Source organism: Nicotiana tomentosiformis, chromosome 12 (assembly GCF_000390325.3).
Source record: "Nicotiana tomentosiformis chromosome 12, ASM39032v3, whole genome shotgun sequence".
Taxonomy (NCBI): Eukaryota; Viridiplantae; Streptophyta; class Magnoliopsida; order Solanales; family Solanaceae; genus Nicotiana; species Nicotiana tomentosiformis.
Window position 1 is genome coordinate 36,957,007 of NC_090823.1, and position 72,089 is coordinate 37,029,095.

A 72,089-nucleotide genomic window follows, 5' to 3' on the forward strand; every position below is an offset into this window, starting at 1 on the left:
AGTCATAAATTATTATACAGACCAAAAGAAAGAACAAAAGGTCTGATTGTTACCGTTAGTTTTAGAACTTTAATGTATTAGACTTTTATTAGATAAGTAATCGTGAAATTAACCCTAAAAGATTAAAAGGGGTAAAAGCGCATATAAGTGAAGATTCAGGCTCGGTCCTTTTGTAATAATCCGGCCGGTCGTTTTGTGTATTGTAGCCCCGTTTCTCTATTTATCTCTTCTTCTATGTTTATTTGTGGTTATGTAACTTGCCGGGGTGATTGGTTTGGTTTTGGGGAGGTTTCAGAGTGAAATGGGACACTTAGTCCTAAGGTTGGAAGTTTAAGTTGAAAGAGTTGATTGGAGGTTGACTTTTATGTAGACGACTCCAGAATAAAGTTTTGATTGTTTCGATAGCTTTGTATGGTAATTTTGGACTTAGAAGTATGTTCGAATATTGAGTTGGAGCTCCGTAGGTCGTTTTGGTTTGAATTAGCGAAAGTTAGAAAGTTAAAGGTTTGAAAGATTGAGAGACTTGACCGCGAGTTGACTTTGTTGATACCAGACTCAGATTTTGATTTCGGGAGTTGGAATAGGTCTGTTGTGTTATTTATGACTTGTGTGCAAAATTTGAGGTTAATTGGAGTTGGTTTGATATGATTCGACATTGGTTTACGAAGTTGGAAGTTCATTAGTTTCATTAGCCTTGAATTGGGTTGCGATTTGTGATTTGGATGTTGTTTGATGTGATTTAAGGCTTCGACTAAGTTTGTATCATGTTTTAGGACGGGTTGGTATGCTTGGATGGGGTCCCGGGGCCCTCAGGTGTAATTCGGATTGAAATCGGATTGGGAATTTGACTTGTGCAATTTCTGTTGGCAGCAATTCTGGTGTAACCGCACCTGCGAAGTTTTGGCAGCAGGTGTGGCATCGCAGAAGCGGTCAGGTACTCGCAAATGCGAGAAATGGGAAGGCAGTCTGGGAGAGCAGGTGCAGAGGAATTCTCGCAGAAGCGGATGTGCTTCTGCACATGAAGGTCTGCAGAAGCGAAAAGCCGTAGAAGCGGAAGGTCTCCGCAGGTGCGGAAGCGCAAGAGCGATGGTGTGGCCACAGAAGCGGAAGGTCTCCACAGGTGCGGAAGCACAAGAGCGATGGTGTGGCCGCAAAAGCGGTCCCGAGATGCGAAGAGGGGACCACATATGCGATAGATCGGGGGCTTAAGTGAATTCTGCAGATGCGGAAATTTGACTACAGAAGCAGTTCCGCATAAGCGACGAAGTTGATTGTAGATGCAAAAAGCCTGGGCAGAAGGATTTAAACAAAGCGTTTCGTGATTTCTCTCACTTTGGACTTTGGGAGCTCAGCTGAGGACAATTTTTGAGAGGGTTTTGTCTACCATTGAAGAGGTAAGTGAAGATTCATCATTTTCATTGATAATTATTGTTTATCCATTGATTTTTACACCTAGATTATGTGTGTTTGAGGTGAAATTTTGGAATATTTTGGACTATGTATTAGAGAGTAAGATTTGGGGATTTGAGGGTCGATTTGTGGTTGGAATTTGATGATTTTGGTATGGTTTGACTGGTAATCGAATGGGTGTTAGGATTTTATAAATTTTGCCGGGTTCCGAAGCGTGGGCCCGAGGTTGACTTTTTGATTTTGGTTAAAGATCTTAGCTTTATCATATGAAATCGATTCCTATAGCTTGTTTTGATTATATTAAGTTGTTTGTGAGTAGATTCGAGTCGTTCGGAGGCCAATTCGCGAGGCAAAGGTTTGTTGGAGCTTCGAGTTGCGGGCTTTGAGGTAAGTAACACATCTAAACTTGGATTTGAGGGAAATTAACCCCAAGTACTACATTATATGAAAGATTTGGAGTGACGGGCGTGTGTGCGTGCACTGGTTGTCCATGGTTTGGTCATTAAGTGTAACGACTCGACTGGTTGTTTTGCATTTTAGAACCCCATTTTCCTAAATAAGACTCCCCATATGTGCTTTTACTGTTTTATGACTTGCGGAGATGGTTAGTTTGGGATTTGAAAGGGTTCGGGTTGAAATCAGGACACTTGGTTCCTTAAGGTTGGCCAAAAAGACTAAGTTTGACTTCGGTCAATATTTTGAGTAAATGACCTCGGAATCGGGATTTGACGGTTCCAATAGGTTCGTATGATGATTTCGGACTTGGGCGTATGTTCGGATCAGGTTTTGGATGACCCATGAGCGTTTCAGAGCGTAATAGTGAAAGTTGACTCTTTGAAGGTTTTAAAGCTCTTTAAGTTTGGGTTGGAGTAGGTGTTGGTGTTATCGAGGTTCAATTGGAATTCGAGACCGGAAATAGTCCCGTATGGTGATTTAAGACTTACACGCAAAATTTGGTGTCGTTCCGAGTAGTCTAAGTATGTTTCGGCGCATTCAGAGTTAGTTGGAAGAACTTGAAGTTCATATTTTGATTCAATTCGGTTTGGGGTGTGATTCTTAGTTTTGATGTTGTTTTACCCGTTCTGAGGTTGCGAGCGAGTCCGTCTTATGATTTTAAATTTGTTGGTATGTTTGGGCGGGGCCTCGGGGGCCCAGAGGCCATTCGGACGGTGCGCGAATTGAGTTAAAGCTCAAGAGGGCTGCTGGTGCACCAGTTCTGGGGTGCCCGCAGATGCGGGATTTTGGCCGCAGAGGCGGCTTGGAGCGTCTGGCCATGGCCCGCAGAAGCGAAGGGATTTGGGCAGAAGCGACCCCGCTTCTGTGATGAGAAGCCGCAGAAGTGAGACCACAAAAGGGGAAACACGTCCGCAGATGCGGCCAGCATTGGTCCTGTGGAGTTCCACAGAAGCGGGCTTGGTGCAGCACAAGCGGGACCACAGATACGGCCCCCTGACTGCAGATGCGAAAATCGCAGAAGGCAGAACACTTCATTTAAGTCGGGACTTAGGCATTTTTGGGTTTATTTATTGTACTCGTGGGCGATTTTGAAGCTTCAAAAAGGGGGACTTCAACCTAGCTATTGAAGGTAAGTAATTTCTACCTAATGTGAGTTTAATACATAGATTATGGGTAAATTTTAACATGTAAATTTTTTAAAATCATGGGTTTAGATGAAAAACTTAGGTTTTTGATAAAAATAGGATTTAACCACGAAAATGGTTATGGAATTTAGTAAAATCATATATTTGAGTTCATGAGGTTACAGGTAACAACTTTTTTCAAATATTTTCGGAATCCGGGCACGTAGGCCCGAGGGTGAATTTTAGGAGTTCTTCAATTAAGGTTGAAAAATCACTTTAATAGTTAGGATATGGACTTTTGAATATGTATTGATTATTTTATATAATATTTGACTAGTTTTGAGTCGTTTGACACCGAGTTGAGGGTGTAAAGCACATTTGTGGATCGGAAAGTAAGCTTTGAGACGAGGTAAGTCTCTTTTCTACCCTTGTAAGAGGGAATTAACCCCATAGGTGAATTAATTTAATATGTACTTCTATTTGTGGGGGCTACGTACGCACGAGGTGACGAGAGTCCGTACGTAGCTACTAAGTATGCTTATGTCCGGGTAGTCTAAGACCCAAATCATGTTATACTTGCAGTGTTTGCACCCTACTTGCTAATTTAATTGTTTAAAACATATTGGAACTTGACAAAGGAATTGTACAACAACAACAACAACAACCCAGTATAATCCCACTAATTGGGTCTGGGGAGGGTAGTCATGTGTACGCAGACCTTACCCCTACCCTAGGGTAGAGAGGCTGTTTCCGATAGACCCTCGGCTCCCTCCCTCCAAGATCTCCCCACCTTTCTCTTGGGGTGACTTGAACTCATAACCTCTTGGTTGGAAGTGGAGGGTGCTCACCACTAGAGCAACCCACTCTTGTCATTTACTTGAGTTTTAGACAGGTTACTTGACCGTTAATGAGAATTGATGTTTCTTTGAATAATAGCCTCTTAATAATATTTGAACCGGTTGTTTATAAAGTATTTTCTCTTCTTGTGGAGCGGCCCTAATGCCTCAGTAATAGAATAGATACATCTATGGTTCGTGCCGTTCGACCCTCGACAGTGCACAGTTTATATATTTGTATGTTGGATCGGGTCGTACGACCTCAGCATAATTCGTGCGTAATAAATTCTTGGAACCCAATTATATTTGATATTGTTTCATTGGCTTGAGAGATTAATTTGTTAAATGATGGAAATTAATTTGGGAATTACTATTAGTGAAAGAATTATTTATTTATTTCTTGTTATTGAGTTTTCAGCTGTGTTTACATAGCTCATGCCTAAATTATAAAGTTGGTATTTTATTGTTAGCCCATAGTAAGTGTCGAAGTCAACCCCTCGTTACTACTTCTTCGAGGTTAGACTAGATACTTACTGGGTACATGTTGTTTATGTACTCACGCTACACTTCTGCACTAACCGTGCAGGATATGAGGCAGGTGCATCTGGCTATCAGTCCAGTGCGCATCCTTGATTTCCACGAGACTCTATGGTGAGCTGCCTTCCGATCCCGTTCTGCAGCACCGGAAGTCTTTCTTTTGCACTTACTTTCTTCTATTTCACTTCAGACAGTAATGTAGTATTTTCTTTTGTATATTCTACTAGTAGCTCATACACTTGTGACACCAGGTCTTGAAAATTATGCTAGTAGACACATGATAATTTTTGAATATTTACACATCTCTTTTTTTCTTAAAATTATTTATCTCTCATTTTATTTAAACTTTTACTTCCTATTTATGCACTAATTAAAAATCAGCTATTTCTAAAATGTTAAAAGAAACAATCATATGGTTAGTTAACTGTTGGCTTGCCTAGCGGTAACGTTGGGCGCCATCACGGCCTATAGGAGAAATTGGGTCGTGACATTAAGGCTATTACCGGACTTGTTTTGCCATCATATCATGTTATCCCTACATTTTCTCTAGTTGTTTGATTATTTGAACTGTGAATCATGTTAGACATCATGTTTAGGCTATGTGCTAACTATTTACAGCTTGATAGAGCTATTCTTGTTCTTTCAGAGTTTTATACCTTAGTTGCATACATGTTCTCAGTCATGATACTATATCCGTGTATAATATCTCCGTCTCAGTACTTCTTATTTGATTCCTCACATGCTGTGGATACCGCTTAAGGGTAATTATGTTAAGCTATGTAATTGAGATGTGTTTTTCTGAGACTTGAACAGTAAATGATTGAGTTTGGGCCTTAGAGCTGGTTTGGTACTGATTTGAGGTGATGTGTACGCTAGGTCAACATTGGGCTAAGTGTTGTTGTTTTGGGACGACGTGTGCACCAGGTCTCACTATTGGACTAAATAATTATGTTTAGCGCTTTGGCAGGATTCACCCCTCCGGAGTCTGACATACCAGCAATGGGCGCAGACACAGTATCTTATACACGTGCTTGATGATGGACAGTTTGGCCAAGCACCCGTACAATGCTAAGTATAAATATTCTTGATGGATCCACTGTGATACTGTTGATTTACATGTATACCTGACATGTAGGTATAGAGCTGCATTTTCCTCATGCTACTTGATATTTGACCTACTTTAATTGTGTTGGGCTTTAACTGTTATACTTGAAAGCATGCCTAAATTACTAAAATGTGGACAAGCTAAATTTGATAATATTGAGCTACTGTTTCTACGATTTATCTTTTATATTCTGAACTGTTATCAGTTATTGGTATTGGTACTGGATTGTTGTTCTGAGCTCGTCACTGCTTTCAACCCAAGATTAGTATTGTTACTTATTGAGTATATTGGGTCGGTTATACTCATACTACACTCTACACTTCGTGTGCAGATCCAGGTACATCCGGTCGAGGTGATTTTCAGGCTTGGGTCGTTGCTAGCTTTGGGGAGACTACGAGGTAGCTGCCATATCGTCCGCAGTTCTTGAAGCTCTCTTTCTGTTATCTTTATCTTTACTGTTCTTACATCCAGACAGTTGTATTACATGATTTTGTTTATACCTTGTTATTCAATAGTGCTCGTGTGCTCGTTGACATCAGATTTTGGGATTGGTTGTAGTAGTATTTCAGCTTTATTCTCAGATATTTTTATGATATTCTTCCGTTGTTGAGTCATTAGACCATGTTATTCCATTTTCATTGATATCATGTGATTGTTGACTTATCTAGCGGGTTAGGTTAAGTGTCATCACGACTGTTGGATTTTGGGTTGTTACACTTTTCCACGTGGTTGAGCCTTGTCCGTTTAGACTTCAAATGCCACTTTCACTAAATTTGTTGAACAGCACAAGGTACTAAAATTTGCCAAAAGACAACAAACCTACTAAAATTGATTGATAACTTTGTTACTAATGGCAACTTGCTAAAGCCATCACATATTTATTTTAAAAAAAAGGCCTCCTTTCTCCTCCCCATCCCTTGGCCTAAAACCAAAGGGAAAAAAGGTGATGAATTGACAATGAATTGACAAGAGCTCTAATTTAAGTAAGAGGAAATGCTTATAAGGCCACTGGTTTAGGCTTTTCCCTTCTGACATCTTTGTTATACGCTGCACCAATGTGTGATGTGGCCTTTCGATTGTACATCATCTATGTAAATCAAAATAAATTTTTTTTTGTACCAAATATACCTAATATTTATATCATGCTACATAAGTTCCTTTCTTTGGTAATATCCTTTGTGGTCCATAAATTAATGCTCTTGGATTGTTGTCCACTATCAATACTTTATGTTTGGGACAACTCTTCCTATTTCTAGGCAAAGGGAAATCAAAGTTAGCACACCGAATAAATTCATTAACAAAGATAAAGTGCTCACTCGGGTAGCAAACGAGCAGGTTGGATCGAATATGGCTGGATCGAAAACGGGTAAGGCAAAAACAGATAAATTATCCGACCCGACTCATATTTAATAGGTAAAAAATTGGTTGATCGGTGAATAATATGGATATCCATATTATCCATAGCTTCTTGAATATGATTACTTTTGGGAAAATTTCTAGTCTCTCGTACTTAAGGAATCCCTGTTTGTAATCTGTATTCGATAATATATTCAAAAATAAAAAATGCTATAAAAGCAGAAATACAGAAGAACAGAATTATTCCGAGCCCACTGAATTCACAGTGTTTTCTTAAGGAACTTAATTCCCTCCTAGTACCCGAGATTTAGAATCATTTCCTCCCAGGATAGAACGGATTACCCTCACTGGTGTAGTCGTACTTCATACCCCAGTGACAACGAACACAAAGAACAGTAGTAAACCACACTTACTGCTTTCTTTTTTGTTAAAGCAATGCAGAAAGAAGAAGGAGAAATCAGAATTTTTCATAAGAAAAATCTGAGGGAGGGTTCATATATTTATAGCCAAAAATGTTGGGTTATACTGAAGAGTTACAACTCTTCAGGTAAGGTTGTAACTCAAAATGGCTGTTTTGTAAAACGGCCATTTATGCAAACCGCCAAATTCAAATTATAACGGAAAAATTAAAACGAAGGAAAATTGAATTACCGTTATAGTAACGGTCTAATTTGGATTAATTAACATTAACAAATAAATTTGGTCCAAAAAATTAATCAATCAATCGATCATTTGATCAAATCCAAATCCAAATCCAACTCCGAAGTCGAGCGAGCGACGACGATGACGGCGCGAGGCTTGCCTTATTATTAACTCTTTAAGAGCTATAAGAAGAGAAATTGTATATATACACCCATCAAAAGTTTTTTACTCCTCCAATATGGGACAATGTCCCTTTGTCAAGGAGGGAAAATCAAATTTTTATTTTTTCCTCCATTTCCCATTCACCCTCTTTTAAGCTCTAAGAGGGGCTTAAACCCAACAATCCCCCACATGAATGGGAAATGACTATATCACGGAAATATGCATAAAAAATTATGTGATTTACAAGCAAGGATTAATCGCATCTGGATAAGTAGGTTTCCCTTTGAACTTTCCGTAGTGAACTTATGTCGGATATACTCGATCAATCGGTAGATTTGATATCTTTGAACCATCGAACTTTGGTGTATACCTAGACAACCATAAGTCACACAATCAACCCTTAACCATCTTTGGTTCTCATTGTTGTGTTCATTTCAGCTATGAACACCGCCTGGTTTCATAAGTACGTAGAGAACTGGCCTTACAAAGTTCTCCTTGAAGCGACTAACACTTCACACTTATATAGGTGATTCCTAAATGTGTCATCCCGTAGATACATTATTTAATATACCCCGTATCAAATTTAGAAACCATTAAAAAGGCTTAATGATTTATCCTTGGTACTGAACATTGTCTTATCACGAGAATGGACCAAAACATTTTAGTTGACAATGTTGAACCGTCATTAATGACTTTGTTTGATCTCCTTGAACTTAGATCTTGGGATATCCAGTCTTCTAGGTAGAGTTACCGCCACAATGACTTGTCCTCGGCCATAGTCCCATTTTCCTCGATGATTTTTCAACTACCTCTCTAGTTAGGCCTTTTGTAAGTGGATCTGACATATTGTCGCTTGACTTTACGTAGTCAATTGTGATGATCCTCCTAGAGAGTAGCTGCCTAACGATTTTATGTCTTCGTCGTATATGACGAGATTTACTGTTATACATAACGCTCCCAGCCCTTCCAATTGTCGCTTGACTATCGCAATGTATACATATTGGTGCCAACGGTTTGGGCCAAAATGGAATATTTTCTAAGAAATTTCGGAGCCATTCAGCTTCTTCACCGGCTTTATCTAAGGCTATAAATTCAGCCTCCATTGTAGAGCGGGCAATACACGTTTGTTTGGATGACTTCCAAGATACCGCTCCTCCACTAATAGTGAATACATATCTACTTGTGGACTTAGAATTAGTTGAACCGGTGATCCAATTTGCATCACAGTATCCCTCAATCACCGCAGGATAATTACTGTAGTGCAAAGCAAAGTATTGGGTATGTTTTACATATCCCAAAACTCGTTTCATCCCCATCCAATGAGATAGACCAGGATTACTCATGTACCGACTTAATTTACTTATAACACAAGCTATATCTGGTCGAGTACAATTCATGATATACATTAAACATCCTAGCATACGAGCATAATCCAATTGTGATATGCTTTGGCCTTTGTTCTTTGCAAGTGCAAGATTCACGTCAATTGGAGTCTTTGCAACTTTAAAATCTAAGTAACTGAATTTTTCAAGTACTGTTTTTATGTAATGAGATTGTGACAAAGCCAGACCTTGAAAAGTCTTATGGATCTTAATACCCAGAATTAAATCGGCAACTTCCAAGTCTTTCATATCAAACTTGCTAGTTAGCATACGTTTGGTCGCATTTATGTTGGCAATGTCATTACTCATTATCAGTATATCATCCACATATAAGCAAATAATGACTATGTGATTTGCAATATTTTTAATGTATACACATTTATCACATTCATTTATTTTAAAACCATTTGACAACATTGTTTGGTCAAATTTTGCATGCCACTGTTTGGGTGCTTGTTTTAGTCCGTAAAGTGACTTAACAAGTCTACATACCTTCTTTTCTTTACCTGGAACTACAAACCTTTTACGTTGTTCCATGTAAATTTTTTCCTCTAACTCTCCATTTAAGAAGGCTGTTTTAACGTCCATTTGATGAATTTCAAGACCATATACTGCAACTAATGCTACTAACGTTCGTATGGACGTAAATCTTGTAACTGGAGAGTATGTATCAAAATAGTCAAGACCTTCTCATTGTCTATACCCTTTGACCACAAATCTTTCCTTATATTTATCAATAGTACCATCATCTTTCATTTTCCTCTTAAAAATTCATTTAGAACCCAATGATTTATTGCCTGGAGGAAGATCAACCAATTCCCATGTATGGTTGTTTAGTATGGATTCTATTTCACTATTGACTGTCTCTTTCCAAAATAATAATTCCGAAGAAGATATAGCTTCTTTAAATGTTCAAAGCTCATTTTCCAATAAGAAAGTCACAAAATCTGGTCTAAATGAAGTAGACGTTATTTGACGTTTATTACGTCTTGGATCCTCCTAATTATACGTACTTTCTTTTGTTTCTTCCCGAGGTCATTTAGATCCTTCACCAATTGACTCACATTCCTTTTTATACAGATATATATTCTCGAAGAACTCAGCATTATCTGATTCTATAACTGTATTATTATGAATGTCGGAATTTTTTGATTTATGCACCAGAAATCGATATGCTTTACTATTGGTCGCATATCCTATGAAAACACAATCAACAGTTTTTGGTCCTGTCTTTACCCATTTGGGTTTAGGGCTTCTATCACGTCCCAACCTCGGGAAGCGCGACCGACGCTCAACCGAGTGAACCCGGTTGAGCAAGCCTGTTAAATACTTTCTATCCAACTCACCCATGATCAAGAAAAAAAAAGACATGATTTCATTAATTAGACAGTGGGAAGTTCATACATACAATACTAAACCGTTTCATTAGCTATTTCGCCTTTAAGTCTCAAAATACACATATTCTTATAGTCTGAGTGAAAAAAGTGATCAAACACAACATAACTTGTTTAACATTCCCAACACCCATATACAACTCACATAGTATCTACGGAACCTCTAAAAGATACAAAAGAGTCTATGATAGTGCCGGCGACAAGGCCCCGGCTATACCTTGAGACGTGATAATAATATGATCAAAAGGTACAATACGTGACCCCGGGATGAAGTGGGGCTCACCAAGTCTGCTGGGAAGAGGATATGCCACTAACGCTGATCAACACTGCCTGCTATGTAACCACCTGCATCCATTTAAAGATGCAGCGCCCCCGGTAAAAGGGACGTTAGTACTGTCGAATAGCACTAGTATGTATAGCTAAACATTTTCAATAAAATGAATAATAATATAAGGGAAACAATCAAGGATTCAATACGAGCTTCAAATAACATTAAAACATCAAGTTAAGGATCACATAAGTTTTCAAGTCAATTTCCATGTTATTAGGTTGTGTGATCTTTAGTGCCGATATTCCACAATTCACAATACCTCTGTATTCTTACATGGAGTCCGATCTCGACCCGATCGGCTATGTCGTCTCATTTGATACATCAGCCATAACCACAATTTCATTATAATTTCCAGCACAGTTACCACCATGTGTGCGGTATGGTGTCCGATCACGGCCCGATCGGCTAGGTCGTCTCAACCGAGCATTACCTTTTTCAGTCAATCATCTCACATCATACTTCTTTCATATACTTTCGATTCATTGGCACTAGTAATCACGATTATAAAGTCCTTCTTGGCACTTGGCCATATTTCATAGTTCCAGTCTCCTTTTTCACATTCAAATATCATTAATATTATCAACAACAATAAGGCTTCCCATTCAAGATATTAAATTCACATATGAGCAATTTGGGAATCTTAGGCATATAGAGTTTTTTCATACAATTTGGCATAACAACATTTATTTCGATCTTGACATGAAATCTTAACATTTCTAACACATATTTCACATTTTGAACATATCCTCAAATGGCGAGATGACATGATGAAGCACTTAGAATAAATATTGAACATATATCCTTCAACACAAACACATTAGGAATAGCCAATTCTATAATGATCAAGGACTTACTCCAATTACATGAACACCGTGGGATTCGATTCTAAGAAGAAGGGGTTTAGCCAACATACCTCAATTGAGCTTCTCAAACTCTAAAATGATCCGGAATTCTTAGCAACTTCAATCTATTTTAGAAATATAACAAGTTGAACCAAAATTAGGAAGATGATCATGGTTTTAGCTCATTTGAGCATATTATCAAATACTAGGTGTGCATCAATGTTTTAAGGCCCTTTTTGTGGAAGATTCCACCATTCCCCATCCCATTCTCTACCATTTTTAGCTCACAACCTTTCCACATACTTCAAGGATACATGCATGCAAAACAACAACCCCCACCCCCAATATTTGTCTCTCTATTTAACCCATTTTTATAAAAATTCGAAATTGAGAGGTAGGACATAGATTCTCACCTTTAGGGTGAAGACTTCCTTTGTTAATCCTCAATGGTTGAGCAAGAATTGATGGATAATAGATTGAAGGTTGCTCCCTCACTCTAAGAACTCTCTCCCTCACTCTAGAATATCAGAAATGTGCTCAAAATGAGCTATGATACATGTTTTAACGAAATAGGGTCGGATTTAAACCCCCCCAGAATGAAGCTCCGGAACAGGGTATGCGGTCGTATATGTGACCGCAGAATGGATATGTGGTCCGCATATCGGTCGCACAAATTGGGTGCAAAAACTGGAAAGGAACTGACCGGGTCTGCGGTCACTATGCGGCCTGTAGACCTGTTCTGAGGTCGCATATTGCGCCGCAGAACCTCCCTCCGCAAAACTTCAAGACTGATTGTGTGACAAGAGTGCGGCCCGCAAAATTGACATCAAAATGACCCAGAAAACTTACTCACTCTGCGACCATTCTGCGGTCCGCAGAGTGGTTCTACGGTCGCAGAATAGGCCGCAGAAATGCCTACTTCTACCCAACATTTTTTTCAACTCTCCAGGTACTGTTCAATCCAAAAAGTCCGAATCGCGCCTGTCCCGGCATCACAGAACCCCGGCTTTTAGGAAAAAATTTTCACGGGGCCTTACAACTTCCTTCCTTTCCATTTTTCATATGGAATGGATTGTGTTTTGTTATGGGGTACCCAATTTAGTATCCGGTTAGCCGTAAGAATGGCTTCCCCCCACAAGTTCTGTGGCAAACCAAAACTTATCAACAAATCGTTCATCATTTTCTTTAATGATTGATTCTTTCTTTCCGCAATCCCATTAGATTGGGGCATTTAAGGGGATGTTGTTTGATGAATAATTCCATATTCTAAACCTTTCTCTTCAAAAGGAGATTTGTATTCACCACCTCTATCACTTTTTATCATTTTGATTTTCTTGTTAAGTTGCGTATCAACTTCATTTTCGTATTGCTTAAATGCATCTATTGCTTCATCTTTACTATTAAGTAAGTAAACATAGCAATATTGAGTACTGTCGTCAATAAAAGTTATGAAATACTTCTTTCCACCGCAAGATGGTATTGACTTCATATCGCAAATATCTGTATGAATTAAGTCTAAAGGATTTGAATTCCTTTCAACTGACTTATAAAGATGTTTAACATACTTACATTCCACACATATTTGATATTTTAATTTGTCGCATTCAAACTTAGGCAATACTTCCAAATTAATTATTTTTCGCAAGGTTTTATAATTGACATATCCCAAACGTATATTCCATAAATTATTTAACTCAAGTAAGTAAGAAGAAGCTAGAATTTTATTATTGTCAACAGCTATTACATTTAGCTTAAAAAGGCCCTCAGTAAGGTAACATTTTCCTAAGTACATCTCGTTCTTACTTATTACAACTTTGTCTGAAACAAAAACACACTTAATCCTGTTCTTGACGAGAAGTGAAATAAAAACTAAGTTCTTCCGTATTTCAGGAACATGACAAACATTGTTCATAGTCACCACCTTGCCAGAGGTCATCTTCAGGAATATCTTTCCATAACTTTCAATTTTGGTCGTTGCAAAATTTCCATAAAAATGGTCTCGTCGGGTCCAGCGGGGGCATATGAAGCAAATGCTTCTCTAACAGCACAAACATAGTGGGTGGCACCAGAATCAATCCACCACTCCTTAGGATTTTCCACTAAGTTGCATTCAGACAACATAGCGCACAAGTCATCAATATCATCATTTGTTTGAACCATATTTGCTTGACCCTTTTTCTTGTCTTTCTTTGGAGCAAGGCATTTTGCAGCTTTGTGTCCAACCTTTTCACAGTTGTGGCAGTTTCCCTTGAATTTCTTCTTGCTGGGATAGTTGTTTAGTCCAGAAAACTTCTTCCGCTTCTTCGGATTAGTTGGAGCAGTTTCAACAATATTTGCTCCCATAATTGTTGAGTTCCCACGTGTCTTCTTTTCTGCAGCTTTATTGTCCTCTTTGATCCTTAATCGAACGATGAGATCTTCGAGTTTCATCTCCTTGCGCTTTTGTTTCAAGTAGTTCTTAAAGTCCCTCCAGAAAGGAGGCAACTTCTCAATCATCGCTGCAACTTGAAATGCCTCATTGATGACCAAATCTTCAATGAAAAATTCGTAATTAGTAACAAAATTAATACTTTCAACAAAAGCATTAATTCAGATTATACCTTCAGCAAGGAGATCATGAATTATAACTTGCAGCTCTTGAACTTGGGTAATGACAGGCTTGCTCTCTACCATCTTATAGTTCAAATATTTGGCTGCAACAAACTTCTTTAAACAGGCATCCTCAGTTTTATACTTCTTTTCCAACACATCCCATAGTTCTTTAGAAGTTTTTGCATTACTATAGACGTTGTAAAGATCATCCTCCAGTCCGCTTAGAATGTAATTCTTGCACAAGAAATCTGAGTCCTTCCAAGCCTCAGTCACAATAAAACGTTCATTATCCTAAGTTGATTCTGGCAGAACCGGAACATCCTCTTTGATGAACTTCTATAGACTCAAAGTAGTCAAATAGAAGAACATCTTCTGTTGCCAACGTTTGAAATCAATCCCGAAAAATTTTCGGGCTTTTTCGCCGGAGCCGGTGGTGGCACCGAACGACTGGAAGTAGCCACATTGCTCGTAGAGCCAACCACGAAGGTTACTGTTTATGTCATTTCTGTTAATAACAAAATAGAAAAAAATTAATTAACGGTAAAGTATTTAAAATCTTCAAATCGAATAACTTTAACAGAAACAGATTAAATACGACATTGAAGATTTTATTTCTTCAAACCGAATACAGAACAAGTAGAAAATCATAAAGATTTTAATTTCGTAATGTCAACCAAGGAGTAGAAAATCTGAAGCTTTTAGTCTCCAAACTGAGAGTAGAAATAACTAGGATTTAATCTCCCACAAACAGAATATAAGATGAATACAGAAAAAATATTAAGTTCCTTAAGCTTGTTAGTAATTTGTATTCGATAATATATTTAAAAATAAAAAATGCTATAAAAGCAGAAATGCAGAAGAACAGAATTATTCTGAGCCCACTGAATTCACAGTGTTTCCTTAAGGAACTTAATCACACTTACTGCTTTCTTTTCTGTTAAAACAATGCACAAAGAAGAAGGAGAAATCAAAATTTTTCGTAAGGAAAATCTGAGGGAGGGTTCACGTATTTATAACCAAAAACGTTGGGTTATACTGAAGAGTTACAACTCTTCAGGTAAGGTTGCAACTCAAAATGACTGTTTTGTAAAATGGTCATTTATGCAAACCGCCAAATATAAATTATAGCGGAAAAATTAAAACGGAGGAAAACTGAATTACCGTTACAGTAACGGTCTAATTTGGATTAATTAATATTACTTTAATGTTAACAAATAAATTTAATCCAAAAATTAATCAATTATTCATTTGACCAAATCCAAATCCGAAGCCGAGCGAGCGACGATGACGACGACGACGCGAGGCTTACCTTCTTCTTAACTCTTTAAGAGCTAGAAGAAGAGCAATTGTCTATATATTCATCAAAAGTCTTTTCCTCTTCCAATATGGGACAATGTCTCTTTGCCAAGGAGGGAAAATCAAAATTTTATTTTCCTCTCCATTTACCATTCACCCTCTTTTAAGCTCTAAGAGGGGCTTAAACCCAACAATCCCCATTTTAAGCTAGCACTTGGACATAGATTTGATTGAAACTTGAAAAAAGAGTTTTTGAAGTTGTGTTGAAAAATAATTTTTGAAAGTTGAAGTTGTATTTAGATATCATTTTATTTGATAAAAGTTGAAGATTTGTGAGCGAAGAAAATGTTCACGCATAAACTGCCCTAAATCAGTTTTTGGGAACTTGCAATTTTTTTCAAAATTTTCCAAAAACTGATCATATTCCATGAACAAACAATTTTTTTATTTTTTTTTTAAAAAAATAGCCAAAATCTATGATCAAACAAGAGCTAGTCTTTGCAAATATAAATGTTAAACTCATTAGTTATCCAATGGTTATCCAATTTTTAAATGGATAATATGGATCTTATCCATATTTGACTCATTTTTTAAAAACTCATTATTCAACCCATTTTTTATTGGATAATATGGATGACAACTGCTTCTTTATGCATTTTGCCTCCACTAATGCTCACTGTTGAAAAATTCTTTCATTTCGGAGCTCAATGGTGGAATTCCGGAACCTCATACTGTGATGTGCTTTGAGCTAGAATCATTGACCAGAGATAAAAAATACTACAATTCATGAAGTAAGAGTAGTATCTAAAAACAAAATTGAACAAATATGATAATCAATTATTGCAAAAAAGAATGAGCTAATTATTATTACTGGTGACTTGATGAAGAATGAATAAAAAATGTTTATGTTATAAACAAATTGATATTACTTAAACAGAAAGATGCATTAAAATTAATTAAGACAGCCCACACTAAGCAGGGAGGACAGGAAGCTGTCGAATTAGTGGATAATCCATGAGGAGTTCTACCTAATTATTAATAGCTAAAAGTACCAATTCTAAACCAAACATCTTTGATATTCCTAATTTTAATAATCCACGTTCTCAGATTTAAAAACTGTTGTTGTCAATTGGAAATAGATAAGATCAAATGCATAGTATACTACTTGTCTGCCCTGCAGATATTTGCAGCTGGCAGTTAATATTATTGTCATGTTTTTTTAAATAATATTAAGGAAAAATATCCGTTGTTTTCCTATAATAAAAATCCACAAAAATGTTTTTCCTCGACAAACTTAAACTTTAAGATGACGCAACGCAATTAGTACATAATTCAAGAAAATTTATGTAAGAAACTGATCTGAACATCGTTTATTTCGAGACAATATTAGGTAGACGTTTATAAGTGTTTTGAATAATTTGAAACGCACAAACTAGGTTAAGGAAGGAAATTCATATAGGCTATTTAGGTGGGCAGGTGACTTTAGTGAACTGTGCCATTAAAAATTATGCTTGGTTTTGTCTCTGGCGATTGTGGGGTTGAGGAGGAAGGATAAGATATTAGTAGTGAGAATCTCAGTGGCGGAGACATTGCAATTCAAGTGATATAATCAGATATCACTTTGTAATATATATATATATATATATATATATATATATATATATATATATAAAGTCTAAGATAAATGTAAAATAAAGTCTAAGATTATATTCTTTTTAAATGATATGATAATAATAATCTTATTAAATAAAGTTGTTTTCTATGTAAATCGAAAAAATTGCTTCTATTTTGTTCTAGGTAAATAAAATGTACTGCTAAGTCTATTATTGAATAAAATCCTGTATCAATAATTAATTTAAATTTTTCTAGATCTATACTCAAACTTTAAGCAAATATTTCTGTATTGTAGTTCGAGAGATTAATTGGCATATATTATCGGTAAATAGTGAGTTTTTTTAATATATTGTAAAATTCTACTCGGTACTCTCTCTCTCCTTATATATATACACAAATTAGTGTACAAACTAATACTCCCTCCACTTCAATTTATGTGAACTCATTTGACTGAGCACATCGTAAAAAGGGAAACTTACACAAATGTCCCAAATAAGTCTCAACTTACCAACCTCTAGCCATTAGTCATAGACTTACCAAAACTAGCCAAGCACATACAAAAATTGAAAAACCAAATAAATAAGGTTCTTTCTCTCAATTTCTCTCAAAGAATCACATGCAAAAATCTCCTTCCATATACATTAGATGCAAGAGGGAAATAAAATTTTATGGATGAGGTAGCAAATAAGGTGATGAAATACAAAAAAAATAATAAAATATTCCAAAAATTTAAGCAAAAAAGAAACTTTTTCAATGGGTATAGTTGAAATTCATTGAAAACATATAGATAAGTCAATATACAAAATTTGAGGAAAATTGGAGGTGATTTGGAATGGTTTGTATCAAAATTCGTAATTAAATTGAGTTCAAAAAATATTTCTGCGACACATGTATCAAACATGTATCACGCATGTATCTCACACACAGGTATACATGTGATACACAAATGCTACACAGTGTGATACACATCATTTTTTTCATGTTCAGTTTTTACTTCGAATTTTCAATTCAAACCACCTCAAAACTTCACCAAATCATCTCAAAACTGAGATTCATGCTCCTTAAGATGTACCCAATCTATTCTAATACACCCACTCAAAAGAAAACAAAACTTTGACAATTTTTTGTTACAAATAGCTAATTGGCTAATATTAGTAATATTTGGCTAATATTAGTAATATTTTATGAATTGGCCAATTTTGGTAATGAGCTACTTATAAATGGATATAACTGGTAGTTTCCCTTTAAGAAAAGCGAGAAGACTTTTGAACTTGTGGTGTAAAATGAGGCACATATATTTTGTGTGGCTATAAAATATTGCATAAAAGTAAATTATTTTCAAATAAGAAAAGATGTCATTTTTTTTGACATAAACTAAAACGAAAATATATTCACATAAATTGAATGGAGTAAATTGTGACCATAAGTCAATATTGCTCATGGAAAACCCTATATCTCAAGTAGTTGATGTGATGGATTTACTGGCCGAGTTAATTTAGATTCGAGTTGGGTAGAACCTACTTAAGGAAAAATCACTCCCTAGATAATGTTTTTTAATTCAAAACTCAAATTTAATACCTTTGACTAAAATGAAGGGATCTTAATAATCCTACGATATCCCTCAGTCATTGTAGGATTCTACAAAGGCAACTAAATAAAATAAGATATAGACATGATCACAATTTTATAAGTAGTAGAGTTGCAATAGTTTTTGTAAAGTAGGAAGGAGACTTTATGATGAACATAAAAAATTAGGTGGGGAAGGCATCATAAGGTTGGAAGGTGACAGAATAATTTTCTTAGCATGGGGAAGACAAGTTGGATAATGAAGTGGTAAATGTCTCCTCCATTATTAGATTAGTTTTTTCTCTCTCATCCTTTTCTTTATCTCGAAGCATTAATTTCATTATTATTCAAGAAATTCAACTTCAAAAAGCAAATAATATCATAGCGGAAAAAATTAATTATTTTACAAAAAAATGCATCTAGTTATCATGCCCTTGTTTTTGGATATAAAAAAAGAATAATGAAGAGTCACTATGCATTTGTGTATTAATAAGCTAAAGATATGACAATTCATGAACAAGAAAATTTTAACAAGTGTTGCACACTAATCACAGAAAAAGAAGAAGAGCCGTAGCCTTAGCTTAATATTGCAATTTGATCTCCTCTTCCCTCTTTCAGTGAATAAGAAAATTGAACTAACAATTTGAGTTACGCCTCATTTGACAATTTGGTCCGACTATATATTCATTCGTGTTATGAAAATAATTATTGTGGATGTCCATTTATTACCCCGTTATAGATAATCTTTCTGAAGAAGATTATCCATTTAGTACTCTGTTGAAGTTTATCTACAAGCAGCTGATGCAGGCACGTTGCAAGCAGCTCAATGAAATGATTTGCAGCAGCTTCTTATTAAACAGGCAGGTTGCAAGCAGCTCATGCAGACACCTTACAAGTAGCTAAAGAAAAGCCTCGCAGCTGCTTGCTGAAAAGCCTCGCAGCTGCTTCCTTTCTTCTATAAATAGAGAAATTTTCAGTTCATTATGTACAACAGTTTGAAGTTGAATAAAAATATCAATCTCCCTCGATACTTATCTTCGGTTTCTTTACTTTACAGTCTTTATTTTATAACACATTATCAGCACGAGACTCTGGCATTTTGAGCACTTACTACGAATTTAATTTCTATTTCAGTGTTCGTCTCCGATGTAAGGCGACACTCTTATGTCCGTGGTTAGATCTTGTTCATAACGAGCATCATAAGGCAGATTATATCCTTGAGGTGTGTTCGTCTCCGATGTAAGGCGACATTCTTATGTCCGTGGTTAGATCTTGTTCATAATGAGCATCATAAGGCAAATTATATCCTTGAGGTGGTGAGTTTTTCTTCTCGGCAGTAGTGATATAGATATCACTTATATATGGTGTGGCCAAATTTGTGTAATTTAATTTGAGCTTTTTGCTTATATTTTAATATCATTATCATCGTTTGCTTGGTTATATGTTACGTATATAGTACCTATTTTGGTATTTGTTTTCATCCTAATTATCTTAATAAAGGATTACAAAGTGGATAACATTGTTAGATCCACTTAAACTCTAGTAGAGTTTGCAAGAAATATACAACCACCAGAAGTAGTTATGTTTCGTATATCTCATTGTAACTAAATTTTGTTAACCACCAGAAGTGGTATGTGCCTATGACCACCAGAAGTGATAATTTAGGCTTTCTATGGTTACAATTAAAGATAAGCTAGAGAAATATTCTCTATATTACATGCACGCCTCGATTTGCTCATGAAGTAGTAAATATTTTAAAAGAGGTTGAAGCATCACAATTGATGTGATTAATGCGCGTTCAGATAATTATATTCGATTTCCTGAAGAATGAAATTTTTTGATAAATATTAATCTATTCCCTGAAGTGAATGTGATAATATTAATAAAGTCGTAAATATGAACGTGCTCTTGATGTAAATATATTATAATTCACCTCCAGAAGAGGTAATATGATTGAGAGAATATATACTCAATTTTTTGTATTTCAATTTGCTCCTGAAGAAGTAACACAATTGAAATTTTTTTCCGAAGCAGAAAAATATTATGAAACTGTGTCTTTCTGTGCGTAAATAAAATAATGAGTTATTCAAAGTTATTTTTGAAGCACATTTTCATTCCCTGTAGTGAATGAAGAAATACCACAACTCACCTCCGGAAGAGCCAGAATAACAGATGATATAAATATTATTTTTGTGGCATAAAGACCATTGTCGCACGTACCTGTTGTACGTAAAATATCTTGGATAATTTTATTAAGTATCATTCTAAGGAAAAATTATTCTTGTAGAATGCTTTCTACTACAACCACATTAATATATTATGGTTAGTTATTGAGTTCCCCGAAGAAAATAACAACTCGTGTATCTTTTCTTAAAAGATGCAATGACTATGTGGTTGTCATATTGATACAAAATATTCAGATGTTAATGATATTTCTCCTTGAAGGAGATATTTGTCACAAAGTTAGAGGTAGAAATATTAAAATTCTTAATTTTCGTCATTTATAAATTTAGAATTAGTTTTATATTGTTCATTTGATTATGATTTTCTCTCATGATACCAGAAGTATCTGAGCAATATTTGATAGTACAAAATGTATCAACAACTCCTGAAGAGCTAATTGTTTGTCTAGAAGACACATGACACCAGTGGTGTCGGATAAATATTAGATTGTGGATAATAAAGGAAGGCTCTCGAAGAGCTTATATACAAATATGTCATTCATATTATATGATTATGGTCAAAATATATGTTGTAGTAAACCTGAAGTTTACTAATACAAATGGCTATCATATTGAGACTACAAATGATTAAAAGATTGAAAATCTTCATGTTTCCACAATCATATGGGGTAAATATGTATGTGAGAAGTTACCCGCCTTATTCTTCAAATTTGTACTACATCATGTATCATAGTAAATCAGAAGTTTACTGATGCAAAAGTTTATGCCATAGTAAACCAGAAGTTTACTTAGAGATAGCACATGCCATGATAAACTTGAAGTTTTCATTTGCCATTTTTAAATGAGCTATTTGAGAATTCAGATAAGCATGTACTGAAGAACTAGAAGATTCTTCAAGAATTCTCTTGTGTTGCTTGTTCTCATAATAACTTGATTATACCAACTAAAGTTGGGACTAAAATTCCCGAATTCTGAAATATATAAAAGGTGAATATGGGCGCATTCACCTATTATGTGAACCACTTATAGATGCATATATAAGATGGTTATATGTATGTTTATTGTCAACATGCAGTTTGACATTTGAAATTGTCTTTCTCAATTAAAAGCATAATTTTCAGATTATGAAATCAAGATAGTTCATCTTGATGATGCTGGTTTATATCCAAGCTAGTTTAGCATTGAATACCTCATATTAATGGCTAAACTATTGCTTATGAGAACAAAGCCTCATGTGTTGGTCTAAGATTTTTTAAATTGCATACAACAACACGTGTATGCATCAGACAAATAAAATATGATAAGTCCTCCTCTCTCAATTGGTTTAGGATCAGAAACCAAATATTTTTATTATCTAATAACTTCTTATGTGTGGTATATGATTAATTTTTGTACCACAATGCACAAAGATATGTTTCCCAAAGAATATTGGAAATATAAGTTAGTTTTTCTAACATTTGAGGGATGAAATAAACAGTTGAAAAATATGCTATATGAATCGAATTATCATTAATATGATCCTCGCCTAGAAGATAATTCAAGTTAAATGCCAGAAGCATTTGCTGATCCAAAATTAAATATCATATTTCAGCTGCAAATGCTCCTATTAAAATTAAAATCCCTGAAGGGTAAAGTTTACTGCACGCATGAAGCGTAGTAAACCGATCGGTTCCAAAGGTAACAATCCTTGAAAAGGATAGGAGCAAATGATCACAATGAGGAGGAAATAATCTCTAGAAGAGCCCACGACATAACATTTTATGAAACTCCAGAAGAAGTTCAGGTACCTGAAAATAAAGAAAGTGATGAGATCTCAACAAGTTATGTTGTTTAGGAACCGATACAAAATGATCGTCGACGATATATTTGATACAATATAATACACAATATTATAAATGATTGTGAGGATCGGACCTGTAGTCCAGACACCTGAAGATGTCATGCCATCTAAATGCAAGTCATAACCTCTATGACTCATTTGATTAAGTCAAAATGAAGATTCCTGAAGGATTTAAAATGCTTGAAGCATATAATTCAAAGTCTCGAGAAATATACTCAATCAGATTACAAAAATCTTTGTATGAATTAAAACAATCAGGGCGCATATGGTATAATCACCTCACTGAATTGGTGAATGAAGGTTATATAAATAATGGAATTTGTCTATGCATTTTTACAAAGAAAACAACATCAAAGTTTGTTATACGTGATGTTTATGTTAATGACATAAATCTCACAGGAACTCCAGAAGAGCTCCAAAAGAAAAAACTTTGTCTTAGTCTGCAAATTGAATATTTAGCAAATGAGATCTTTATTCATCAATCTGTATATACAAAAAAATCTTAAAACGCTTTTACATGGACAAAGCGCACCCATTAAGTACACCAAATGGGTGTTCGATCACTTGAAGTGAATAAGGATCCGTTCTGACCTCCAGAAGAGAATGGCGAACTCCTTCGTCCTGAAATACTCTATCTCAGTACAATTGGTGCACTTATGTATCTTGCTAATACTAACAAAGGTGGCATAGATCATATTGGTTATGCAGATGCAGGTTATTTATCCGATCCCCATAAAGTTCGATCTCAAATCGGGCATGTATTTACATGTAGAGGTATTGTCATATCATGACGCTTCACAAAGCAATCTATTGTTTCTACTTCTTCAAATCATGCTGAGATAATAGTCATTCATGAAACAAGTAGGAAATGCATATGGTTGAGATCAGTGATTCATTTTATTCGAGAAAAATAAGGGTTGGAATGTGATAAAAGACCCAAAATTTTATACGAAGACAATGTTGCATGCATAGCCCAATTGAAGGGAGGATTTATAAAAGGAGATAGAATGAAGAACATTTCACCAAAATTATTCTATACACACGATCTTCAGAAAAATAGTGACATTGATGTGCAACAAATCCGTTCAAGTGACAATCCGGTAGATTTATTCACTAAATATTTGCCAACTTCAACTTCTGAGAAGATGGTATACAAGATTGGAATGCGGAGACTCAAATATTTGAAACAAAGTTTTCATTAGGGGGAGTAAAATACGCGATGTACTCTTTTTTCCTTACTAAGATTTTTTTCCACAGGGTTTTCCTTATAAGGTTTTTAATGAGGCAGCTAGAAATGCATATTACTAAATATGTGTACTCTTTTTCCTTCTCTAGGATTTTTTTCACTGAGGTTTTCCTAGTAAGGTTTTAATGAGGCACAATACCTTTTAATGAACATCCAAGGGGGAGTGTTATGAAAATAATTATTGTGGATGTCCATTTATTACCCCGCTATAGATAATCTTCCTGAAAAAGATTATCCATTTAGTACTCTGTTTAAATTTATCTACAAGCAGCTGATGCAGGCAGGTTGCAAGCAGCTCATGCAGACAGCTTACAAGTAGCTAAAGAAAAGCCTCGCAACTGCTTCCTGAAAAGTCTCGCAGCTGCTTCCTTCTTCTATAAATAGAGAAGTTTTCAGTTCATTATGTACAACAGTTTAAAGTTGAATAAAAATATCAATCTCCCTCTATACTTGTCTTCGGTTTTTTTTACTTTACAGTCTTTATTTTATAACAATTCGAAAGTTTTTCTATTATTACTAATAGGCTGTTTGGCCAAAATTTTTCTCGGCCAAAAGTATTTTTTTATAGCCAAAAATACCTTTTTCGAAATTAAGATGTTTGGTTAAATTTTTAAAAGGAAAAAATTGCTTTTGAGTAGAAATAGAAGCAATTTTTGAGAAGTAGAAAAAATAATTTCTTTCCAAAAATACTTTTGAGAAAAATACATTTAGAAAATACTTTTTAAAAGTTTACCCAAATATTAATTGCTGCTCAAAAGTGCTTGTCAAATTAATTAGCCAAATACAAACTGTTTCTCACCAAAAATATTTTTTTGAAAAATTTTTTGGAGAAAAATGCTTTTCAAAATTAGGTGATTATAAAAGTTTGGCCCAATATTCTATAAGATATGGTGAATTTTTTGCTTTTTTTTGTTTGTAAACCTCAATTCGAAAGGTAATGTGAGGATATGTAATCTAAATGTGGAGTTTGTTTACCACGAGGCAAATTCAACTACAATAACTAATTTTCTCTCTCTCTATATATACTAATTAGATGGAGATGGCCCGTGCCAATACGGGCCAATATTATTAAAGTTGGCATACAATTTATGATTATCTTGGCTTTGACACAAGTGCAGAAAGAGAAGATTGAAACATATGATGGATCTTCTGTGAGCTATATCTTCTCCTGCCACCCCAATTCCACCAAACCACAATTTCTCCGGTGCTAGTCCAACTAAAAATGCAGAGCATCAGTAATAGCCTAAAACAAATGATTAACTAGTTTAACACAACAAACAATAAAAAAGTGTAACCCTTAATGTCTCTCTGCATTATAAATTCTGGCAGCAAGATGTATATCAAACGATTTACACGTGGGGAGTTCTTCAAACAAATAGTTATACTGGTAAAAATTGGTTTTATCACGCCGCACAACAAAATTGTGACATGTGGTGGAAGTGGTTCTGGACCCATGAGCATGAAAATCAAGATCTAGGAGCAAAGGAGCCGTGACCGGGACCGACCGCCTCTTAACTCGAAACAAGAGCAACCAGAGGAGCATGTACCCGAAGCAGGTCAAATACTTTCCATGTCGAATTCAGCTGCACATGTATCCTCCTTGAGATCGTGGCCTCCGTCTATTATGCAACCATAATAATCGTTGAAGAGGATCTCGCCACCCCTTAACCGCACACCTAACATGCAGGCTAGGAACTCCGAATAGTCTTATCCCCTCTAGGATATAAATACTTTACTCTATTTATTGGTAAAGAATATCTCATTACAAGTAACATTTTACGGTCATTCATTGTAGATCTTGTTCATTAGCACGATTCTCTCTCTTTCTTACTGAGATTATACACCATTTCTACATAGCCACTTCAGAGACCAACGATCAATAAGATTTATTTTATCTTAATATTTATTTTATTTATTATTATTATTATTTAGATTTACTACACGCACTTTGAATTAATCTATTTGCTAGTGGTCTTAAGATAAAAATTCAATTGTTTGTTCTAGAATCAGTTTTTGGGTTAAATAATTTGATGTCTACCGTGGGCCCCTAGCAATTGAGCGTTTGATCCAAAATCATATAAATTTTTTGTTATACCCACTCGTTGATTATTTATTTATGGAAACACCATATTTGGGATCAATAACCAACCCGTGCACCTAACCGCTCAACTAGCAGAACAAAATGGAGGAACCCGAATCCCCAATGATCAATCAATTGGGACCTCATCATCTCGTTTGAAGGAAAACTCCCCTGCAAGATCTACTAACATGGGTAATGAACAACGCGAACTGGAGGAGACGGGGAAAGATTTCATGATGCAACAACAACAGTTGAATGCCCAGACCGGAGAGGCGTTAAGGGTGCTGACAAGCGGAGAAAATGTTGTAACACCAACCTCGACTCGGAGGGTTCATATCGACATGGAAATCCCTAACTCGAAACTAATGAATACAAAAACAGAGGGATTTTCAAATGATACAGAGGCCGGAGGTTCAGGAGTGTGACAATCCAACCGGTCGTTTTGAGTTTTAGCGTTCAGTTTTGTGGTTCGAGGTCTTGAGTGGCCTCATATTGTATATTATGACTTGCGTATATAGTCGGACTCGATTTTTGAATTTTTTGGGATTGATTTGGATGAGTGATTCTCATTTTAGAAGCTTAAGTTGGAAATATTGACCGATGTTGGACTTTTGTAAAAATGACTCCGGAATAGTATTTTGAGGCCTATGATAGGTTTGTATTGTGATTTTGGATTTGGGCGTATGTCCGGAATTGGATTCGGAGGTACCTAGGTTGATTTGGCATGTTTTGCCGAAAGTTGGTAATTTAAAGGTTTAGAATTTTCTTAAGTTTGACCATGATTTGACTTTGTGGTAATTGGGTTCGAAATTTAGTTTTGGAACTTGAAATAGGTCCGTTATGCTATTTAAAACTTGTATGCAAAATTTTCTATCATTTGGAGTTGGTTTGATAGGATTCAGAAGTTTGGTTGCAATTCTAGAGGTTCTTGAGTTTTCTTTTGAGAATCATGTGTTTTAATATCCGATTCGTGGTTCTAGATATTATTTTGGTATTTTGATCACGCGAACAAGTACATATGTTATTTTTATACTTGTGTGGATGTTTGATGCGGAGCCCCGAAGGCTTGGGTGAGTTTCAAATTGGTTTTCGGATATGTTTTGTTAAACTTTTGTGTGTTAGTTCTGGTGTCATCGCCTTTGCGATGAAAAGGTCGCAAATGAGACCATCGTATTTGCGGAGTTCTAGTCACAATTGCAACTCAGGAATGCTGGGGAGGGACCTCGCATTTGCGAGGAATTCTTCGCTTTTGCGAAAGTTGGCTGTGCGCTTTTGCGAGCAAACTACCGCTTTTGCGATGGCAGCTGGGTGGAGTGTTATTCGAATTTGCGAAGTAATATGTCACAAATGTGAATTTAGCAGAGATTCTCAGGGTTTGATTTTGCGTACATTCATTCGCTTTTGCGAGTGTCGCATTTGCGAATCCCAGGTCGTACATGCGACATCTGCAACTTGTTTTTAGCTAAGTATTTCGGGACTTAGCTTTATTTTATCATATTTTGTACCTTAAAATCGATAGGAAGCGTATTTGTAGAGATATTTTCATACCAAACCATTGGGTAAGTAATTTTAATTAATTTTTAATTATATTATATTATTATATATAAGATTTAACATCAAATTCATGAGAATCTAAGAAAAATTTTGGGGATTTTTGTTTATGTTTTTAGAAAAATAAAAATTTGGGATTTGAAAGTAGAATTGGACTTAGATTTTGAAACAAAACACATATATAGACTTGTGAGGTTATGGGTAGTCAGGATCTACCCTTGGACTCGGGTTTTGACCGGCGAGCTAGGGGTTGACTTTTGAGGAATTATACAAAGATCATGACATTACTTATTGGAATTGGTTTCTGTTGCGTTATTTGATATTATTAAGTTGATTTTGATTAGATTTGAGCCGTGCAGAGGTGAATTGTGAAGGAAAAGCTATTTTTGAGTGTTGATTTATCCTAGTTGAGATAAGTATCTTGCCTAACTTCGTGTGGGGGAACTACCCCGTAGGGATTGGTTTGATTGCATTGTTTGATTTACGCGAAAGATGTGTACACGAGGTAACGAGTATATACACGTCCCTATATGTGAAAATTGACCGGTTTAGACTCTTAGGCTTTTTTCATGCATTTAATTGAAGTTGTCATATCATGATATAATTTTCATTGTTAATTTTACTCTTACATGCAATATTTGAAGTTGTTAGTACATGACATATCTTTTATTGCCAAGCTTTATCTTATATGCTTTAATTGAAGTTGTTACCTCTTTTATTGTCATGCTACCTCTTATATGCAATTACCTTTTCTTTTTCAGTCATTCTCTAGCCGAGGGTCTATCGGAAATAACCTCTCTGCCCTTCCAGGGGTAGGGTTAAGGCTGCGTACATCTTACCCTCCCCAGACCCCACTTGTGGGAAACTACTGGGTTTGTTGTTGTTGTTGTACCTCTTTTATTGTTGAGTTATCCTTAATTGAAGCTCCATTACATGTTACCCCTTTATTGCTAATTTCTCCTTATTTGAAGTCGTCATTATATGTTACCTCCTTAATTACTGAGTTTATTCTTCCGTTTCATTGTGTTGTTGTAATTCTTGTGTTGATTTCCTTGTCGTATTCCGGTATTATTGTTGTTGTTGTTACACTCAGTGTTGTTGATACATGGGTTATATATTGTTGTGGTATTGGTATTGTTGATTTGGAAATGTTGTGACATATAGACACGTGTGGTGCTAGTTGATATATTGTGTTGTTGTGACCTTGGCACATGTGGGATTGTTGAGAGCATTGTCGGGGTATTTTGCACGTGAGTTGTTCGTGTTATTGTTATTCTTGATATTTGTACATTCGGCGAGATAAGGCGGGCTATATATGTTGGGTTTGCGCATGTGGCAAGACAATGTGGGATAATTATTTATGCGTGTATGGCGAGACAAGGCGTGCATTTACTTTATTGTTGTACACGCGGCGAGAGAAGATGAGCTATGCCGGAGATGAATTGTGATAGCATAGGGGCATTGTTATTGTTGATATTTGTGTGGTGGTTTGACTTCTTGTATGTGTCATCCATATTATGGGTTTTGTTGTGTTGTTTCCAATGTGCTACTCGGTGTCTCTGATTTTACCTGTTAACTTGAGTTGTGATAGTACACTTGCACAAGTACACACAACAACATGTCATCTATATCAGTTTAGAAGTATGAATCTTGATGTTTATTGATCATGTACATGTATTCTTGTATACCTGCATTATGTGCGTGGATTGGCCTGGTGGCACGTGAGTTGTTCGTGCGGATATGAGGAATTGCTACTATTGGCACATGAGTTATCCGTGCAGATCTGAGGTATTAAATGTATAGACACGTGAGTCGTCCGTGCGGATATGAGAAATTATTACTATTGGCACGTGAGTTGTCCGTGAAGATCTGAGGTATTAAATGTATAGGCACGTGAGCCGTCCGTGCGGTTGTGATTTGTAATGTGGGCACGAGATGCCATGTGATTATGATTCGTGAATTGGGGACCTGTTATTTGTGATTATGAGGTGTGGTACCTCGAGGTGATTCTTGTGTAAACCTTGTGTAAGAACGATTGATTATTTGGTTGTCATTTGTGCTCCTTAATTGGTTTCACTGGTACTTTAACTGTGTTCTGAATACTTTGCGGCGTTATTACTTGTTTACTCCTTGTTGCTATCTGTTGCTTCTACTTTCCATTTGCTAGCGTTATTTTGTTATTCTTTTCATGTTTAGCCTTATACTGATATTCGTTCCTCTGTTAGCTTTATATTAATACTTGTATAGGTTATTAATGTCTAGTAGGTGTCTTAACTGTACCTCGTCACTACTCCACCGATGTTAGTCTTGATACTTACTGGGTACTACTGTGGTATACTCATGCTATATTTCTACATATCTTTTGTGCAGATCCATGTACCTTTGAGTGGGCCGTTCATTAGCTAGCTGTTGGAGATTTGCTACGGAAACTTAAAGGTATACCTTCCACTATGTCCGCAGGCCTTAGAGTCACCTTCTGGATGCTTCACATTGTTACTATTTACTTCTATTCCAAACATTGATGTATTTGGTATTCTTGGTTACTCTTAGAAAAGCTTATGAATTCGTACTACCGCTTTTAGGTTATTGTATATCTATTGATGGTTGTTGGCTATGTATGGAAATCATTGGTTCATGTTTAATGGTTAAATGGTTTAATTTTATTAATAATTCAGCATGTGTTAGGCTTACCTAATCTTAGAGACTAGGTGCCATCACGAAATCCTAAGGAGGTAATTTGGGGTCGTGACAAATTGGTATCAGAGCTCTAGGTTCATAGGTGCTACGAGTCATAAGCAAGTTTAGTAGAATCTTGTGGATCGATACAGAGACGTTTGTACTTATATTCGAGAGGCTACAGAACTATTAGGAAACTTTACTTCTTTCATTCCTATCGTGCGAGTTTATTGATTTCGAAGTTTGAGCCTTGTCATTCTATTCTCTCACAGATGGTGAGGACACGAGCTGCAGTTATTGATGATGTCCTCCCCAGAACCGTTGTTGCTAGGGGTTGGGGCAGAGACAGAAGCGGATGAGGAGTACGTGCTACAACTATAGCATCTTCCAGAGCAGCAGGTGAGGATCCACTAGTATATCTAGTTGGGGGACAGGCACTGGATGGGCCTGTTGCTACCCCTGGACTTTAGGATACTTTAGCATAATTTCGGAGCATGTTTGGTACATTGGCTCTGGCGGGATTGATTCCAGTTGCACCAGCTACATCATAGATTGGGGGAGCAGCTTAGACTCCCACGCGCCCGTACTCCAAAGCAGCGGGCTCACATTGGTCAGGTTCCGGGTGTTATGTCAATACAGCCTGTTATTCCGGTTCTGCATGGGGCCAGGCTAGAGACATCTGAGGAGGAGCAGAAGAGACTTGAGAGGTTCAAGAAGTATGATCCTCCTACTTTCACTGGCACAACTACCGAGGGTGTGGAGGGTTTTCTAGAGAAGTGCCACCGTATTCTCCGTACCATGGGTATTGTAGAGGTGAGCGGAGTTGCTTCTACTACTTTTTAGCTATCAGGAGCAGCGTATAAGTGGTGGCAGGTTTACGAGGAGGGTAGGCCAGCTGATGCAGCCCCACTCACTTGGGCTCAATTTTTAGATATAATTTTGAGAGAGTTTGTTCACCAGACCCTTTGGGATTCATGGCACACAGAGTTTCAGCAGTTGCATCAGAGGACTATGTCAGTGTCGGAGTACGCCATCAGATTCTGCGATCTGTCCCGACATGCACCTACCTTGATTTCTACAGTCAGAGAGCGAGTCCGTAGATTTATCAAGGGACTCAGTTAAGGTCTTAGATTTAGCATGGCTCGAGCGTTGGAGATAGATACTCTATTCTAGCTTATTTTAGAGATCGCTCGGAGGATATGGGGTGTGTGGGGCCAGGAAAGGGAGGACGGGGAGGCTAAGAGGCCTCGTGGATTGGAAGGATCTACTGATCCCTATTCTGGAGGCAGGGTGCATCATGGTAGAGGTTTTGTGGGTCAGCCAGTTCAGTCTGTACTTCAGGTTTGACGTGGCATTTCAGATATCAATGGGTCCCATAGTACCTATTCTGGATAGCTTCCACAACCACGTCAGCGGAGAGGTTACTTTGAGAATGGGGATACCAAGCACAGTGAGGAATTTCCCCAGACTTTGGGCGGGTTTACCACAACAGTGTATTCAGGCTATGGGTTTCGCTCCACTTGCCGCTATGCTTGCACCACCAGCTAGGGGTAGAGGTCATACCTGTAGGAGTCATCCTAGAAGGGGAGGCGAGGCTTGCTGTTATGCTTTTTCTGGTTGGACAGAGGCCGTTGCACTAGATGATGTCATTTCAGGTATGGTTTTGGTTGGTTATAGAGATGTATTAGTATTTTTTAGACCCGGTCCCGTTTAGTGGTAAATTTCATCCTACCATTGCTTCGTATATGGTTGTGTTTCATGATTTTTGTACTCTGTTTATGTGTTCATGCCAATTTGGGAGATTCTATTGTGATAGCCCGTGTCTATAATTTTGGTTTGGTCGCTATTAAGGGTCATGAGGCATGATATGGACTTTCTGTTAGTTAATACAATAGGTTTTGATGTGATTCTGGATGGTTTGGCCCCAACTAGTGATTTGGGTGATCTACAGGTGTGGAAATGTCAGTTGCGTGTTGTGGTTCTGTTATATGGGATTGAGTTAATATGAGGTTTTAGCTCTCAGGATGTTTATCTTACCGGTGGTTCCGAGTGGAGGATAGGAACCTTGTGTTCTTTGTGGATATGTGTGTTTGTACCGGGCTAGGTGTTTATCTTAGGGTAAGATTCGTCATGGTGGTTGTGTGTGGTTTTCTTCTTCCTTATGGGATGGACTCGTAGTATGGTAACGATGGGGAGTTGTACTTGTTGGACTTGTTTGATAGTTCTCCCATATGTATCTTTTTTCATATTCAGATTATTCGAGTTGTGCTTGTTAGGTTTGGATAGCGACGTATGTGCCAAGGTGGCGTTTGATGTGGCTTGTTGGTCGGATGCGTAGTTATAAGTTTCACATGTTCTTGCATCATTATCAGTGCTGGGAAGGTTTGGAACAAGGTTCTACTTGATAAGAGAATATTTACCAGTACTGGGTTTGATAAAGGGAGGCTATTGTGGTTAGAGTTATTGCTATGGCCATATGGACGATGTGTGATATCGTATGGTTATACCTTGTGGATGTATGCATGAGCTATTACATCTAGTTGAGAATTTTACAGTGTGTTTGTGTCAAAATTGGGCCCTTGGCGGATGTGGAAAATTTTTATTCTAAGGCTTATTAGCATGAGTGGAAGGAATGACCTTCGGTTGAGATGATGTTGTCGGGATTATGTGGATTGGGGTGATGTGGGATCACCCGTATGTATGTGTAAGGTGAGTTTATACAACGATTTGATGGCTTGGGAAAGACTCTTGGCACGTTCGAGGACGAATGTTTGTTTAAGAGGGGGAAAATATAACAACCCAATAGGTCATTTTGAGATTTAACGCTCCATTCTGTGGTTTGAGGTCTTGAGTGGCCTCATATTTTGTATTATGACTTGCGTGTATGGTCGGATTCGATTTTCGGATGTTTTGGGATTGATTTGGATGAGTGATTCTCATTTTAGAAGTTTAAGTTGGAAATATTGACCGAGGTTGGACTTTTGTGAAAATGACTCCAGAACTGTATTTTGATTTATTCGATAGGTTCGTATTGTGAATTTGGACTTGAGCATATGCTCAAAATTGGATTTGGAGGTCCCTAGGTTGATTTGGCATGTTTTGCCTAAAGTTGACAATTTAAAGGTTTAGATTCCTAAGTTTGACCAAGGTTTGAATTTGTGTCTATCGGGTTCGAAATTTTATTTTGGGACTTGTAATAGGCCCGATTTTTTATTTAGAACTTGTCTGCAAAATTTGGTATCATTTGGAGTTGGTTTGATATGATTCGGACGTGTGGTTGCAATTTTAGAGGTTCTTGAGTTTGCTTTTGAAAATCATGCGTTTTGATGTACGATTCATGGTTCTAGATATTATTTTGGTATTTTGATCGCGCGAGCGAGTTCATATATTATTTTTAGACTTGTGTGGATGTTTGGTGCGCAACCTCAAGGGCTCGAGTGAGTTTCGGATTGGTTTTTAGAATTATTTTGTTAAATGTTTGTATGCTGGTTCTGGTGTCATAGAATTTGTGGAGTTCTAGTCGCAATTGCGACTCAGGGCTGCTGGGAGGGACCTCGAATTTGCGAGGAATTTCTCGCTTTTGCGAAAGTTGGTTGTGCGCTTTTGCGAGCAACTTGCCGCTTTTGCGATGGCAACTGGGTGGAGTGTTCTTCGCATTTGCAAAGTAATATGTCGCAAATGCGACTTTAGCAGAGATTCTCAGGGTTCGCTTTTGCGGACATTTGTTCGCTTTTTCTAGTGTCGCATTTATGAACCCCAGGTCGCAATTGCGACATCAACAACTTGTTTATAGCTGAGTATTTTAGGACTTTGCTTCATTTTATCATAATTTGAACCCTAGACTAGGTAGAAGGCAATTATGTGGAGAGATTTTCATACCAAACTATTGGGTAAGTGATTTTAATCAATTTTCAATTATATTACATGATTATATGTAAGATTTAACACCATATTCATGAGAATCTAAGAGGAATATTGGGGATTTTTGTCTGTGTTTTGAAAAATAAAATTTTGGATTTGAGAGTCGAATTGGACTCAATTTTTGATACAAATCACATATATAAACTCGTGAGGTTATGGGTAGTCAAGATCTACCCTTGGACTTGGGTTTTGACCGGACGATCCCAAAGTTGACTTTTGAGGAATTGTACAAAGATCATACCTTTATTTATTAGAATTGGTTTCTCTTGCATTATTTGATGTTATTAAGTCGATTTTGATTATATTTGAGCCAACCCGAGCCGAGCTGAATTGTGAAGGAAAAGCTATTTTTGACCGTTGATTTGACCTAGTTAAGGTAAGTATCTTGCCTAACGTCGTATGGGGGAACTATGTCACGACCCAAATCTCAACATGTCATGATGGTGCCTATCACAGTACTAGGCAAGCCAACAGTCACAAAATAACTACGCATTTTAAACTGGAAGCATGATATAATAAGTTTAACAGTGAAAAATCTCATAAAACCAATAAGCACACCTGTGACTCAACTACAAAATCTCCCAAAATCCGGGTGTCACCGAGTATATGAGCTACTAAGTGTCAACACAATCTAAACCTCTAATACAACTATCTGAAAGATAGAACAGTTCAAACTAAGCTGAAAGGAAGGAGAGTCAAGGTGTGCGGGCGTCATAGCATCTACCTCAATAATCTCCAGGCAGATACTGCACCAAGTCTAGCAACCGGTGTGCCCAAAAGTACCTGGATCTGCACACAAAGTGTAGAGTATAGTATGAGTACAACTGACCCAATGTACTCAATAAGTAACATGACTAACCTTGGGCTGAAAGTAGTGACGAGCTCAGAAAGGAACAGTCCAAATCCAGATAATAACAATACATATATAACACGGAAATGATAGTAATAACTCAAAGAAATCCCAATAATCAATTCGTATACTATACAAAAATGTAGACAAGCTTTTAAATTTAACCGTTTAAGATCAACACTGATAAACAATGCCAAGTATAACTGATATGAGGAATGTTACATCTCTATGTCTACATGTCAAATATGCATGTCACATGTAATGCATTGCATTGATAAAATCATGTACTCACACTCTTAGAGTACTCAATCTCACTGTCTCACACTCTCACTCATCACTCTCAATCACTCAGCACACTTAATCACTCAGCACTGTACGATACTTGCGCTCACTATTGGTATGTCAGACTCCAGAGAGGCGGATCCTGCCAAAGCGCTAATATAAAGCCAATATGGCCTGCTGCAGCGTGCAGCCCGATCCCATAATAATAGATAAAGGCTATGAGGCCTGCTGTGTCATGCAGACCGATCCATAATAATAATATATATAAATCCAAGAAGGCCTGCTGCGGCGTGCATCCCGATCCACAACCTCACTCACAACACGGCGCTCAGGCCTAACTTAATAATCAATCTCTCCAGTCTCTCGGGCTCACAAATCTCATGCCAATCAGCCCAAACAGTGATAACACGATGTAACAATAAATGACAACAGAGACCGAGATATGATATGCAAATGATGAATATGACTGAGTACATAATTGCAATTTAAGGAAATAATTCAACATCAGAAATGACCTCAGTGGGTCCTAACAGAATAAGCATATTGCCTAAACATGATTTCTAACATGGATTGCAACTCAATTACTCAAACACGTAGGGATTACATAAATAGCAACAAGGTTTGATAACTACACTGTACCACAGAATCAACCAAGTCACAATTATCACGGTGCACGCCCACACGCCCGTCACCTAGCATGTGTGTCACCTCAACACCAACCACATAACACGTATTTCAGGGATTCGTACCCTCAGTACCAAGTTTAGAAGTGTTACTTACCTTAAACCGTGCAAATCACAACTCCAACAAGCTCTCGCCTCGTGAATCGCCCTCCGAACGACTCAAATCTAGTCATAAAAAACTTTAATACAATTAATACAAGCTATAGGAATCGATTCCATACGATAAAGCGAAGTTAACCGAATTCAAAAAATCAACCCAAAAAGTCAACCCCTGGCCCATGTCTCGAATCTGACAAATATTACAATATTTGAACACCCATTCAATAACGAGTCCAACTATACCAAAATCATCCAATTCCGACCTCAAATCGCATTTCAAATCTTCAAAATATAGTTTATGAAGTTTCTACAATTTTACCCAATTTTTCCAACCTAAAACACTAATTAAATAGTAAAAACAATGATAGATTCACGTATATCAACCAAATCTGAGTTATAATCACTTACCCCGATCAACTCCTTGAAATCCCTTTAAGAATCGCCTCAATCCTAGCTCCCAAAGTCCAAATGTGAAATAATACTCTAACCCTCGTTTTTGAAATTAAATAGTCTGCCTAGTTATTCCTCTTCGCGATCGCAAAATGTCCCTCCTGATCGCAAAGAACAATAAAATGCTTCCCTAAAAAATGACCTAGGTGAACGCAAAACACCAACCACGAATGCGATGCACAAAAACTCAAACCTACGCGATCGCTGACTCACTCACGCGATCGCGAAGAACAACCGCGTGGGCTTCCCAGGCCTGTTCTTCCTTCTTCACGAACGCGACACCACTCACGCGAGTGCGTAGCACTGGCTCCCCAAGCTTCGCGATCGCGAGCCTATTCTCCCAAACGGGTAGAACAATTTCACCAGCCACCCAAACAAGCCTTCGCGATCGCGGACCTTCACTCATGATCGCGTATAAGGAAACCAAAACCAGTCATAATAGCAGTCCAACAAGTCCAAAAGTTGAGCCGAGCATGATCCGAATCACACCCGAGGCTCCTGGGACCCCATCCAAACACACCAACATATCTTAAAACATCATACACACTTAGTCGAAGCTTCAAATCACATCAAACAACATCGAAAATATGAATCGCATCCCAATTCAAGCCTAATGAACTATTGAACTTCCAACTTCTAAAACCGATTACGAAACACACAAAATCAACTCTGATTGACCTCAATTTTTGCACACAAGTTATAAATGATACAACGGGCTTGTTCCAACTCTCGGAACAAAAAATCTCATCCTGGTAATAATAAAGTTAACTCTCGGTCAAACTTCTCAACTTTTCAAATCTTCAACTTTCCAACTTTTGCCAATTCAAGCCAAAATGACCTACAGACCTCCAAATCAAAATCCAAACATACTCCTAAGTCCAAAATCAGAATACAAAGCTATCAGAACCATCAAAACTCCATTCCAGAGTTGTTTACTCATAAATCTACGTCCTATCAATTCTTTCAATTTAGGCTTCCATCCTTGGGACTAAGTGTCCCAATTCATTCCGAAACATCCCCGGAACCAAACCAACCACCCCAGCAAGTCACATAACAATAAACGAACATAGAATAAGTAATAAATGAGGATACGGGGCTACAATACTCAAAACAACCGGCTGGGTCCTTACATGCTCCCCCTCTTAAACAAATGATCGTCCTCTAATGGGTCTAGAATCATACCTGGAGCCTCGAATAGGTGTGGATAGCTGCTCCGCATCTCCCACTCGGCCTCCCAAGTAGCCTCCTCGACTGGCTGACCTCTCCACTGTACTTTCACTGAAGCTATATTTTTTGATATCAACTTTCGAACCTGCCGATCCAAAATGGCCACCGGCTCCACATCATAGGTCAAATCCCCATCAACTGAACTGTGCTGAAATCCAAAACATGAGACGGATCACCAAAATACTTTCGGAGCATGAAAACAGGAAAAATTAGGTGAACACTCGATAGACTAGGTGGCAATGCAAGCTTGTAAGCCACCTCTCCAATTCTCTCAAGCACCTCAAAAGGGCCAATATACCGAAGGCTCAACTTGCCTTTCTTCCCGAATCTCATAACACCATTCATGGGTGAAACTTTGAGCAATACCTTCTCTCCCACCATGTAAGAAACATCACAAACCTTTCGATCGGTGTAACTCTTATGTCTAGACTGTGTTGTGTGAAGCCGATCCTGAATCAACTTAACCTTTTCCAAAGCATCCTGAACCAAGTCAGTACCCAATAGCCTAGCCTCACCCAGCTCAAACCAGCCAACCGGATGACGACACTGCCTCCCATATAATGCCTCATACGGAGCCATCTGAATACTTGATTGGTAGCTGTTGTTATAGGCAAACTTGACAAGCGGTAGAAGCTGATCCCAAGAACCCCCGAAATCCATGACACATGTATGTAACATATCCTCCAATACCTGAATAGTGTGCTCGGACTGACCTTCTGTATGAGGGTGGAATGCTGTACTCAACTCAACCGATGTGCCTAACTCTCGCTGCACTGCTCTCCAAAACTGCGCTATGAGCTGCATGCCCCTATCTAAAATAATAGACACCGACACACCGTGAAATCGAACAATCTTGCGAATATAGATCTCAGCCAACCGCTCCGAAGAATAGGTAGTCCCAACTGGAATGAAATGCGCGGACTTAGTCAACCGATCCACAATCACCCAAATAGCATCAGATTTCTTCAAAGTCCATGGGAGCCCAACTACGAAGTCCATGCTGATATGCTCCCATTTCCACTCAGGAATCTCAAGCCTCTGAAGCAAACCACAGTGCCTCTGATGCTCGTACTTCACCTACTGACAATTCAAGCACCGAGCTACAAACTCCACTATATATTTCTTCATTCTCCTCCATAAATTTTGCTGCCTCAAGTCCTAATACATCTTTGCGGCACCCGGATGAATGGAATACCTTGAACTGTGGGCCTCCTCAAGAATCAACTCACATAGCCCATCGACATGGCCACATAAATCCGACCTTGCATCCGCAAGACCCCATCATATCCATTAGAAACTTCCTTGGCATCACCGTGCTGAACTGTGTCCTTACGGATAAGCAAATGGGGTTCGTCATACTGACACTTTCTGATACGATCATATAAAGAAGACCGAGAAACCACACAAGCTAGAACTCGACTTGGCTCCAAAACATCTAACCTCACGAACTGATTGGCCAAGGCCTAAACATTTGATGCAAGCGGTCTCTCACCAATAATAATATATGTAAGACTATCCATATTCACAGCCTTTATACTCAAGGCATCGGCTACTATATTGGCCTTTCCGGGATGATATAAAATGGTAATATCATAGTCTTTTAACAGCTACAACCATCTCTACTGCCTCAAATTCAGATCTTCTTTCTTGAACAAGTGATGAAGACTCTGATGATCTGTAAATACCTCACAAGACACACCGTAGAGATAATTACTCCAAATCATTAATGCATGAACGATGGCTGCCAACTTTAAATCATGAACGGGGAAGTTTTTCTCATGAGGCTTCAACTGGCGTGAAGCATAAGCAATCACTCTACCCTCATGCATAAAGACACACCCAATACCAATTCAAGAAGTATCACAATACACTGTATAAAAACCCGATGCTGAAGGCAAAACTAGAATTGGAGTTGTGGTCAAGGCAGTCTTGAGCTTCTGAAAGCTCTCCTCACACTCATCAGACCACCTAAATGGAGCAACCTTATGGGTCAACCTAATCAAAGGCGCCGCAATGGACGAGAAACCCTCTACGAAGTGACGATAATATACGGTCAAGCCAATAAAACTCCGAATCTCAGTAGTTGAAGATGGTTTGGGCTAACTCTGAACCGCCTCAATCTTCTTTGGTTCTACCTTGATCCCTTCGTTGGACACCACATGCCCCAAGAACACCACCGAACTGAGCCAAAACTCATACTTGGAGAACTTAGCATAAAGCTTCTCTTACCTCAACGTCTGTAGTACAATTCTCAGATGTTGTGCATGCTCCTTCTGGGTATGTGAGTTCACTAGGATATCATTAATAAATACTATGACAAATGAATCAAGATATAGCTGGAACACACTGTTCATCAGATGCATGAATGCTGCCGGGGCATTGGTCAACCCAAAAGACATCACAAGGAACTGATAGTGACCATAGTGGGTCCTGAATGCCGTCTTCAGAATATTCGAGTCCCAAATCTTCAACTGGTGATACTTAGACCTCAAATAAATCATAGAGAACACTCTAGCTCCATGAAGCTGGTCAAATAAGTCATCAATGTGCGAGAAAGGATACTTGTTCTTAATTGTAACTTTGTTCAACTGCCTATAATCAATGCGTATCCGCATAATACCATCCTTCTTCTTCACAAACAAAATCGGTGCACCCCAAGGCGATACACTAGGACTAATGGACCCCTTATCAAGAAGCTCCTGAAGCTGCTCTTTCAATTCCTTCAACTTTGCTGGTGATACGATACAGAGGAATTGAAATGGGCTGAGTGCCCGGCACCAAGTCAATACCAAAATTAATGTCCCTATCGGGTGGCATGCCCGACAGGTCTGCAGGAAATACATCCGAAGTCTTGCACTACCAAAATCGAATAAATAGTAGGAGTATCGACACCAATATCCCTCACAAAATCCAAATATGACAAACACCCCTTCGCAACCATCCGTTGGGCCTTTAGATATGAAATCACCCTACTGGGAACATAGTTCAGAGAATCTCTCCACTCGATCCTAGGTAACCCCGACATCACCAACGTCACGACCTTAGCGTAACAATCCAGAATAGCATGACATGGGGATAACCAATCCATGCCCAGAATCATGTCAAGATCAACCATACTAAGCGTTCAAAGATCAACTCTCATCTCCAATCCCCCATGGTCACCACACATGACCGATACACACGGTCCACAACAATATAATCGCCCATCGGCGTAGATACATGAACAGGCAAAACTAAGGACTCACGGGTCATATCCAAATAACGAGCAAATACGATGATACATATGAATAAGTGAAACCAAGGTCAAATAATATGGAAGCATCCTTGTAGCATACTTAGACAATACCTGTAATTAATACGTCTGAAGCAACGGCCTCTGGCCTGGCGGGAAAAGCATAACATTGAGCCTGACCACCATCTGAATGGCCTCCCTCTCTAGGGCGACCTTTAGATCCCGAGCTCTACCCCGAGCTGGCTGAGCAGGTGGTGAAGTAAGTAGTGCAGAAGTCATAACCTGACCCCTCTACTGAACCGGGCCTCCCAAGATACGGGGACAATACCTCCTCACATGTCCAAACTCCCCATACTCGAAGCAACTTCGATCCGTTGATGGTGGTGGAGATTGAATCAGACCCCGAGAACCAGAATAGCTACTAGAAGAACCTGATATAGATAAACCCTAAACTAATGGAGCACGAGATGGACTCTAAGCTGGGAGGGCACTGAGAGATGATTGACCCAGACGAGCACTATATGAACCATGGCTAGCTGATGCACCACGATGAACCAGACGAGCTATATAAGCGGGCCTATAAGGGCGACCGCTGTTGTGGTGGGATTGTCCTCCAGAAGAAACATCGCTGAAATCACCCGAACCACGAGGCCTATCAGCCTCTGTCTCCTCACGCTCTTGACTACAAACCTACTCTAGCCGCCTAGCAATATCAACCACCTCGTCGAATGTAGCACCTGACGTAATCTCTCGAGTCATGATGAAGCGCAGTCCATAGTTGAGGCCATCAATGAACCTTGTAATCCTCTCCTTCGCTATGGGAATCAATTAGATCGCGTTACGAGCCAACTCTGAGAATCTCATCTCATATCGGGTCACTAACATACCCTTTTGGCGTAGCTGCCCAAACTGCCTGCGCAACTTCTCCCTACGTGTCTGTGGAACAAACTTCTCTAAGAAGAGAACTGAGAACTCGTGCCACATAAATGGTGTAGCGCCGGCTAGCCTGCTTACCTCATAGGCCTCCCACCATCTAAAGGCTACCCCTGATAGCTGAAGAGTAGTAAATGAGACTCCAGTAGTCTCCAAAATACCCGCGTACGAAGGATCCGTTGGCACCTATCTAAGAAATTCTGAGCATCCTCTGACTTAGCCCCACTGAACTCTGGAGGCCTGAGCCTCCCAAACTGCTCTAGTCTCTTCAACTCCTCGTCACTCATAGGTGGACCAACCGGCGCTTGAGCCGCTGCAACTGGTTGGGCTGGTAGTACCCCTGGTGTCTGAAGTCCCTGAACTACCTGCTCTGGAGTATGGGCGGCAGGAGTTTGAGCACTTCCCCCCGCTTGAGAAGTGGCTGGTGCAACCGAAACTGAAACTGCCTGAGCAAGGCTAGTGCATACAGTCAATATTTAGGCCAGAGCTTCCTGAAGGCCTAGAATCACAATGGGCACAACTGGTGCCTGAGGCGGTCCCATCGGCTCAACCACATCTGGTATCTGCTCTTGAGATGGAGAAACTGGTGGGTCCACGGGTGCTGCTCTAGCTGCACCTCAGCCTCTACCGCGACCTCGCCCTCTCGTGACCCTAGCTGGTGGTACTGGTGGGCGTCCGCCCAATCCAGTTACACGTGTCCTCACCACCTGTGAGAGAATACAAATATAGAAGTTTAGTTTCCGTAATCAACAAATCCGCATGACAAGAATACAAAAAAATGAAGTTTCCTAATGGTTCAGTAGCCTCTCGAAGATAAGTACAGACGTCTCCGTACCGATCCATAAGACTCTACTAAACCTTCTCATGACTCATGAGACCTATGTAACCTAGGCTCTGATAACAACGTATCACGACCCAAATCTCAACATGTGGTGATGGTGCCTATCACAGTACTAGCCAAGTCGACAATCACAAAATAATTATGCATTTTAAACTAGAAGCATGATATAATAAGTTTAAAAGTTAAAAAACTCATAAAACCGATAAGCACAACTGCGACTCAACTTCAAAATCTCCTAAAATCTGGGTGTCACCGAGTACATGAGCTACTAAGTGTTACCACAATCCTAACCACTAATACAATTGTATGAAAGATAGAACAGTACAAAATAAACTGAATGGAAGGAGAGTTGAGGTCTGCGGGAGTCATAGCAGCTACCTTACTAATCTCCAAGCAGATACTGCACCAAGTCTAGCAACCACCGTGCCTAGAAGTACCTGAATTTGCACACGAAGTGTAGAGTGTAGTATGAGTACAATTGACCCAATGTACTCAATAAGTAATAGGACTAACCTTAGGCTGAAAGTAGTGATGGGCTCAGAAAGGTACAATCCAAATCCAGATAATAACAGTACAAATATAACACGCAAATGATAGTAATAACTCAAAGAAATCTCATAATCAATTCGTACACTGTACATAAATGTAGACAAGCTTTAAATTTCAACACTGATAAAATATGCCAGTTATAACAGATATGAGGAATGTTACATCTCTATGTCTACATGTCAAATGTGCATGTCACATGTAATGCACCACAATGATAAACTCATGTACTTACACTCTCAGAGTACTCAATCTCACTGTCTCACACTCCCACTCATCACTCTCTATTACTCAGCACACTCAATCACTCAGCACTATACGGTACTTGCGCTCACTGCTGGTATGTCAGATTCCATAGGGGAGGATCCTGCCCAAGCGCTAATATAAAGCCAATATGTCCTACTACGACGTGCAGCCCGATTCCATAATAATAGATAAAGCCTATGAGGCGTGCTACGGCGTGTAGCCCAATCAATAATAATAATATATATAAAGCCAAGAAGGCCTTCTGCAGCGTAAAACCCGATCCACAACCTCACTCACAACACGACTCTCAGGCCCAACTCAATCATCAATCTCTCTAGTCTCTCGGGCTCACAAATCTCATGCCAATCAACCCAAACAATGATAACATGATATAACAATAAATGACAACAGAGACTGAGATATGATATGCAAATGATGAATATGACTGAGTACGTAATTACAATTTAAGCAAATAATTCAACAACATAAATGACCTCGTGGGTCCCCACAGAATAAGCATATAGCCTAAACATGATTTCTAACATGGATTATAGCTCAATTACTCTAACACGCATGGATTGCATAAATAGCAACAACATTTGATAAATACACGGTACAAAGAAATCAACCAAGCCACAATTACCACGTTGCACGCCCACATGCCCATCACCTAGCATGTGCGTCACCTCAACACCAACCACACAACATGTATTTCAGGGATTCATACCCTTAGTACCAAGTTTAGAAGTGTCACTTACCTCAAACCGCACAAATTACAACTCCAATAAGCCCTTGCCTCGCGAATCGGCCTCCGAACGAATCGAATCTAGTCACAAACAACTTAATACAATCAATACAAGCTATAAGAATTGATTCCATATGATCAAGCTAATTTCTTTAACCAAAGTCAAAAAGTCAACCCAAAACGTCAACCCCGGGCCCACATCTCAGAATTTGATAAAATTTACAAAATCCGAACACCCATTCAATAAAGAGTTTAACCATACCAAAATCATCCAATTCCGACCTCAAATCGCCTTTCAAATACTCAAAATATAGTTTATGAAGTTTCTACAATTTTCCTCAATTTTTCCAACCTAAAACACTAATTAAATAATAAAAACAATGATAGATTCATGTATATCAACCAAATCCGAGATAGAATCACTTACCCCAATCAACCCCTTGAAAATCCTTCAAGAATTGCCTCAATCCGAGCTCCGAAAGTCCAAATGTGAAATAATACTCTAACCCTCGATTTGAAATTAAATAGTCTACCCAGTTATTCCTCTTCGCGATCGCGGAAAGTCCCTCATGATCGCAAAGAACAATAAAATGCTGCCCACAAAAATGACCTACGCAAATGTGGAACACCAGCCGCGAACACGATGCACAGAAACTCAAATCTACGCAATCGAGGACTCACTCACGCGATCGCGGACTCACTCACGTGATCGCAAAGAAAAACTGCGTGGATTTCCCAGACCGCTTCTTCCTTCTTCACGAATGCGGCACTACTCATGCGTTTATGTTGCACTGACTCCCCAGGCTTCGCGATCGCGAACCTATTCTTGCGAATGCGTAGAACAATTTCACCAGTCACCCAAACAAGCCTTCGTGATCGCGGACCTTCACTTGCGATCGCGTATAAGGAAACTAGAACCAGTCATAACAACAGTCCAAGAAGTCCAAAAAATGATCCGAACATGATCTGAATAACACATGAGGCCCCCGGGCCCCCCATCCAAATACACCAACATATCTAAAACATCATACGAACTTAGTCGAAGCCTCAAATCACATCAAACAACATCGAAAATACGAATCGTACCCCAATTCAAGTCTAATGAACTATTGAAATTCCATATTCTAAATCGATGCCGAAACACACCAAATCAATTCTGATTGACCTAAAACTTTGCACACAACGGACCTATTCCAACTCCAGGAACCAAAATCCGAGCCCGATAACAACAAAGTTAACTCTCGGCCAAACTTCTCAACTTTCCAAACCTTCTACTTTCAAACTTTTGCCAATTCAAGCCAAAACGACTTATGGACCTCCAAATCAAAATGCGGAGACACTCCCAAGTCCAAAATCACCATACGAAGCTATCAAAACCATCAAAACTCCATTTCGGACTCGTTTACTCATAAGTGAACGTTGGATCAACTCTTTTATCTTAGGCTTCCAACCTTGGGACTAAGTGCCCCAATTCATTCCAAAACATCCCGGAACCAAACCAACCACCCCGACAAGTCACATAATGATAAACGAACATATAATAAGAAATAAATGGAGGAACAAGGCTACAATACTCAAAATGACTGGCCGGGTCATGACAAACTACCCCGTAGGGATTGGTTTGATTGTATTGTTTGATTTACGTGGAAGACGTGTATACGAGGTGATGAGTGCGTACACGGCCTTATATGTAGAAATTGACCGATTTAGATTCTTAGGCTTATTTCACGCATTTAATTGAAATTTTTATATCATGATATAATTTCCATTGTTAAGTTTAGTCTTACATGCAATATTTGAAGTTGTTAGTACATGGCATATATTTTATTGTCAAGCTTTCTCGTATATGCTGTTACCCCTTTTATTGTCATGCTATCTCTTTTATTGTTGAGTTATCCTTAATTGAAGCTCTATTATTGACGAGCGCAAAACACACACTTAAATATGCTCGCTAGTCGAATATAGTATAATATAATATCGTATCCACATGGATTGGTGTTAAATAATATTTTCGTAGTTTATAGTTTGATTGCTATTAAAGATGATCAACACTTGAGATTTATGTGATTAAAACTAAAATTAACTAAGATTCTAACTTATTGACGAATGACACTCGAACAAAAGTAAGCAAGGAAGATATTAATGGGAGAAAATAGGGATTGATTGGATAGGTGCAACATAAATTTTTAGGATTTAACTCTAGTTAATTCACTTCTAATGTTCAAGTGAGTCAATCGAATTCACTCAATTAGTAGTTCAAATGTTTAGTAGAAACTCCTTTCTCGATTAAGTCTCAACTTCACAATATGAACCAATTTAAGCTCAGTGAAGATATGCAAGAATTCGTAGTAGATTGGTATTTAGGAGAACCTCTCTCGATTATCCTCCTAACTAGGGTTAAACAATAATTCAACTAGCCTATTTCGATAACTAAGAATAATTAATGAACTCAACCAACAAGATAATGCAACAATATCACAAGTTATGCCTCTCTCGATTACATGAACATGTGAATATAGATGCAATAATTAAATCATCCAAAATGATTCACTACATAAAAACTAGAGTTATAATCCACAAACAAATATCAATACACCAAATCCATCAAACCCTAAAGAGAACTACTCCATAGATATGGGGTAATTCATCACAACTAGATATGAAATCCTTGTGCTCTTGCTTCTCCCACTTCTCCTTAGCCTCCTTAGGTCTAAGATGTGTTTAAAGTCCAGAAAATAATATTTTTCCATGTATATATACCAAGTAGGGTTGGTCCCAAGCGAAAACACCTTTTCCTACGCAAAATAGGACACTTACCGGCATTGGACGTGTGCGGCCGTGCACCTGGGAGTGTGCTTGCGCATATTGCCGTGCACTTTGGATAGTGTTCTACCTGACTTACGCGCGCGCGCACCTGGGTGGTGTCCTGCTCAATTCTTCGTTTCTCTCATTAAGTGCACTATTGTCTGTTGATCCCCGAACTCAATCCCAACTTAATCCTTGGGATTTTACTCAGACTTCAAAGCTCCAAAATAGCTTGAATTCATTCCATAACATCTACGTAGCTAGGAATCACTCATACAAGGCATAAAAAACATAATTAGTGCAAAACACTAGTGATTTAAGCTCAAACTCAATTAAAGTGTAGTAAATTAGAGTAAAATAGATGACTAAAATATGAGATTATAGCCTAAGACCCCCTTTATTGTTAATTTCTCCTTATTTGAAGTCGTCATTACATGTTACCTCCTTAATTTTCTAAGTTTGTTCTTCAGTTTCATTGTGTTGTTATAATTCTTGTGTTGATATCCTTGCCATATTCCCGTGTTATTGTTGTTATTGGCGCACTCAGTGTTATGGGAACATGTAGTGCTAGTTGATATGTTGTGTTGTTGTGACCTTGGAACATGTGGAATTATTGAGAGGATTGTCGGGGTGTTTTTCATGAGTTGTCTGTGTTATTGTTATTCTTGATATTTGCACATGCGGCGAGACAAGGCAGGCAATATTTGTTGGGTTTGTGTATGTGGCGAGACAAGGTGGATAATTATTGATATGCGTGTGGCGAGATATGGCGGGCATTTACTTTATTATTACGCATGCAATGAGGCAAGGTGGGCTGTGTTGGGGATCAATCTAGGGGCATTGTTATTGTTGCCATTTGTGTGGTGGTGTGACCTTCTTGTGTGTGACATGCATATTACGGGTTTTGTTGTGTTGTTTCCAATGTGCTACTAGGTTTCTCTGATTTTACATGTTGACTTGAGCTGTGATAGTACACTTGCACAAGCACACACAATAACATGTTATCAATATCAGTCCAGAAGTATGAATCTTGATGTTAATTGATCATGTACATGTATTCTTGTACACCAGACTTCTGTGCGTAGATTGGCTTAGTGGCACTTGAGTTGTCCGTACGGATATTAGATATTGTTACTATTGGCATGTGAGTTGTTCGTGCAGATTTGAGGTATTAAATGTATAGGCACGTGGGTTGTCCGTGCGGCACGTGAGTCGTCCATGCGATTGTGATTGGTAATGTGGGCACGAGATGCCATATGATTATGATTCATCATTTGGGGACCCGTCATTTATGATTATGAGGTGTGGTATCTCGGGGTGATTCTTGTGTAAACCTTGTGTAACAACGATTGATTATTTGGTTGTCATTTGTGTTCCTTAATTGGTTTCACTGGTACTTTAACTGAGTTCTGAATACTTTGCGGCGTTATCACCTATATACTCCTTGTTGCTATCTGTTGCTTCTACTTTCCATTTTCTAGCTTTGTATTGTTATTCTTTCCATGTTAAGTATTATACTAATATTCGTTACTCTGTTAGCTTTATATTAATACTTGCACAGGTTATTAATGTCTAGTAGGTGTCTTGACTATACCACGTCACTACTCCACTGAGGTTAGTCTTGATACTTACTGGGTACCGCTGTGGTGTACTCATGCTATGCTTTTGCAAATCTTTTGTGCAGATCTAGGTACCTCTGAGTGGGCCGGTCATTAGCTAGCTGTTAGAGATTTTCTACGGAGACTTCAAGGTATACCTGCCGCTACGCTCGTAGGCCTCGCAGTCACCTTCTGGATGCTTCACATTGTTACTGTTTACTTCTATTCCAAATAGTGATGTATTTGATATTCTTGGTTACTCATAGTAAAGCTTATGACTTCGTACTACCGGTTTTGGGTTAATATATATATATATATATATATATATATATATATATATATATATATATATATATATATATATATATATATATATATTGATGGTTGTTGGCTATGTACGGAAATCACTTGTTCATATTTAATGGTTAAATAGTTTAATTCTATTAAAAATTCAGTATGTGTTAGGCTTACCTAGTCTTAGAGACTAGGTGCCATCACGACATCCTAAAGAGAAAATTTGGGGTCGTGACAAGGTATGTCCAAAAACGCTAAGTTACAAAATTTAATTCTAACCTTACAACCAAAGGCCAAGGAGCAGAACAAGAGGATCGAGCAGATCCCAGTAATTCTGTCACGACCCAAATTTAGCGATCGGTACCCAACACTATCCTACCCGAGCGAACCAACACATATAATACATCCAAGCCATATGCATAAAAATCAATTAACCATGGAAACCATTTAAAAATCATATATAATTTCAAATCCAAAACCATACATGAACATTTAAAAAATAAATTAAATCAATAAATTAATTATCCTTTCATGTATGTCGTGCACAACCCCTGTCACGACCAAAAATCTCAACCCGTCGTGATGGCGCCTAACACACCGGCCAGGCAAGCCGAAATACAACAATAAAGAACCAAAAAACAAAATTTATAGAAACAACATAAGTCTAAAATCTCAATATAACGAGATACTGCTAATACAAGATAAATCCCCCCAAAACTGGTAAATACAGAGTCAAGAGCTTTACAACGAAATACAAGTCTGAAACTAAACAATGATACTGTCTGAATTGAAACAACAATACATAAGAAAAGACAAGTCAAAACTATGGCCAGGAATGCAACTCTACCTTACCTCCCGAAGCTCAGTCTAACACGCAAATCTACTACTGATAACTGGTCCTCACACCTGGATCTGCACAATTAAGTGCAAAGTGTAGTATGAGCACAATCGACCCAATGTACTCAATAAGTATCGTAACTAACCTCGGCGAGGTAAAAGAAGTGAGAACTATAAATGATACTAGCTATAACCTATGCAGTTTCATCATTTTTAGCAAGTACAGAGCAATAATGAAATCAAGTCACAAAGCATAGAAAGAAGCAGTTGTGTGTGTATGTGCATAGTTACTCAAATACTTTGCCTAGTCAATGTTCAGCATATAGAGATGATATGCAATTAAATAAGGTAATTAACCACAGAAATTGCAAGTAAAGATGAAATGCAAGATCCAAACAAAACACTTGCATAATTTCCTCAACCTTTCTATATCAGTACCAAACTAGTGATCAGTTTTCCTCAATATCCGCGTGTACACCATCAAGGGATAAACATGAGAGGGTGACCCTAGGGGGATGGATCCATATCCATATGCAAGCACGACTAATTCAACGTGCTACCAGCCTGGTGTGGTCACAAGCTCAATATCATAATCCGCCGAGTGTGATCACATGCATGATAGTACAATCCGCCCGGTGTGGTCACATGCATAACAATATAATTCGCCCAACGTGGTCACATACATCCAGTCCAAATCATATCACACATAAGCAAATATACATGAATACATGTATATAATGAATGATCTCATACTCTTGGACTGGTATAAGTGACATGCTAGAGTGTAGGCATGTGCATAGGATGCTATCATTGCTCAGACCGGCAATTTCATCATAGAAATAACAATTATCAAGTTCATTCAAGGAATAAGCCTCTATGTAACCTCAAACATGGATTAAATAGTTCATAACAATATTACATATATGAGAAACATCATAACATAATGCTTAAAAGCCAATTATAGGCATATCACAACCTAAGCACTAATTGAGCATGAATAATTACCCCGGTGTTAGCACATGGGCTCAAACCCCATTCATGTGCGCACCCATAGCACATAGTTATCATAAATAATTCAGACAACTAGTGCATCAACTAAGTTTAGATAAGATACTTACCTCAAGCAAGCCAATATACTCCTCTAACAAACCCTTCCCGCACGTATCAACTTCTGGCAGGCTCGAATCTCTTCAATCTAGGTGGAAAACTCTCCAAATAGTGTCCTAGTCCGAACTCCCAAAATTTCAAAATGAGATAAAAGCTCAAACCCTCGTTTTTAAAACACTGCCCAGTGATCCCGTACCTGCGGACACAATGATCATATATGCGATTCCGCTTTCGCAAAAAAACCTACGCTTCTGCGAATCCCACTAAGAATCCCGAGTTATTGCTTATGCAGCCAAACCACCGCTTCTACGGGTCCACACATGCAGAAACCTTCTGCACCTGTGGTACTTGGTCCCCCATGCTCATTTCCGCTTCTGCGGTTCCATCCTCGCAGAAGCAACTCCGCTTCTGCAGTTTCTTGTACACACCTGCTATCCCGCAGCTTCCAGCCTTCCTTCTCTTCTGTGGCTCCCAGCCGCTTCTACGGCCTCACACCTGTGGCCCCATTCTCGCAGGTGAAATCACACCAGGCATCAAAAAATTCAGCCAAGCTCCTAAGTTCAAAAGAAAACCCGAATTCCATCCGAATCAATCCTGGGGCCCCTGAGACCCCGTAAAAAAATTCCAACAAGTCCTACAATACAATACGAACTCACTCGAACCCTCAAATCACTTTAAACAACACCAAAACCACAATTTGCACATCGATTCAAGCCTAATGAACAAATGAATTTCCAACTTCTAAAATTAATGCCGAATCATACCAAACCAACTCCGATTGACCTCATATTTTGCACACAAGTCATAAATGACACAACAGACCTATTCTAACTTCCGAAACCAAAATCCGAACCCGATATCCAAGAAGTCAACTCTCAGTCAAATCTCTTAACCTTCCAAACCTTTAACTTTTCAACTTTCGCCAAAAATCATCAAATCAATCTACAGACCTCCAAATCCAAATCCGGACATACGCCTAAGTACAAAATCCCAAAATCACCATACGACGCTATCAAAATCATAAAAAATCCATTCCAAAGTTGTTTCCACAAAAGTCAAACTCCGGTCAACTCTTTCAACTTAAGCTTCCAACCTTGGGACTAAGTGTCTCAATTCACACCGAATCATCCCCGGAACTACACCAACCGCCCCGGAAAGTCACGTAACCACAAGTGAACATAGAATAAGCAATAAATAAGGGAACGGTGCTAAAATACACAAAACTTGCAGCAGGGTCGTCACATTCCCCCCAACTAAAAAAATGTTCGTCCTTGAACGAGTCTAAAATCATACCTGGAGTCTCAAATAGGTATGGATAACTGCTCTGCATCTCCCTCTAGGTCTTCCAAATAGCCTCCTCGACTAGCTAGCCTCTCCACTGAACTTTCATTGAAGCTATATTCTTTGATCTCAACTTTCGAACCTGCCTATCGAAAATGGCCACCAACTCCACATCATAAGTCAAGTCCCCATAAAGTTGTACCGTGCTGAAGTCCAACACATAGGACGGGTCACCATAATACTTCTAGAGCATAGAAACATGAAATACTAAGTGAACACCCAATAGACTAGGTGGCAAGGAAAGTCTGTAGGCCGCCTCTCTAATCCTCTCAAGTACCTAAAAATGGCCGATATACCGATGGCTTAACTTGCCCTTCTTCCTGAATCTCATCACACCTTTCATGGGTGAAACTCTGAGCAAAACCTTCTCACCCACCATATATGTAACATCATGAACCTTCCTATCAATATGACTCTTTTGCCTAGATTGTGCTGTACAAAGTCAATCTTGAATCAACTTGACTTTCTCCAAGGCATCCCGAACCAGATCAGTACCCAACAACCTAGCCTCTCCCGGATCAAACCAACCAACTGGAGAATGACACAGCCTCCCATATAAGGCCTCATATAGAGCCATTTGAATACTCGATTGGTAGCTATTGTTGTAGACAAAATCTACAAGCGGCAAGTACTGATCCCATGAACCCCCCAAAATCCATAACATAGGCGCGTAGTATATCCTCTAAGATCTGAATGGTGCGCTAAGATTTTCCGTCCATCCGGGGGTGGAATGTTATGCTCAACTCAGCCCACGTGCCCAACTCTCGCTGCACTGCTCTCCAAAACTGTGATGTGAACTGCGTGCCTCGATGGAGATTATGGACACCGGCACATCATGAAGACGAACAATCTCACGAATATAGATCTGAGCCAGCCGCTTCGAAGAGTAGGTAGTCTCAACCGGAATGAAGTGTACGAACCTAGTCAACTGGTCCACAATCACCTAAACTGCATCAAATTTCTTCAAAGTTCGTGGGAGCCCTACAACGAAATCCATGGTAATCCGCTCCCATTTCCACTCGGGAATCTCAAGTGCTTAAAGCAAACCGCCCCACCTCTGACGCTTGTACTTCACCGGTTGGCAGTTCAAACACTGATCCACATACTCCACTATACCATTCTTCATTCTCCTCCACCAATAGTGCTGCCTCAAATCCTGATACATCTTAGCAGCACTCAGATGAATGGAATACCACAAACTGTGGGTCTCCTCAAGAATCAACTCACGTAACCCATCCATATTGGGCACACAAATCCGACCTTGCATTCGCAACACCGCATCATCTCAAATAGAAACCTCCTTGGAATCACTGTACAATACCGTCTCCTTAAGGAGAAGGAAACAGGGGTCGTCATAGTAACGCTCTCTGATGCGCTCATATAAAGAAGACCAAGAAACCACGCAAGCAAGAACCCGACTAGGCTCCGAAACATCTAACCTCATGAACTGATTGGCCAAGGCCTAGACATCAAATGCTAGCGGTCTCTCACCAACTGGAATATATGCAAGACTGCACATACTCTCAGCCTTTCTACTCAAGGCATCGGCCACCACATTGGCCTTCCCGGGATGATACAAAATGGTGATATCATAGTCCTTTAACAGCTCTAACCACCTCTGCTTCCTTAAATTTAGATCCTTCTTCTAAAACAAATGCTGTAGATTTGATGATCTATGAATACCTCATAAGACACGTTATAGAGATAATGCCTCCAAATATTCAAAGCATGAACAATGGCTGCCAACTCTAGATCATGAACATGGTATTTCTTTTCATGGGGCTTCAACTGGCGCAAAGCATAAGCAATCATCCTACCCTCCTGCATCAAGACACACCTATTACTAATTCGCGAAGCATCATAATAAACCGTATATGAACCCAATACTGAAGGCAAAACTTGAACTAAACGTGTGGTCAAAGTAGTCTTGAGCTTCTAAAAGCTCTCCTCATACTCATCAGACCACCTGAATGGGGCACCATTCTGGGTCAATCTAGTCAAAGGTGCAGTAATGGACGGGAAACCCTCCACAAAACGACAATAATAACATGCCAAACCCAAGAAGCTCTGAATCTCTGTAGCTGAAGACGGTCTAGGCCAACTTTGAACTTCCTTAATATTCTTCAGACCTACCTTGATCAGCTCACTAGACACGACGTGGCCCAAGAACACCACCGAGACAAGCCAGAACTCACACTTGGAGAATTTAGCATATAACTTCTTCTCCCTCAAGGTTTGGAGTACAACCCTCATATGCTGCTCATGCTCCTCCTGGATGCGTGAGTACACCAATATATCATCAATGAATACTATGACAAAATAATCAAGATATGGCTGGAATAAACTGTTTATTAAGTTCATAAAGGTTGCTAGTTCATTGGTCAGCCCAAATGACATCACAAGAAACTCGTAGTGACCATAGCGGGTCCTGAATGCCGTCTTCAAAATAGCAGAATCCTGAATATTGAACTGGTGATACCCAGACCTCAAATCAATCTTAGAGAACATTCTAGCACCCTGAAGCTGGTCAAATAATTCATCAATGCATGGCAAATGATACTTGTTCTTAATGGTAACTTTGTTCAACTGCCTGTAATCAATGCACATCCGTATAGTAACATCCTTCGTCTTTACAAATAGAATTGGTGTGCCCTAAGGCGACACACTAGGCCTGATGAATCCCCTATCAAGTAGCTCCTAAAGATGTTCCTTCAATTTTTTCAACTATGCTGGTACCATATGATACAGAGGAATATATATAGGCTGAGTGCCCGACACCAGATCAATACCAAATTATTGTCCTTGTCGGGTGGCATGCCTGGCAGGTCTGCAGGAAACACATCTGGAAAGTCTCTCACTACTGAATTTAACTCAATGATATGAGCATCAGTACTAACATCCCTCACACAGGCCAAATATGCAAGACATCCTTCCCAACCATCCGTTGGGCCTTCAAATATGAAATCACTCTACTGGGAACATAGTCCAGAGAAACTCTCCACTCCACCCTAGGCAACCCCGGCATCGCCAATGCCACAGTCTTAGCGTGGTAATCCATAATAACGTGACATAGTGACAACCAATCTATGCCTAAAATAACGTCAAAATCAACCATGCTAAGCAGTAAAAGATCAACTCTCATCTATAATCCCTCAATAGTCACTACACATGACACATACACACAATCCACAATAATAGAATCACCCACCGGTATAGATACATGAACAAGCACAATTAAGGAATCACTGGGCATATTCAAATAACAAGCAAAGTATGATGACACATATGTATAAGTGGAACCAGGATCAAATAATACCGAAGTGCCCCTGTGGCATACTGAAACAATACCTGTGATCATGGCATCAGAAGCAACTGCCATTGGCCTGACTAGAAATACATAGCAACGGGCACTGACCGCCATCCGATCAACCTCCCCCTCTAGGGTGGCCTCGAGCTAACTGAGCCCCACCCCAAGCTGGCTGTGTAGGTGATGTAGCTGCTAGTATGGAACTCATAGGCTGAGAGCTCTGCTGTGGAAACTTACTCAATAGTCTGGGGAAATCTCTCTGAGATGACTCAAGTCTCCGCACTCATAGCATCCCTCCTGACTCACCTTGATAGCCCGAAGAACTACCTATGGAGACTTAGGCAGATGACGCATGGTAAGAACTCTACGATGGCAATGCACTGACTAATGACTGAGCTAGGCGTGCACTATAGGAACTTTGACTAACTGAGGAACCACGAGGAACATGGCAAACTGCCTGAATGAGTCTGGAAGAATGACTCTGCTGTAGTATGACTGGTCTCCAGATGAGGCAATGCTGAAACCACCTGAACTACGAGGCCTCTTCACCTCTTGCTCCTCATGCTCTTTCCTACAAACCAACTCTAAGCGTCTAGCAATATCAGCCACCTCGTCAAACCTCGCACCAATCGCAACCTCCCGAGCCATAGTTGAGGCCATCAATGAACCTCTTAATCTTCTCACTCTCAGTGGGAACCAACCATACCGTGTGATGAACCAACTCTGAAAACCTCATCTCATACTGAGTCACGGTCATACCCTCCTGGCGTAGCTGCTCAAACTGCCTACGCAATTCCTCTCTACGAGTCTGTGAGACAAACATCTCTAAGAAGAGAATTGAGATCTCATGCCATGTAAGTGGAGCTGCATCGATTGGCCCGCTCAACTCATAAGCCTGCCACCATCGGTAAGCTGCCCCTGTCAGCTAAAATAGAGTGAATGAAACCCCACTGGTGTCTAAAATTCCCGCTATGCGAAGAATCCACTGACACCGATCTATAAAATCATGAGCATCCTCCGACTCTGCTCCACTGAATTCTGGAGGCTTAAGCCTCCCAAACTGCTCCAATTTTTTCTGCTTCTCATAACTCATATAGGGACCAAACTCGGCCCAAGCGATAACAACCGGCTGAACTGGCAATACACCCGTGTCTGGTGACCTTGCGCTAGCTGCTAAGGAGTACGGGCGGCAGGAGTCTGGGCACCTCCTCCGGCCTGTGAAGTGGCTGGTGCAGCTAGAATTGAAACTGCCTGAGCGAGGCTCGTGCACACAATCAAAATTTGGTTAATGCCTCTTGAAGGCCAGGAATCACAATGAGCACTGTCGGTGCCTAAGCTAGTCCCACCGGCTCAACCACCTCTGGTACCTGCTCCTGAGCTATAGCAACAGGTGCCTCTACAAGTGCTGCTCTAGCTGTAGCACGGGCCACACCTCCGCCTCTATCACGGACCGACCTCTTGTGGCCCTAACTGGTAGTACTAGTGTCCGTCCGCCTGATCCAGTTGCATGTGTCCACACCATATGTGAGAGAATAGAATCGTCAAGTTTCAAACTTCGGAATAACAAATACGCACGACAAGAATGCAAGAAAGTAAAGTTTTCTAACAGTTTGGTAGCCTCTCAAAGATAAGTAGTAATGTCTCCGTACCGATCCAAAAGTCTATACTAAACTTTCTCACGACTCGTAATACCTATGAACCTAGGGATATGATAACAACTTGTCACGACCCAAAATTCCAACCCGTCGTGATGGCGCCTAACACACCGGCCAGGTAAGTCGAAATATAAAAATAAAGAACCAAAACAACAAAATTTATAGAAATAACATAAGTGTGAAATCTCAATATAACAAGATACTGCTAATACAAGATAAATCCCCAAAAACTGGTAAATACGGAGTCATGAACTCTATAACGGAATACAAGTCTGAAACTAAATAATGATACTTTCTAATATGAAACAACAGTACACAAGAAAAGACAAGTCAAAACTGCGGCGAAGAATGCAGCTCTACCTAGCCTCCCGAAGCTCAGTCTAACACGCAAATCTACTGCTGATAACTGGTCCTCACACCTGGATCTACACAATTAAGTGCAGAGTGTAGTATGAGCACAATCGACCCAATGTACTCAATAAGTATCGTAACTAACCTCGGCGAGGTAAAAGAAGAGAGAACTATAAATGATACTAGCTATAACCTATGCAGTTTCATCGATTTTAGCAAGTACAGAGCAATAATGAAATCAAGTCACAAAGCATAGAAAGAAGCAGCTGTGTGTGTATGTGCATGGTTACTCAAATACTTTACCTAGTCAATGCTCAACATACAGAGATGATATGCAATTAAATAAGGTAATTAACCACAAAAATTGCAAGTAAAGATGAAATGCAAGATCCAAACAAAACACTAGCAAGATTTCCTCAACCTTTCCATATCCGTACAAAACCATTGATCATTTTTTCTCAATATCCGCGTGTGTACCATCAAGAGAGAAATATAAGAGAGTGACACTAGGGGATGGATCCATATCCACGCACAAGCATGACCAATTCAACGTGCTACCAGCCCGGTGTGGTCAGAGGCTCAAAATCATAATCCACCTGACGTGATCACAAGCATAACAGTACAATCTGCCCGACATGGTCACATGTTTAATAACATAATCCGCCCGACGTGGTCATAGGCATCTAGTCCAAATCAAATCATATCACATAGAAAAAAAATATACAATAATACATGTATATGATGAATGAATAACAGATCTCATGCTCCTGGACTGGTATAAGTGACATGCTAGAGTGTAGGCATGTGCATAGGGTGCTATCATAGCTCAGACCGGTAATTTCATCATAGAAATAACAATTATCAAGTTCATTCAGGTAATAAGCCTCTATGTAACCTCAAACACGGCTCAAATAGTTCACAACAATGTTACAAATATGAGAAATATTATAGCTTAAAGCTTAACAGTCAATTCTAGCTATATCATAACTTAAGCACTACCCGAGCATGAATAAATACCCCGGTATTCGTACATGGGCTCAAACCCCATACATGTATGCACCCATAATATGTAGCTATCACAAATAATTCAGACAACTAGTGCATAACCAAATTTAGATAATATACTTACCTTAAGCAAGTCAAATTACTCCTCTAACAAAACCTTCTCGCGCGTATCAACCTTTGTAAGGCAGATTACTCCTCTAGCAAACCTTAAGTAGTGATTATTTTCCCTCACAATAGGGGCTTTATCCCATAAACCTTAGCTTAGCCTTGGAATGTGTCCCTACACCCACATGTGTAGTTCCATGGTACATATCAAAAACAAATTCACAACCTAATAACCTCAAAAGATCTATTTTTATCAAATTATGATTTTCTCAGTCAATCTAGACCATTTGAACAAATTCAAATGAATAATCTTTTTCAAGTTAAAGTCTTTAGCAATTTAATATTGTGATGAACCAACCGGTTGTCTTGTGTATTTAAACCCCTTTCCCTATTTGATATTTTTCGTATGCTTGTTTGTTATTTTGTGACTTGCGAGAAGTTTGGTTTCGGGAAGGCTTGAAAGTGAATTAGAACACTTAGTTCTATTTTGGAAAGCTTAAGTTGCTAGAGTTGAACTAGGTTTGACTTTTAAGTAGGTGACCTCACATTGGTGATTTGATGGTTCCTATAAATTCTTATGGTGATTTTGGACTTAGGCGTATGTCCGAATTTGAATTTGGAGGTTCCTAGAAGGTTTTGGTTCTATTTTCCGAAAGTTAGAAATTTGAAAGTTTGAAGAGTTCATAGGTTTGACCAGAGTTGATGATGTTTGACTATAAATATATATTTTTAGTGCATTTCTTACCTTATATTTTGGTGTTTCATGTTAATATGTGCGATATTTGAGCTTAATTAAGTTATTTTTATATATAGGATCATTGGAATATAAACATGACTGAAGGTTGGACACAAGGATGCCGAAAATACAAGAAACGAGCACACAAAGGCGAAAATCGGACGAAGACAAAAACCAAGCACCAGACTAGGCAATGCTTGGCTCTTGGAATCCAACAGCTCACGCCGCGAGGTTCCCAGCGTGCCACAGGCCAAGCCCCGTGAGGATAAAGGCCTGGTTCCCCTCCAGTTTGCGCATTAAATGTTTCCTACTCGATTTTGGACTTGGAGACTCTGATCCTAGCCTATAAATACTCCCTAAACGTGACTAGTAATGTGATAGACAATCTGAAAAAAAAGGGCTTAGGAACACAACGGGGCACGAATTTTGTTGATTCTTCCATCTTCCATCTCATATTCATAAATTTTATTTGTCATTGCTTGAATTTAATTCAAGTGTCACATATTACTAAGTTATAGAGATCTACTCGAGTAGCCCACTAAATCATTGACTATTAGACAATACCTTTTAATAACCCCAATATCAAACACCATAACTATTGCTCGTGATAAATATGTGATCCGCATACCAACACTTTATTGTAATTTTACTCATTTCATCATGAATCTTACCGAAGGTTTTCCCTTCATATTTCTTTTATGACTAAATTTTCTCTGTTTCCCAATCATCACCTTTGAAGTGACTTTTACCTACTCTGAAGCTCCCCACTTAGGCGTGAAACCAAAATTTTAAGCTCGAACCTAACACTCAAAGACTTTATTAAATTCTTCCCTCGTAAGTAACTTCCATCTGATCATATACATGCTCACATGCTACTACCAATTGTTTATTCCCCAACTCAGAATCTTATTTTACCATTTTAATTTTCCATCAAGCCTCGATTTTATTTCCTCATTATACTTGTATTGCTTATTGTTTTGAAAATATGATAGAATGGTTATTTTCGTTAAAGTTTTTCTTATTATTTCCCATACCAAAGTATCATGGTACTTACAGCTGTAACTCATATTGTAAGTGCCATCCTTTCTCGCTTCTATAACAACAATGCAGTTAGCACTACACTTTTCAAGTCTGTTTTACCTTCAGAATTCTTTTCTGACATTATACCCTTTAATCTCTGCTGAAAAACCTTTCTAACAAGTATGACTACCTTAGACCTTTCAGTCCATGCTTATATATTTTAATAAGTAGGACACCCTCAGGCTAAACTCGCATAATATTCATACAACTTTCCACAACATACACTATTCTCACAATACTAAATATAAGAAACATACAATCTATCTTTATGTCATCATAGCATAGATTTTCCTTATTATAGTCAATAACATCTTCACATCATCATGCCTCGTGCAATTAATATATACTTACTTGTTTCTCAACCATTCATGGAATCTAGTTCATGGATACCCGACATTCATATGGTAATTTTTTTGTACCTCCATAGTATCTTTAACCTCGTCCCCATGCCTAATATGTTAGGGATTCGTGATGCATAGCTATATAGTCTTGAATCACTTATAATTCCTCGTATGCACCATTATCATTTTTAAGCTTTCGAGTCTCAAGCTGCACTTGTAATATTTACAACCTGCATGAAGCTCTAATTTGTCCGCATAAATTATTTCAAACATTTATTCCTCTTAAATCATAAGAGTTCATCCAATCAAAGGTCAACCACCCTAGTTGACATATGTAGAAGCGCTTTAGAGCTTACCTTTGAAAGTTCTCAATTCCCCACAAGTTTAAAAAGACAAAATAAGGCATGCCTCAACTAAATAAACTTAAGGTTGTTATTCTACATCATTTTATCTTATTTGAAAAGCTATGTTGATCTTTGTACCCTTTCAAGTTACACATTTATGTATATTATGCCCTAATATATTTTTTTTCTTACCCATATACGTCTACTTACCTTATCCATGCATACCTTGGTATCATTGAAGGTTGACTTCCATTAGTACACCATTCGTTATTTGTGAGGTATTCAAGGTTCACCTTCCCTTCTCTTACTCATGACATACCTCGAATACCCTAAACTTGTGCCCACACGTGGCACTTTATTTCCTGTAATTCACTTCCTGACATGTGATATTACAATAACGACGGCCTTTGTCATATCGAAAGTCTCCCAATCTCTAGTGAAAGTGAGGGTCATCTCTTGCGTCTTGACTTGTTCATTTTTCTGCAAATCTTGAAGGTCTACTTATATCCACTTATCTAAAATATGCTTTCGGTCATTCTTGACATTATCCTAAATACGTCTTCATTCTTATGAGTCATAAGGTGTTCGCTATGAACTTTGTTGAATCACATTCTCTTACAAATTTATTTCTTGTCATTCCTCTACATCTCATCATGATAATGTAAGGTACATCCTTCCCATTTATCTTGGAACCATTGTTTTTCCTTCGCTGTACCTTTGTTGTACTAGTAAATGGTGAGTGTCATACCAAATAGTCATCTCAATACCTTGATCTATAATTTGAATTCCTATTTAGGGCCTTTCTCCCCTTTTTAATTCTTCATTACAATCTTTCGTAAGTTCTGACAACATTCTGATAGTACCAACTAAAATGGTCACCTCACTTTATTTTTCACGAGTTGTCATTATCCGACTAATGATTTTTATCATTACAGTTGTACATCTTGACTATGTTAGTTTTGAATCTGTTCCGGACCTTAACCCATTATTCCATTTATGAACAATCCAATACTTCCCAGTTAATTCTCAAGCAACACGTATCATATCTTGAACCTTAAAATTCGTGCTTGACATTTTTATATATACCATGTTAGATAATCAATACTGGTTGAGAATCATATCTTTCACCTCGGACACAACGCATGATCTAGAGTGAGAAGAAAGTGAAATCCCCTAAATGTCCTTGTAGTCTTCCCGATATAAATGTGACCAACAACACACTGACAAGAGGGACTCTATTTGACACAGTTTTATAGACTTCCTAGGACTCACTTAGAACTTAGTGCCTCTGATATCAAGTTTGTCACAACCCGAATTCACATGACTGGCACCCGACATACTATCCGACTTGAGTAGACCAACCCATATGATGCACCCAAATCATATATATAAAAATCAATTGACTGCATAAGCCATTTAAAATCATATATATATTTTCAAATCAAATCAGGAATTCCTTTTCATATCCAAAACCATACATGAAACATTTAAAAAAAAGGTAATGAAATCAATAAATTAATTATCCTTTCATGGATGTCATGTACAACCTCTTTATTACAATCCAACATGACTATCTATGAAGCCTATATACCAAAGAATAGAAATAAGCACTTGAAACAATTCTCGACTAAAGAAAATAAGAGTAACATGATAGCGACCACGGAATAAAAGTGGTGTCTCACCATAGATCTCGGGTAGAGATCCATCTTATCCCTGTTCATGTCACGTATCTTATATCATTCTGAAATATGTACAATAAGTGAGGCCCTGGAGAAGGGCCCACGAGGGCTTAGTATACCACCCCTGTACTCAACAAGTGTCATAGACTCTCTAACTCAAGTTCCTGGGACAAGATTTTACAACTAGTATACAACCAATATTTAATATAAAGTGATAAACAATAATTTAAATCATGATCTTTATCATTTTAAATAAAAAGACAAGTGAAATGTAAACAATGATATAATTTTTAGAATATTTATATTACAAGATTTTAATAATAATTATAAAAAACTATCTCAATTTTATTAAGTCATTGAAATTATTTTCGGCTCCTTAGGCCTAAGTATAATAAATTTCTCTTTTACCTTTCACCGGGAGTACTATATCGACACCCACATAATAAACAACCACTAGGTGACCAACCTAGAAATAAGTAGTTCACCCTACTTGTCTGGACGGCTTCTTGTAGTGTTGTACGAATCAACTTAAACTCATTACTTGATCATTGTCCTCACAACAGGTGATTTTATCTCACAAACCTCAGCTTAGCCTTGTAATATGTCCCTATGCCGACACGTGTAGTTTCATGATAACAAACTCAATATCAAATCAATCTCGGTAATCTCCACTAGTAACTCCCAAAATATTTGACATATCAAAAATAGATTCATAGTCTAATAGCCTTAAAAGATATATCTTTGTCAAATTATGATTTTCATGGCCAATCTAAACCATTTGAATAAAATCAAATGAATAATCTTTTTCAAATTAAAGTCTTTAGCAATTTAATATCAACCATATAAAGATACGGCAAATAGTAATCCATTATTCAAATTTCAAACGACATACTTTTTCCTGAAAACATATCTTTAGCACTCAAACATTTTATACTCTTATCAATACGTAAGTTTATAAAACGTATAATATTTTTCTTAATGTGTCGTTTTGCCAAAAAGTTTTGAAAATAATATTTTTATAAAATCACATGACACTTCATAAGTAACAAACTTAGTTACTACAACACTTCATTAAAACAACGAATAAACTTCATAAATATGTCACTCATACTCCAATATATATATATATATATATATATATATATATATATATATATATATCATATAAAGGGATTACAATAAATTGAAGTGGGAATCATCATTAGGTTAAGAAATATCACTAATTCTTGAAATATATTTATGAACTAGGATTTGTTGGAGAAGTTAATAAATAATGACTTGGTGATGTTGGATAAATACATGGTCTTGAAAAATATCATTTTCAAGACCCACTTTTAGGGTTTCTACAACACTTCATTAAAACAACGAATAAACTTCATAAATATGTCACTCATACTCCAATATATATATATATATATATATATATATATATATATATATATATATATATATATATATATATATATATAAAGGGATTACCTCTTGGTGGAAGAATCTCACTATCCTTCTTTTTAGTATTCTTGAAGATTCAACCTATTTCCTATGGATTTGATCCATAATAATATTAGTGCTAACATCAAATGGTGTTATATAGTTATTGTTGTACCAAAGAAACTTACTTTGAAATGTATTTATGGTGGAAGAGCTCCTTCTTCTCTCTAGAACCCAAACCTTTGTCCAAAATTCTATCTCTTTTTCTCCCCCCGTAATAGCCACTTTTATAGATCTGGTGACGTGTGTAGCTACGCACATCTCTTGCGTAGCTACGCTGCCCTTTCTCTTCAGCTCCTCTCCATTTGACTAGCTTGCTAGAATTAGCTTCGCACAAGGATGCGTAGCTATGCACCACTCGTGTAGCTGTGTGGCTGCTGTGCCACTCTTCAATAGAAAGATCATAACTCTTTGTAAAAATATAAAATGACAAACGGTTTGAAAGTTGGAAACTAGACTTGTAGACCTTTCACTTAATAGATCGTGCACTATATAACGCTTTATATTTTGGGAGTTGTGCACGTTTGAAGTCGGATCTTGTGTAAACTCATTTGAAACTTTGTCCCATCATATAGTTTTCAACTTGACTTAGACTTAGGGATCTTCTCAGACTATAAATTGTTACACCTCATATACATATTATCATGTTCAAGTGATATACTTCATATCGTTAGCCCTCGTTCATATTCATAGCATACGTCGATCTTCTTAATAGCCTTTAAACACTTCAAAAAATTCCAGGGTGTTACAAGTTCCTCCTAGTATCAAGGGAATCGACATAAACAAATACTCTCAACAGCAGTAAAAACTAAGTGCGGACCCTCTACCAATCCCTAAGAAGTTCAAAATGCTTGACATTTCGATCATGTCATGGCTTATATAACCAGAATCAAAGGGAACGATCTCACGAAAAAAGAAATCGAGTCTATGTTCGTCAAGAAGTTCGGAGAAACCCTGAGCAAAGGAGCTCTAACTTGGTACTCTCACTTACAGGAAAACTCTATTAGTTCTTTTGCTACACTTGCAGATACTAAAAGCACATTTCGAAGCACAAAAGGAGGAGAGGTAACTGGCGAATATTTTCAAAATCTAACAAACTGAGAACTGTTCTAGGACTTCAAAAACCTATTCCAGAGGGAAAACATGTTGCTCCCTACCGTGTCGGATAACTGGGCAGCCATGGACTTCACAAGAAACCTGAATAAGAACAATTCGAAAGCTACAATGAGGTTGAAAAACAGCCTCCGGGAGTTCCCAGCCAAAACATGGAATGACATGTATCACAGTTATAATACGAAGCTCTAAATAGAAGAAGATATCTCCACATTCCCGAGATATGCAAATAGGTAGGCGAAAGGATACGACCATAATCTGGAAACAATCCGTAAGCGAGAAGATCCCAGATGCGGAGACTCCAAAGTTCAGTATGAGCCTTGTTCAAGACCCATGCATCAAGAAATTGACCGAAGGCACATGCCGAATCATGATAATAGAGGCTCTAGATGAAGGATTAGTGTTACACCACACCTAACAGGGAAAGAACAGGAAGCACAAAAAATCAGGGACTCTCACCACATGCCAAAGTTAGCCGATTATAACTTCAACGTCAATACCTCAAAAATGGTGGTGGTACTCAAAGATATGTTAAATAAAGTGAGATGGCCAAAGCAAATGAGGACGGACCCAAGTAAACAAAGTCAAGAATTCTGGTGCATATTCCACAACGATCATGGACCAACACCACCAATTGTAGAGTCCTTCAAAATGAAATAGACCATCTTCTTAAACAAGAGTATCTCACTAAGCTCTTTAGTAAAAAGGGAAAGAACTCGTATACGTAGAGCAAAGGTAATGAGGAGCGTCCACGGGTCCCGTCGCCGAAGAGAATAATCAGCATCATATTCGGAGGAAAAGAAATAAACGAGGTGATGTTCACAACAAAAATGAAGTTTGCAAAAGTGTCTATCTTGCATGAAAATCATACTCGAAAGACACTATCTGGAGGAAGCATAACTTTCAACGACGACGTGAATGGCTTGACCATGCCCCATAACATGCCTGATAATAACTCTACGCATTATAGATACCAACGTTAGACAATTTTTTATTGATCCTTGCAGCTCAGTGAACATCATCCAATTGCGGGTGGTCAAAGAAATGTAGCTCACACACCAAATCATCCCTAAAGCACGGTTGCTCTCCAGGTTGAATAGCTCTAGCAAGATGTCCAGAGGAGAAGAGATCTTGAAAACCTTTGCAGAGGGGGTGATCAAGGAAACTTTATTCGAAGTAGTAGCCAGAGACATGACCTATTGGAAGATCATGGATTCACGAGATGTATGCAATCCTATCAATGCTACACCAAGTGATTAAGTTTCATCAATGTGGGGAATCTGGGAAATCCCAGGGAAATAAAGAGAATCATGGGATATCAACTCAATTGCAACCACGAGCAGCCTCCCCAAAGATGAACCAACCAAATATCAACTAAAGCAACTCGAACCCCAAATCACCAAGGCCCTACTAGCGGAAGCCAAGTCTGGTGATTTCGATCTTGAAATCGAGACATTCTTGGATAAGATCGTTGAACCAGAAGAGATTGATGCCTACAAATTGACTACTGAGGAACTAGAAGAAGCGATTCTTTTCATTGACTTCCCAGAAAGAAAGGTATATGCGGGCTCGAGGTTCAGCCCCGCGATGATACATAAGTTAATTGAATTTTTACGCACTAATGTAAATTATTTTGCTTGGTCACATGCAAACATGACAGGTATTCCCTCAAAAGTAATGACCCACAAAATCAACATAGATCCCAATAAGTATCAAGTCAAGTAGGAAAAATGGAAGCAAGGGTCGCATCAGAATGCGGTCATCAACAATGAACTCTCCAAACTATTGAAAATCGGTTCAATAAGAGAAGTCAACTATCCAAAGTGGTTGGCGAACATTGTGGTCGTACAAAAAAAGAATGGTAAATAGAGAGTGTGTATCGACTACACTTACCTAAATAAGGAATGTCCTAAAGATTCTTTTGCTTTACCCCATATCAATCAACTCATAGACGCCACTATTGGCCATGAACTATTGAGCTTTTTGGACGCCTATTCCGGATACAACCAACTTAGAATGGACCTAGAAGATCAAGAGAAAAAATTATGCATAATGGAAAAGAGGACTTATTATTATAACATATTGCTATTCGGTCTAAAAAATGCAAGAGCAACATATGAGAGGCTGGTCAATACGATGTTCAAAGATTACATCCAGAAGTCTTGTGAAGTCTACATCCCTGACATGCTAGTTAGGTCACTACAGGTAGAAGACCACGTAGACCAGCTAAAGGAAACGTTTACTACACTTCGAAAGTAAAACATGAAGTTGAATCTAAAAAAATGATTTCGAAGTGGCATCGGCTAAGTTCCTTAATTTCCTAGTATCTAATAAAGGGATAGAAGTAAACCTAGCACAAATCAAGGCCATTGAAGACATACTCAATATATTGACCAACAAGAAGGAAGTGCAAAGATTAACAAGCCGAATAGCACCCTTTGGTCGATTCATATCTCGATCATCGGAGCATTGCCACAAATTCTTCTTAGTCCTAAGAGAGCAAAAGAATTTTGAGTTGACCCTAGAATGTCAACAAGCATTGAAGAATTTATAGAACTCTTCGTCAAAACCCACCATTGCTGGCCATACCCCGAGAAAGATAGAAACTGATGATCTACCTGGAAGTATCTATAGTTTCGATAAGTGTGGTATTGCTACGAGAAGATAAAGGTGCATAATACCTAATTTATTATGTTATCAAAACAATGTTAGATACTAAAACTAGGTATACTCACCTAGAGAAATTAGCGCTAGCACTCATTGTAACTGCTCGAAAATTAAGACTCCACTTTCAGTGTTATCCTATTTCCGTAGTTACTACTTTCCTGTCATGGAGCATCCTGCACAAGTCGAAGCTCTAGGTATGACTTGCCAAGTAGGTAGTCGAGTTGGGTGCATATGATATTTTATATCAACTCCGTAATGCCATCAAGTCACAAGTCCTAGTGGACTTCATCGCTAACTATAGTACAAGTATACTTCCCAAAGTGAAAAAGGAAGCGATAATCGCTTTCGGGACGGTTCCAGGAACATGAACCCTCTATATGGACGGTTCATCCAACGTAAAAGGGTCTAAGCCTGGCATTATACTTCTCACCCCAACTAGGGAAATGGTTCAATTGGGTATCAAGTACCATTCCATAAATAATAATGAAGACGAATATGAGGCTGTTGTTGCAGGACTCGAGTAAGACCGGGGACTCGGGGCTAAATGCATAGAGCTAAAAAGTGATTGTCAGCTGGTAGTAAACTAAGTGCATGAGACCTACATATCACGTGAAGCCCCCATGCAGCAGTACCTGGCCAAAGTTACACAACTCCTAAGTCAGTTCAAGGAATGTAAGGAAACTCAAATACTCCGAGAAGAAAATACGGAAGCAGATACTCTAGCCAATCTCAGAATCTACTATAGATATCACTGAATTTTGGACTAGCTTAGTCATGTATTTATTCCACTTTTTCATCGACCAACCTAAAGAAAAGGTAACCACAACCAATCTAACTTGGGATTGATGTAATGCGTTTATCAAATGCTTGCAGAATGGGACACTACCTAAAGATAAGAAGGTCGCTTGACAACTCCAAATCCGGGCAGCGAGATACTACCTTATTGACGAGGGCTTATACCGTAGGACGTTCAATGAAACTTTAGCTAAATGCCTAGGACCCGGAGACACAAACTACATAATGCGAGAAGTTTACAAAGGGTATTGTGGAAATCATTCCTAAGACATATCACTTGTCTGAAAATTGATCAAAGCTGGGTATTATTGGCCAAGAATGGAGCAAGATGCGCCTGATTTTTTCAAAATATATGAAAAGTGCCAACGGTTCGCTCATTGACTACATTAACCAGTAGAACCACTCCACTCTGTCCTTACCCCATGGGCGTTCATAAAATAGGGGATAGACATAGTAGGTCCATTACTACAAGCTCCGGAAAAGGTAAAGTTCTTGCTTCTTTTAACTGATTACTTTTTCAAGTGGGTGGAAACAGGTGCATTCGCGCAAATCAGAGAGAAAGAAGTCATTGAATAATTTTTAGAAATATCATATGTAGATTCAGAGTCCCAAAAGAAATCATAGTGACAACTGACCACAATTTGTCTGGCCCAAAGTAACAAATATTTGAAAAATGGCAAATCAAAAGGATCACTTCAATTCCACACCACCCGAGAGCAAACGAACAAGATGAGTCCTCTAACAATGTTTTGCTTAACAGTTTAAAAAAGAGGTTAGAAACAGCTAAGGAAAGATGTCCAGAAGAGCTGTCCGAAGTATTATGGACCTACAGTACGACGATAAAGTCAAGTACAAGAGAGTCCCCTTTTGCCTATGTGCTCATCCTGGAAGAATCAAGCTTAAGGTTCGCCCACACCATCGAAGATTCAAACAACGAGGCTGTAGCCACAACCTTGGATATTGTAGAAGGACAAAGAGAAATGGCCTTGATCTAGATGGCAACAAATAAGCAACGATTCGAGAAGTATTACAATAAGAAGGCAAACCTTTACTATTTCAAAGTGGGAGAATACATTCTACAAAATACATTTTCACCATCCCTAGAGCCGAACATGGGAAAGCTCAGACCCTACCAGGTCGTCGAGATAACAAGCAAAGGGCCATACAAGCTCGACGAGATAGATGGTATACCCATGAAGGCAAACTGGAATGTGGTACGCCTCAAACTGTTCTGCTTGTTAGGAATACAACAATTCAACTTCCTTCTCTATGCATGCATTACAAATTTATTTCATTTTATTTTTACTGATACTTTAAAATGACATGCATTAAGCCAACCCGACTCGAGTGACAAAAAAGGACAATATGTTTGACTAAAAAGGACCCGACACCGTCTTCATCTAAAATCTCTCCCCTATCACTTTACTTCCTTTGTAGGAATAGGACCATTAAGAGAGAAAGTTATGATAGGATCGAGCACTTAGCAAGGCACTATCAGCTACGATGTCAATGCTTCATCTGTCATTCTTCAAATCAGAACACTAGGGGACTATACTGTTTGGAATTGCAACTCACGGAGACCAAAAGCTACATGACTAAAATGGCAGCTAACAATGCAATTTGGGATATTGCAAGATTCCAAAACCTCACAAGATCTTTCGGTAAAGCTATTCTGAAAAATGGTATACATGTACATACAGTCCAGCCGAGGCCATCCTAATTGTCTACCTGAATCTCATCTGATATGTTCAGTTAAAGAATAACTCAATAATGTACTGGGTTTAACTACACTACTCGAATGCATGAGAATCCTATTTTATTTCAAACTTATGTTTCATTTTTGCCTCACAAGTATACTTTTAGCACTTTATTTCGGGACAAACATCTACTCGAGCCAAATACCCTCACTTTTTGGCGCCTTAGTAAAGATGAGACATCATCTTCTTCCATGAAGAATAGACATAAAAAAGGCCATTTGTTTGCACAAAATGTTAAGTCATGACTAGCAGACGAATCACAAAAAACTTCTACGTCAATGAGACAAGAGCCAAAAAGAAAATATGAAATGAATATTTCCAATGTACCATAGGTATTGAACTCATATGTAAAAGTCACAACAGAATTCACAAAAAAATATTTTATTTATACATCAAGAGGGCCTGAAATCGAGAATTACAAGCAAGTACCTAAGAGAGATCTTGAGGCCCAAAACTAGGACCTAACACCGGGCTTCTAGGATTACAAGTTGAAGGTGCATCTGGATCAACAGTAGCTGTAACAATTGGAGGAGGTGGAGACTCGAGATGAGAAACAATCTCCTCTTCTTCACTATCTTCACCCTCGAAGTCATCTCTAACTGACACAGTGCTGAGTCGTTGCCTATCGGGGAAAGTAAGACCAAGTCGCGTTAGAATATCCCTCGTCTCAACTTCAAGAAAAGGAATCTCGCACTGTAAGTTCACTGTAACGATATGCACCTCATAGAGAGAAAGAGAGCATCTAACAAAGCATGAAGCCCCCAAGAAGATTTCCCAATCAACTTTGCGTGCCCGAGCTCTTACATAGGACATTTCCATATTAGACCTCAGCCCCTATTCCTTGGCCACTAACTGGAAGCACTCTTCCCTCAGTCCTATCTCCTCGTTCACCTTCGAGATCAACTCATTATGAAGGGACAAACGCCTTTCATTATTCCTACTCTGTCCAACCATAAGAGCCGCCTCACTAGCAAGATATTCATGAATCCTCTATTTGATACTCCTCTCTGCTGCTTCGCTCCTTGCCAAGAAAGCAGGCTTTTTGACTTTGAGGCCGTCTGTAACAATCCGATCGATCGTTTTGTATAATTGTTCCCGTTACCCCTTTTATTGCTTCATACTTGTGTGTTTATACTTTTATGACCTGCGGGATTAGTAAGTTTCGTTCTGAGAAGCTTTCAGGTTGATTTGGACTCTTGATTCTTGACATAGAAGTCTAAATTTGAAAATGTTGACTTAACTTTGACTTAAACGACCCCGACACTATGTTTTTATGGCTTCGTTAGCTTCGTATCGTGATTTTAAACTTGGGCGTATACTCGAAATTGATTTTGGAAGTCCGTAGATTGATTTGACAAAATTGGTCCGTTATGGTATTTAGAACTTGTCTGCAAAATTTAGTATC

General features: G+C 38.5%; 1 protein-coding gene across 1 annotated transcript; it reads right to left on the reverse strand.

The window, feature by feature from the left end:
• Window positions 1–14,505: 14,505 nt before the first annotated feature.
• LOC138902487 (uncharacterized) lies at window positions 14,506–54,085 on the reverse strand. Its single transcript, XM_070190358.1, has 7 exons — window positions 53,942–54,085; window positions 43,118–43,176; window positions 42,060–42,354; window positions 41,853–42,018; window positions 38,100–38,545; window positions 15,093–15,103; window positions 14,506–14,674 (listed from the first exon to the last, which is right to left on the reverse strand). Exons 1-7 carry the CDS (start codon window positions 54,083–54,085, stop codon window positions 14,506–14,508), a joined length of 1,290 nt encoding a protein of 429 aa, XP_070046459.1.
• Between the last annotated feature and the right edge of the window lie 18,004 nt (window positions 54,086–72,089).

Bases quoted from the DNA above. Each gene is read 5' to 3' on its own strand.
- LOC138902487 (XM_070190358.1), bottom strand. From the start codon at position 54,085: ATGCAGGAGGGTAGGATGATTGCTTATGCTTTGCGCCAGTTGAAGCCC. The intron at 43,177-53,941 runs GTATTCATAGAT...GTGCAAATTCAG, and splicing joins TCTATAACGTGTCTTATGAG to GTACTTCTAGGCACGGTGGT. The intron at 42,019-42,059 runs GTATTTTGGAGA...ACTACTCTTCAG, and splicing joins AACGGATCCTTCGTACGCGG to CTATCAGGGGTAGCCTTTAG.